The sequence below is a fragment of the Zingiber officinale genome, chromosome 6A, assembly GCF_018446385.1.
Source record: "Zingiber officinale cultivar Zhangliang chromosome 6A, Zo_v1.1, whole genome shotgun sequence".
In the NCBI taxonomy this organism is placed as follows: Eukaryota; Viridiplantae; Streptophyta; class Magnoliopsida; order Zingiberales; family Zingiberaceae; genus Zingiber; species Zingiber officinale.
This window is the reverse complement of record NC_055997.1, coordinates 126,621,455-126,693,062: the sequence shown is the minus strand read 5'-3', so window position 1 is coordinate 126,693,062 and position 71,608 is coordinate 126,621,455. Positions and strand designations below refer to the sequence as shown.

The 71,608-nt window shown below is 35.9% G+C and overlaps 5 protein-coding genes and 1 long non-coding RNA gene across 10 annotated transcripts; 3 read left to right on the top strand and 3 right to left on the bottom strand.

The window, feature by feature from the left end:
• Positions 1-18,615: 18,615 nt before the first annotated feature.
• On the top strand, positions 18,616-38,948 carry LOC121997976 (alpha-glucan water dikinase, chloroplastic-like). Of its 5 annotated transcripts, XM_042552681.1 has the most exons (35): positions 18,616-18,829; positions 18,956-18,988; positions 19,595-19,877; positions 20,946-20,987; positions 21,063-21,172; positions 21,267-21,345; positions 21,442-21,533; positions 21,632-21,809; positions 24,529-24,765; positions 24,893-25,231; positions 25,504-25,611; positions 25,706-25,804; positions 27,489-27,623; positions 27,732-27,820; positions 29,285-29,419; positions 29,944-30,106; positions 30,188-30,277; positions 30,344-30,529; positions 30,815-30,877; positions 30,954-31,016; positions 31,088-31,147; positions 31,325-31,477; positions 31,568-31,651; positions 33,237-33,413; positions 33,488-33,594; positions 33,768-33,981; positions 34,055-34,158; positions 34,270-34,408; positions 34,583-34,708; positions 36,121-36,231; positions 37,120-37,218; positions 37,787-37,960; positions 38,032-38,124; positions 38,196-38,311; positions 38,405-38,948. In XM_042552681.1, exons 3-35 carry the CDS (start codon positions 19,599-19,601, stop codon positions 38,607-38,609), a joined length of 4,449 nt encoding a protein of 1,482 aa, XP_042408615.1. In that variant the 5' UTR covers positions 18,616-18,829; positions 18,956-18,988; positions 19,595-19,598; the 3' UTR covers positions 38,610-38,948. The 5 variants fall into 5 exon arrangements, with proteins under 5 accessions (XP_042408615.1, XP_042408613.1, XP_042408614.1 ...); XM_042552679.1 differs by lacking the exon at positions 18,956-18,988; XM_042552680.1 differs by lacking the exon at positions 18,956-18,988 and having other exon boundaries at positions 19,581-19,877.
• A 683-nt stretch (positions 38,949-39,631) lies between these two features.
• Positions 39,632-40,429, top strand: LOC121995300. Its single transcript, XM_042549076.1, has one exon. It carries the CDS (start codon positions 39,632-39,634, stop codon positions 40,427-40,429), a length of 798 nt encoding a protein of 265 aa, XP_042405010.1.
• A 1,355-nt stretch (positions 40,430-41,784) lies between these two features.
• LOC121997979 lies at positions 41,785-42,772 on the bottom strand. The gene is made up of 2 exons (XR_006116405.1): positions 42,452-42,772; positions 41,785-42,366 (listed from the first exon to the last, which is right to left on the bottom strand). It is a non-coding gene; the product is annotated as an uncharacterized LOC121997979 (long non-coding RNA).
• A 143-nt stretch (positions 42,773-42,915) lies between these two features.
• On the top strand, positions 42,916-48,420 carry LOC121997975. Its single transcript, XM_042552678.1, has 4 exons — positions 42,916-43,636; positions 43,746-43,974; positions 44,616-44,695; positions 47,990-48,420. Exons 1-4 carry the CDS (start codon positions 42,998-43,000, stop codon positions 48,188-48,190), a joined length of 1,149 nt encoding a protein of 382 aa, XP_042408612.1. The 5' UTR covers positions 42,916-42,997; the 3' UTR covers positions 48,191-48,420.
• Positions 48,421-48,849: 429 nt separating this feature from the next.
• LOC121994396 lies at positions 48,850-49,474 on the bottom strand. Its single transcript, XM_042548446.1, has 2 exons — positions 49,124-49,474; positions 48,850-49,023 (listed from the first exon to the last, which is right to left on the bottom strand). The coding sequence occupies exons 1-2, from the start codon at positions 49,404-49,406 to the stop codon at positions 48,887-48,889; spliced, it is 420 nt and encodes a 139-aa protein (XP_042404380.1). The 5' UTR covers positions 49,407-49,474; the 3' UTR covers positions 48,850-48,886.
• A 517-nt stretch (positions 49,475-49,991) lies between these two features.
• On the bottom strand, positions 49,992-65,812 carry LOC121997974 (leucine--tRNA ligase, chloroplastic/mitochondrial-like). The gene is made up of 20 exons (XM_042552677.1): positions 65,403-65,812; positions 63,961-64,105; positions 63,833-63,889; positions 62,292-62,411; positions 62,064-62,168; positions 61,706-61,929; positions 61,545-61,611; positions 60,354-60,508; positions 58,901-59,162; positions 58,621-58,815; positions 57,306-57,385; positions 56,356-56,418; positions 56,155-56,236; positions 55,268-55,345; positions 55,095-55,196; positions 54,825-54,997; positions 54,558-54,735; positions 52,830-52,907; positions 51,545-51,676; positions 49,992-50,372 (listed from the first exon to the last, which is right to left on the bottom strand). The coding sequence occupies exons 1-20, from the start codon at positions 65,714-65,716 to the stop codon at positions 50,139-50,141; spliced, it is 2,844 nt and encodes a 947-aa protein (XP_042408611.1). The 5' UTR covers positions 65,717-65,812; the 3' UTR covers positions 49,992-50,138.
• Between the last annotated feature and the right edge of the window lie 5,796 nt (positions 65,813-71,608).

Genomic DNA, 71,608 nt, shown 5'->3' with positions numbered 1-71,608 from the left:
GATCTCTTACCAGAATCGCACATCCAGACTTCCTCTTGTCAGAATCCCATATATGGACTTCTTTGCCGAGTGTTGGTCTTCTTGATCCGTCAGGTTAGTCAACCCTGCACACTCGATAAATGTATTAGATCATGATAACATCTAACTTAACTCTCTTGCCATTCATCAAAATCTGAGTTAGACAGTTAGTGCAAATGACACCAACAAACTATTCTCAGTAGGAGTTATCACTATTGACCATGTGAAGTCAAAGGATAATCTGACATATCCGCTAACCAAAGGCTTAAATCAAGAGTTAGTTGCAACCTCATCATGAGAAATGAGTTTGATGTTGTTATCAGCGATCAATGCAGAGGACACCCAACCTATGCTGACTCAAGATCCCAATAACTAAGTTCAAAGGGACAATCAATTTGCACTGACTAGACACATTGTGGGGGGATAACATAATAAAATAGTGACTAGTCCAATATAAGCCACTAGACTTTTAATGATCAAAAAGAGTAGATGTCTATTCTTAAGGGATCACCTATTGTTGGGACCGAAAAGTAGCTAGAGGGGGGTGAATAGCTCGTTGCGCACTAGGTGCTCGTCGTATCTTGTTTTTTTAAGGATGTGCAGCGAAAATACAAAGAAACAAAAGCATACAACGCTAACAAATGGATTTTACTTGATATCCTCCTCACAAGAGGTGACTAGTCCAAGGATCCACGCACACACACACCCTCCACTATGAATAACACTCCTTTATGGTAACTACTAAAGGCGGAGAAGCCCTACAATACTCTCAATACAAGAAGGAAAGGGAAACAAAATACAAGCAAAAACTTACACGTTATGCAGTGAAAACCCTAACCCTAACTTCTTGTTGTTGCCCGCCTCTTGATCTTGGATCACTAGCAAACCTTGTGTTGGGACCTTGACGTTCGCTAGAGGGGGGTGAATAGCGTCTCACCCAAATCCTCGCTTCTTTCTACAATGTTAGTGCGCAAGCGGAAATACAAACAAACAAGTAGAAAGACTAAAACTAAGAAAGGAAATGCAAACCGCTAACACGTTCGTTTATGTGGTTCGGAGACAACTTGCTCCTACTCCACGGCGTGTCCGTAAGGTGGACGATCCCTCAATCCGTCGGTGGATTAATCCCCGGAAACTCCGGCTAGCACAATCCTCCTTGTCAGTGGAGAAACCTCGCCACAACTCGATCAAGAGCACTTGGATTACTAGGGCACTAGTTGACTACTAATTAGAGGTTACCCACCACTAATTTCGTCAACTTCAACCAAGCTTCCAATGTTTGGTTATATAGGCCACGGGTTAGAAAACTCCGCCTACCAGTCGACTGCCAAAACATGCAGTCGACTGCCCTTCGTGGAAATTCGACCGTTGCAGCCCAACGGCTCGATACCAACCCTCTGTTCGCTACCAGTCGACTGCACCAGTCGACTGTACCAGTCGACTGATGAAACCACCAGTCGACTGCTACAGTAACGCTGCTGTACTGCTACAGTAAACCCTATTTTTGGGATTTTGCCCCGAGTATATTCACTCAGCACTCGTTCTCGCCCAACCAACCTAGACCTAGCCTTCTAGCCTCCTCCATCAGCCTTGCGTCTCTCGGATGCCTCCCCATCCTTCACGTCTTGCCTTCTGGAGCTTCCATTGGCCTTGTCATTGTTGTCGGGTCTTCCTTTGCCAAGAGGTCGCACCTCCGGGACTTCATCCATTGCTAAGTTACACTTGGACTTACGTTGCCAAGACTACATGCTTGGACTTACACCGCCAAGATTCATCCTTGGACTTTCCTCCTTTGCCAAGATCACACTTGGACTTACGTTGCCAAGACTACATGCTTGGACTTACACCGCTAAGACTCACCCTTGGACTTTCCTTGTTGTACCTGTATCCTGCACACTCACAATGCATATCAAATACAACAATAAACCTAACTTAAACCTTTGCCCAAACATCAAAACCTAGGGTACCCAAATTGCTCCAACAATCTCCCCCTTTTTGATGTTTGGCAACCCGTTTAAGTTAGAGAAACAATATAGCAATACATATGCAAATAAATATATGTAATCTACACATGCATAAATCATGGAACCTAATCCTAGGCTCCCCCTTTACCTAAGCTCCCCCTTGAGATAGGATTTCTTGCAAAGGTAAATAATTTTTCCACTTAAACCTAAACTTCTCCCCCTTTGCCATACATCAAAAAGAGCTCCAACAATATCCCAATTATTGGACTCTTTGACCTCTAATGATCATAAACATCATGTATTAATCCCCCATAAGATTACATACATGTTCACCACTCTTTTGGTCATTTTCTAATGCTTGAAAAACATTTTCAGACCATATCAGTCGACTGCTATAAGTATCAGTCGACTGCCATCGTCAAAATGAGCTTACAGAGACATTCTGTGCTCATGAACAGTGTTACCAGTCGACTGCCCTCGTCAAAATGAGCTTACAGAGGTCCTCTGTGCTGAAAATTATTGTTACCAGTCGACTGGTAACTGTACCAGTCGACTGGCACCCTATTTCTGTAAAAATCAGCCTTTTCAGGACAACTTCAGAAATGCACCAGAAATTCTCTAGACCTCCAAAAATTCCCAAATTTTATGAAGAGGTTTATTGTACTCTTTTCTACTTGGGAAAAATATATATAAAAATATATTTATCACAGATCCCAAGATTGACACAAAATTCAAAACTAACTAAATAGTTCAATTGAACTTTGACCTGAAGTCCTAGTTTTGGCTTCCTCTTGATGTATCTGCCTATACTAAATCATAATACATCCCTAGCATTAGTTTATATAGCATATATACATCAAAAACTAATTTTCATGTAATATAACCCCAATGTCATATTTTCATGCATGTAACTCAACCCAATTATGCCAACCAAGTATAATAGAGACTCAAATTCATCTCTAATCCCTTTGGCACATCTTGGTTCACTTAAGATCATTTACCATATGTCCCAAAGACTCTTTGAGCTCTCCCTTGAGCTCTTAATCTCAGTCACCTCCCTAGGTGACTCATTTACTATGACTAGGCCACTTCGGTGCACCTCAGGTGACACTTGGCCTACAAAACTCTCCTTATTAACCCTAGACACCTTGTCTTTGGTTAATTTCTTCTTGTCCTTAATATTGGACACCTTATCCTTGCTATAATTATATGCTACCCTAGCATATTCCTTCTTATTGGCCTTGGAAAACTCTTCCTTATTCTTGGTAACACCTCCCATACCAATGTCATGTGCTACCTTAACACTTGACCTCCTTTTGGTCTTGGAAAAGATTTTTATATTTTCAAAGAGTAACTCCCCCTAAAAATATGGTCAAACTTCTATCATTGCACCAATAATGACTTGGGGTTCCTAAATAATTAGGAAAACCAAAACTCAAAGTTTTGAGGTTCAAAATTCAATAATGAAACTAAACCGCAGAAACTCCCCAAAAATTTTACAAAATTCTAAAAATCATGAAAACTCATGTAGACATTATTTAGGGTATACTTTATCAAGGAGAAATAGTTTTCTATGAAAATACTTCTTATTTTCAAAGATTGACACAAATTTGAAAACTCTTGAAAACTTCAATGTTTTCTCTTAGTTTGTGTCTAACTTTCCAATGATGATTACTATCAAAAGATAGTCTTCACCAAGGTTTTTCAAAAGTATTTTGAAATCTTTTTCAAAACCAATATCCAACCACGTTCTTTGGGCTCAATGCACATGACTTGTATATTAGCTTTTCCAATGATTGGAAGACACATAACTATGTGTTTTGATAAACCTAAAACTCAACAAGATGCACTAAATCAACATCTTGAGTTTAGTTCACCATCTTAACATCTCACTTGTATCTAACATGTATTAAAACACATACAAGTCACCTTATAGTTCTTTGTGAGATGTATATTTGGTCTTGCCCTAAACTAAGGGATCATGCATATCTATCTAGGCATTATGAAACTTGTGATCATCCACCTAGGATGTCATTTGTTATAATCCCACTTGTTGGGATATTTACCATTCTTAATAAATGTCTTTTGTCTTTAATTACAAGGAAATTAAAATAATGCATGATGTTTTATGGCATACATCAAAATAAACAATTTTTAAAAGAAAAAATATGCTATAACTACATGATGTATGTATGACATGACATGATATTTTTGTGTTTTTCATAATAAAGATGAATGAAAAAAATAAATATGATGTCATGACATATGATGGGCAAACAAAATATGACAAATTAGTATACATAAGATACCTAGATTACCTATCTAAGTGTCCTTAAACCTAGCTAACTCAAAATTTAACCCTAGATTGCCCATGATTTCTCATGAAAATGTCAAAACCCAATTTTGACATTTCTTTTCCCTTTCTAAATTTGTGTCATTTTAACTTAAACAAATTTCTCAAAGTATGGCACATTTTACTCTTTCAAAGAGTAAATGAAATCAAATTAAGGATTAGATTCGCCTTTAATCTTCTAAGAAAATGCCAAAACCTCAACTTGGCATTTCTTATCCTTTTCTAAATGTGTCAATTTAAATTAAGTTCAAATCCTCAACGTTTGACACATTTTACTCTTTCAAAAAGTAAACATTTTACATTAGGACCTAGATTTCTCTCAAATCACTAAGAAGATACCAAAATCCCAACTTGGTATTTCTTATGATTCTCCAAATTGTGCCAATTTAATTCAAAGATAATTCTTTAAGATTTGGCACATGTTACTCTCTCCAAGAGTGATAATTTGGATTAAGGTTTACATTTCCCTTAATTCCATAATAAAATGTCGAATTCCAAATTTGACATTACTTTTGTTTCTCTCAAGTGTGTCAATTTAAATTAGATTCAACTCCTCAAACTTTGACACATTTTACTCTTTCAAAGAGTAACACTTATCATCCTTTTCATTTTCAAAGGTTAACAATAACCTTGAAAATACTCTCAAGTGTCAACTTTAATAAGGTTAGATTAACTACCCTTCCAATTTGAGTTGACACTCTCTAAACCCATCTAGGGTGTAGAGAATATGCTCCTAGGAACCCAAAACCTATTGGTGCTCCTTGGATGCTCTACGTACTCACTAGGGATGACTTCCCTAGATACCTTCCTAAGGACCTTTCTAGGCTTCTTAGAAGCCTTGGTCACTTCTACTAGGTCACTTGATCTACTAGGTCACTTCTAGGAATAACTTCCCTTGTAATCTTCTTTGTGACTTTGTTAGACTTCTTAGAAGTCTTCGTCACATTGGTCTTGCTAAAAGTACTTTTAAGGATTCCTTCCCTAGTATCTTTGACTTGACCTCTAAACCTAGGGTTGGTCCCATAACTATATGGAACCCTATGAAAGGAAGTCACATCCTTCTTGGCTTTAAGTTTGTATCCCAAACCTATATAGCCATTAGATGGCTCTTGTCTAGCTTTTCCTAGGTTATGCTCATTTTGACCCCTAAGAATATTTTCCATTCTTGCTAGGGTTCTTTCTAAATTATCAAGTCTTGACCTCAAGACTTGGTTTTCCATCATTGAATCCATAGACTTGGATTTTTCTTGACTCCTATGAGCATTTCTATATCTAAGCATATATCTATAATCCTTAGAGTTATTGTCTAAATTGTTATCTACCTTCCTAGCCTTAGGTGCGATCAATCTAGCATGAGGAGGAATATATTTACCCTTAGTGTCATCATGCTTCCTACTTTCATGATAATTAGCATTAAAATGATTTAAATTTGAACTAGCATTCAAATTAGGGTTTACCACCCTTACCCTTAAAGCTCTCTTCTTCTCCCACTTCTTCAAGTGCACCAATTTCTTGAGCTCTCCTCTCCTTGGGCACTTTGTGTGGTAGTGGCCCCACTCACCACATGTAAAGCACCTAATGTGCTTCTTCTCCTTCTTCTTCTTCTTCCTACAACTCACATTAGTTTCTAAATTAACTTTAGTGAGTTTAGGGTTTACCTCCTTTACTTTCTTGAGCGAAGGACACCTACTCTTGTAGTGCCCCATCTTACCACACTCAAAGCATTTGATGTGGTCCTTTGTGCTCTTCTTGGTAGTTGAGGTGGAGGGTTGAGCTTCCAAGATCTCCTCTTCCTTGGATTGCTCTTCTTCCTCTTCACTTGAAGATGTGGACGGTTCCACTTCTTCCTCCCTTGATGATGTGGATGATACCTCCTCATCTTCCTTCTCCTTCTCGGATGTTGAGCTCGTGTCAACATTCGATTGGTCCTTCTCTTCTTGGACCAATGAACCCTTCTCCTTGGGCTCTTTCACTCCTTGGATTTTTGTAGGGTCTTCATGATAGGCAGTGATCTTTTTCCAAAGATCACTTGCATTTGTGGTTTCACCTACACTCAACAAAATATTAGAAGGTAGTAAACTATGTAAAATTCTCGTTACCTCTTTGTCCGCCTCCGATTGCTCCCGTTGCTCTTCGGTCCAATGCCGAGGTCGGAGGCGTTTACCCTTCTTGTCCGTAGGAGCTTCAAATGGGTCACTTAAGACAACCCATTGGTTCCAATCCATTTGGAACCATGTCTCCAACTGCTTCCTCCAATAATTAAAGTCTTCTTTGTCGTACGGAGGTGGAATTCGGATATCTCATCCGAGCGGTCCTTCGGACTCCATCTTCTTCTTCCTCTAGCTTCTTGCTCTCTTGGCGGTTAGTCCGTAGAAGAGCGACCACGCTCTGATACCACTTGTTGGGACCTTGACATTCGCTAGAGGGGGGGGTGAATAGCGTCTCACCCAAATCCTCGCTTCTTTCTACAATGTTAGTGCGCAAGCGGAAATACAAACAAACAAGTAGAAAGACTAAAAATAAGAAAGGAAATGCAAACCGCTAACACGTTCGTTTACGTGGTTCGGAGATAACTTGCTCCTACTCCACGGCGTGTCCGTAAGGTGGACGATCCCTCAATCCGTCGGTGGATTAATCCCCGGAAACTCCGGCTAGCACAATCCTCCTTGTCGGTGGAGAAACCTCGCCACAACTCGATCAAGAGCACTTGGATTACTAGGGCACTAGTTGACTACTAATTAGAGGTTACCCACCACTAATTTCGTCAACTTCAACCAAGCTTCCAATGTTTGGTTATATAGGCCACGGGTTAGAAAACCCCGCCTACCAGTCGATTGTCAAAACATGCAGTCGACTGCCCTTCGTGAAAATTCGACCGTTGCAGCCCAACGGCTCGATACCAACCCTCTGTTCGCTACCAATCGACTGCACCAGTCGACCGATGAAACCCCCAGTCGACTGCTACAGTAACGCTACAGTACTGCTGCATTACGCTACAGTACTGCTACAGTAAACCCTAGTTTTGGGATTTTACCCCGAGTACATTCACTCGGTACTCGTTCTCGCCCGACCAACCTAGACCTAGCCTTCTAGCCTCCTCCATCAGCCTTGCGTCTCTCGGATGCCTCCCCATCATTCACGTCTTGCCTTCTGGAGCTTCCATTGGCCTTGTCATTGTTGTCGGGTCTTCCTTTGCCAAGAGGTCGCACCTCCGGGACTTCATCCATTGTCAAGTCACACTTGGACTTATGTTGCCAAGACTACATGCTTGGATTTACACCGCCAAGACTCATCCTTGGACTTCCCTTATTTGCCAAGATCACACTTGGACTTACGTTGCCAAGACTACATGCTTGGACTTACACTGCCAAGACTCACCCTTGGACTTTCCTTGTTGTACCTGTATCCTGCACACTCACAATGTATATCAAATACAACAATAAACCTAACTTAAACCTTTGCCCAAACATCAAAACCTAGGGTACCCAGATTGCTCCAACACCTTGCTCCAAGAACTCTTCAAGAATTGGCGGTAGAGTGGAGAAGAAGTGTGGAGAGCTACTGGAGAGGATCGGAGATGAATCGTAAAGTCGCTGCCGAAGGAATCGAACGCCTGCGGCTTTTATCGATACTAACGGTCGGATCCCGATCGATTGGATTTCTCCCAATCGATCGTGGACACTTTGGATCGATCGGCTGATCGATCCAGAGCACCTCTGTACTCTCGGTAAATTGCCTGGATCAATCGGCTGATCGATCTAGGGCTTATCGTGCGAAATCGCAGCTCCCAATCGATCCACTAATCGATTGAGTTATCTGGATCGATCGACCGATCGATCCAGCGCTGTTCTGTACGATCGCGTACTTGTCCCAATCGATCCACTGATCGATTGGGAGGAGGTTGTCGCGAAGACTCGCCCAATCGATCGGCTGATCGATTGGGCATGAGCCAATCGATCGGTTAATCGATCCAGCTCATGATTTCTCCCTAAAATCAAGTCTAAAGTCTCCTTAACCAACATCCGGTCAACCATGACTTGTTGGTTCATCGTGCCTAGCATCCGATCACCCTTCACCTGCTAGAACTCGCTCACAAAGTGTTCGGTCAATCCCTTTGACCCATTTGGACTTTTCTCCTCTTGCCAAGTATCCGGTCAATCCCTTTGACCTACTTGGACTTTTCTCCTCGTGCCAAGTATCCGGTCAATCCCTTGACCTACTTAGACTTTCACCAGATGTCTGGTCAACCTTGACCCATCTGGATTTTTCCCGTGCCTAGCTTCACTCACCAAGACTTCTCATCTGCCTGGCTTCACTCACCAGGACTTCCAATTTGCCTAGCTTCACTCACTAGGACTTTCACCTGGCTTCACTCACCAGGATTTTCTCTCTGCCTAGCTTCACTCACTAGGTCTTTCACCTGGCTTCACTCACCAGAATTTCCTTCTGCCTAGCTTCACTCATTAGGTCTTTCACCTGGCTTCACTCACCAGAATTTCCTTCTGCCTAGCTTCACTCACTAGGTCTTTCACCTGGCTTCACTCACTAGGATTTCCTCTCTGCCTAGCTTCCCAGTTAGGACTTTCACCTGGCTTCACTCACCAGGATTTCCTTAGCAAGTATCCAGTCCACCTTGACTCTTCTTCACAATCTCCCCAGATGAACAATCGCACCTGCAATCTCCATGTGTTATCTATATGTATTGTCAAACATCGAAACCATGACCAAAACTCAAGCTTGGTCAACCAGGTCAACCTTGACCTAAAGGATATTGCCCCAACAATCTCCTCTTTTTTGATGTTTGACAATACCTTTAAGTTAGGCTAGTCCCATAGCCGCAACTTCTTTCTCATGCCACTAGGTAATGAGGGCGTAAGTTACAACCTTCATTCTCCCTCTAAGAAGGCAGACTCCCTCTTAGATAATGGAGGCCTAACTTAAACCCTATATTTCTCCCCCTATTGGCACACATCAACAAATTTACTCGTTGAAAAACACTTCTTGTTGAAAACTCTCCCCCTGAAGAGTTGCTCATCGTTGTTCACAACTTCACTCGTTGTAATCAACACGATAATGAAGGTCTCATACCCTTCATTTATCCTTAATCCTATATTCTCCCCCAATGTAGACAAATGCCCAACCTTGAGCATTTATAACATAAACAATGAAGATATCCACTTTTCATTGTAATCCAATGCTCAACCTTGAGCATTTTTACTAAAGAAGGATAACCACCTTCCAAGGTGTATGAAAAATAGTTTTCATGTCTTTAAAGAGTACCTCCCCCTAAAGACATGGTCGTACCTTTTGTCATTGCACCAACAATGACTTGGAATCCCTAAACCTTTAGGAAACCCAAATTTATAAGTTTGAGGTCCATAAATTCTATAATGAAACCAAACCTTAACCTAAACTTCAATTTAGTCTCCTTTAACCAATCCATCCTTGTTTTCAACATGAAAACACCCTTTTTATGTATACAAATATATTTTGAGGGGTTAGGAGTTGTTACCTAGACTAAAATAGGTTCAAAATGCTGAAAATAAGCTTTCTCAGCCAAAATCAGCATCTTCGATCGATTGGAGTTGGGTTCCGATCGATTGAACCTGCTTGAATCGATCCACTGATCGATTCAGGAGGGCTGGATCGATCGGTGGATCGATCCAGGAAGCTTCTGTTCGTGGGAAGCTTGCCCTCAATCGATCGCCCGATTGATTGAGACCCTTCAATCGATCGGGTGATCGATTGAGGTCTGATAGTTGCTGAAATTTCATTTCAGTCAAATTCAGAAACCCCTAGAAAATTCTACAAAATTCTAAAAATCATAAAAATTTGTGTAGACATTATTTAGGGTATACTTTATCATGGAAAAATAGTTTTCTATGAAAATACATCATATTTTCAAAGATTGACACAAACTTGAAAACTTGCAAAAACTTTAGTGTTTTCTTCAAGTTTGTGTCTAACTATTCAATGGTAATTACTATCAACAGATAGCCTTCACTAAGGTTTTTCCAAAATCATTTTAAACACATTTTCAAAACCAATCTCCCACCATGTTCCTTGGGCTTAATGCACATGACTTGTACATTAGCTTTCCCAATAATGGGAAAACACATAGCATGTGTTTTGATGAACTTAAAACTCAAAAGAATGCACTAAATCAATATCTTGAGTTTTGTTCATCATCCTAACATCTCACTTGTATCTAATGTTCACTAAAACACATACAAGTCACATTTTGGGTCTTTGTGAGATGTAAAATTTAATTTTGCCCTAGTCTAGGGATCATGCATATCTATCTAGGCATTTTGTGGATATTGAACATCCACCTAGGATGTCACTTGTTGATAAATGTCATTTATCCTTAATTTTAAGGAAATAAACATAATGCATGATAATGTTATGGCATACATCAAAAAGAAATAATTTTTTAAACGAAAATTCCTATAACTACATGATGTATGTATGTCATGACATGATATTTTTGTGTTTTTCATCATAAGGTATGACTGCAAAAATAATCATGATGTCATGGCCTATAATGAGCAAACAATCATGGCAAGGTTTAGCATACGTAAAATACTTAGGTTACCTATCTAAGTGTTCTTAAGCTTTAGCTAAATTAAAGAGAAATTAAACCTAGATTGCCCTCTAAACGCTCTAAAAAAATGCCAAATCCTAAACTGACATTTCTAGTTCTCTTGATTGACTTATGCCAATTGAAATTAAACTTATTCCTCAAATGTTGGCATATTTCGTTCTTCCACGAGAGTAACACTAAGAAAATACCAAAATCCCAACTTGGTATTTCCTTATGTTTTCCCAATATGTGACATTTTAAAATAAAATCAATACTTCTCAAATTTGGCACATTTTACTCTTTCAAAGAGTAAATCATAAATCCATTTCATTTTCAAAGGTTAACAATAACCTTGAAAATGCTCCTTGAGTGTCAATTTCTTCAAAGTTGGGTTAACTACCCTTCTTCTTAGAGTTGACACTCTGTAACCCATCTATGGGGTAGAGAAAATGCTCCTAGGAACCCAAAACTTATTGGTGCTCCTTGGATGCTCTAGGTATTCACTAGGGATAACTTCCCTAGATACCTTCCTAGTGACCTTGTTTAGCTTCTTAGAAGCCTTGGTCACATTTTCTAGGTCAACCCTAGGGATTTCTTCCCTTGTGACATTTTTAGTGACTTTGTTAGACTTCTTAGAAGTCTTAGTCACTTTAGTTGCAAAAATACTCCTAGGGATAACCTCCCTAGTATTTTTGGCTTGCCCACTAGACCTAGGGTTGGTTCCATAGCTATATGAAACCCTATGGTAAGAAGTTACATCCTTCTTGGTCTTCGGCTTGTATCCCAGACTTTTGTGGCCATTGGATGACTTTGATACTCCTAGCCCTAGGTTTTGCCCATTTTGCCCTATTAGGATATTTTCCATCATTTTTAGGGTCTTTTCCATTTTATCAAGTCTTGATCTCAAGACTTGATTTTCTTCCCATAAATTCCTAGATTTTAGTTTTCTATTTAATCCTTGAGCGTTTGTATTTCTAGGCGTATAGTTATTGATCTTAGTGTTCTTGCCTAGATTTTTATCTATATTCCTAGCCCTAGGTTGAGAGGTTTTAGCATGAAAAGCTACATGATTTTCCTTAACTTTATCATGCATTCTATTTTCATGGTAAATAGCATTAAAATGATATAAGTTAGAACTAGCATTCTTTTTATCATAATTTAAAGGAGTAGGCTCAATAAATGTTACCTTTCTTTTTACCTTGGATGCTCCCCCTTGAATTGAGCTTTCTCCTTGAGCCTTGACCACCTTCTTCCCTTTAGGGCATTGACTTCGGTAATGCCCCTTTTGATTACAAGAGAAGCACACAATGTGCTCCTTGCTCTTCTTTGTGGGGATGGTCTCCTTGGCATTCTCCTTGCCCTTGGGTGCCACTTGACTCTTCTTTTTGGCCAATTTGGAACACTTGCTCTTGTAGTGCCCATTCTCCCTACACTCAAAACATATAATATGATTTTTACTTTTAATTGAAATGTTTATACCTTCACATGTAGGGATAGCACTTGGTCCTCCATGTGATGTGGATGTAGAGACTTCCTCTTGATCCGATAGTGATGCTCCTCCATTTGATTTAGCTTGACTTGTGGAGGTGGAAGCTTCTTCATCCTCTTCTTCTTTTGACCCGGATGTGGAGGCTTCTTCTTCTCCTTGATCCGGCGTCACCGAAATTTGCTCCCCCTCAATCCTAGAGGTGGAGGCTTCTTCTTCTTCTTCTTTATCCTCTTGCACATTAAACAAGGAATATGCTCCTTCCTTGTTCTTTTGGTTGTACTCCTTTGAGGATGATGCTTCTTGGACTTCTTCTTCTTCAGAAGTTGAGCATCTCTCAACTTCGGAGTCCTCTTCCTCTTCCTCTTGATTTTGCTCCAATTAGTCACCCTCTTTGGATTCTTCTTGGATTGGTGCAGTGGAGGGGATCTCATGAATTGATGCCAATTTGCTCTATAGCTCCTTGGCATTCTTGAACTCTCCAATTTTGCATAGAATTGTGCTAGGTAATAAATTAACCAATAATTTGGTTACCTTATCATTTGCTTCACACCTTTGAACTTGCTCCTGGCTCCATTTGCTCCTCTTGAGAACTTTTTCCTTTGAATTCGTTAGAGCTTCGAAGCCTTCCATAAGAGCAAACCATTGCTTTATCTTCACTATTAAGAAGTTTTCGATCCTTGATTTTCAAAGATCAAAGCTTGTAGATGTGTATGGTGGAGCCACCCTTGTGTCAAATCCAAGTCCATCTTGGAATTGCATCTTGAAGTTGAGCTTCGTGAATTCTTTGACTTTGATGAATTTGCTCCAACTTCTTCACCCTCTAGCTTTGCTTGTTTTGTTTGCCCCTCCTGGCGATGATTCCGGTGAAGAGCGACCTCACTCTGATACCACTTGTTGGGACCGAAAAGTAGCTAGAGGGGGGGGGGGGGGGAATAGCTCGTCGCGCGCTAGGTGCTCGTCGTATCTTGTTTTTTTAAGGATGTGCAGTGAAAATACAAAGAAACAAAAGCATACAACGCTAACAAATGGATTTTACTTGGTATCCGCCTCACAAGAGGTGACTAGTCCAAGGATCCACGCACACACACACCCTCCACTATGAATAACACTCCTTTATGGTAACTACCAAAGGCGGAGAAGCCCTATAACACTCTCAATACAAGAAGGAAAGGGAAACAAAATACAAGCAAAAACTTACACGTTATGCAGTGAAAACCCTAACCCTAGCTTCTTGTTGTTGCCCGCCTCTTGATCTTGGATCACTAGCAAACCTTGCTCCAAGAACTCTTCAAGAACTGACGGTAGAGTGGAGAAAAAGTGTGGAGAGCTGCCGGAGAGGATCGGAGATGAATCGTAAAGTCGTTGCCGAAGGAATCGAACGCCTGCGGCTTTTATCGACGCTAACGGTCGGATCCCGATCGATTGGATTGCTCCCAATCGATCGGGGAGGCTTTGGATCGATCGGCTGATCGATCCAGAGCGCCTCTGTGCTCTCGGTAAATTGCCTGGATCAATCGGCTGATCGATCCAGGGCTTATCGTGCGAAATCGCAGCTCCCAATCGATCCACTGTTCGATTGGGTTATCTGGATTGATCGACCGATCGATCCAGCGCTGTTCTGTGCGATCGCGTACTTGTCCCAATCGATCCACTAATCGATTGGGAGGAGGTTATCGCAAAGACTCGCCCAATCGATCGGTCGATCGATTGGGCATGAGCCAATCGATCGGCTGATCGATCCAGCTCATGATTTCTCCCTAAAATCAAGTCTAAAGTCTCCTTAACCAGCATCCGGTCAACCATAACTTGTTGGTTCATCGTGCCTAGCATACGGTTACCCTTCACCTGCTAGAACTCGCTCACCAAGTGTCCGATCAATCCCTTTGACCCACTTGGACTTTTCTCCTCTTGCCAAGTATCCAGTCAATCCCTTTGGCCTACTTGGACTTTTCTCCTCGTGCCAAGTATCCGATCAATCCCTTGATCTACTTGGACTTTCACCACTGGTCAACCTTGACCCATCTGGATTTTTCCCGTGCCTGGCTTCACTCACCAGGACTTCTCATCTGCCTGGCTTCACTCACCAGGACTTCCAATTTGCCTAGCTTCACTCATTGGGACTTTCACCTAGCTTCACTCACCAGGATTTTTTCTCTGCCTAGCTTCACTCACTAGGTCTTTCACCTGGCTTCACTCACCAGAATTTCCTTCTGCCTAGCTTTACTCACTAGGTCTTTCACCTGGCTTCACTCACCAGGATTTCCTTCCGCCTAGCTTCACTCACTAGGTCTTTCACCTGGCTTCACTCACTAGGATTTCCTCTCTGCCTAGCTTCCCAGTTAGGACTTTCACTTGGCTTCACTCCCCAGTATTTCCTTAGCAAGTATCCAGTCCACCTTGACTCTTCTTCACAATCTCCCCACATGAACAATCGCACCTGCAATCTCCATGTGTTATCTATATGTATTGTCAAACATCGAAATCATGACCAAGACTCAAGCTTGGTCAACCAGGTCAACCTTGACCTAAAGGATATTGCCCCAACACCTATGTGAAAAAGAAGTGGGGTCACTTTGAAAAGAATTGGAGGCACAATTCTTAGAGTTTCTCAGAGAACCAGGCATGTTCATGACCAAGAACGAATGCATTTATGAGAGCTAAGTTATATCAGGAAGAGTTATGGATGAGATATGTCAATACTTACACAAATGACAGAATAGTTCAAGGACATCATGTTTACTGTCAGCCAGTATGTAAACAGATCTTTACAAGGAAAGATTCAAAGGGTAAAACCCACCTATCCTATACTTGACTCAACTATTGAATGTTATCATATACCCTGTATTCCATTCATGTGGGGGATTGTTGGAAATGTGAATGGAATAAAGAGGTAGAGATGAAGAGACTCTATTGTGTATGAGTTTTTAATCCATATTAGAAGTCTCTTGGATTTATTGTTGGTTTAAATTATAGCACATGCATTAATGCTGTAAACATATGCACGGACTCGTAGTTAACAGATTGATTTTGTATCATTGGGAAACTAATTTGTTAATGTCATAAAAGAATGTGTATTCAAGATTAATGAATGTAATAAATATGTCTACATGAAAGCCACTTATATGCATAAGTGGAAGAGCTTCTGTATGCTGATCCAATGGAGAGAACCTTAAAGCATAGCCGAAGGTGGGACTAAGGGGGTGCTTGTTTGGGGGGTTTGGAATGGGAATGGAATGAAACATGGTGCTTGGTTTGGGGAAATGATGGTGGGTCCCACGGATTGATTCCTCTAAACATATGAATGGGCCATTACCCATAGGAATGGGTGGTATGGGAATCATTCCCATTTTATTATTATTGACAATCATTCCTATTCTTATTCCATTTCCCTTACCCAAACCAAGCACCCCCTAATATGTTTCAAGGAAACTGCATTGAGTGTAGACCTTGACATCTTACTCGGTAAATTCCCTTCTCGACTCGGTGATCGATTCCCGATTCTACTACGCACGACATCGACTCCGCTACTCGGACCACCAGAAGCTTAGCAGAACCAACCCCACTGGCAACCTAAGATTATCCGCTCAAGTTATCTCAACAGATAAGTTAGAATTAATTTTGTGTAATTTTAATTCAATAATTTTGCCCAATATCTTCGACTATAAATTGTCCAATAATTTTGAAATATATTTAGTGACATTAAACTCATTAATAGTGATTTCATAACGTCTCGACATTAATGGTGACATTAAACCCATTAATAGTGATTTCGTAACGTCTTGATATTAATAAAGACATTAAACTCATTAATGTCAATATTAAATCCAACATTAAATGACTATAATTTAGTCATTCGTTACAGGAAATGTGAGAGCTCCTATATAAGGAGGCTAGATCTTGAGCAATGTTGCCATTAATATCGAAAGGTTATGGAATCATCATTAATTTCATATTAATACTTCTATTACACTCTTGAGTGGGTAGCAAAAAGAGATTCAGGCGACCAAACGTTGGTTCATTCTTTTTGGTAAATTTTGCCTCGACTGGTCCGACATTCGACGCACGCAGGTCATGCTCACACACAAGTCAACTTGGTTCAGTATAAATCCGGATCCTAGATTTGCACTCACCCTTACGCACCCACGCGTGATAGAGTCTCTCCCTATGCGTATATTTACAACATCAATGCATGTGTCATAATTTTAACTAACAATAAAGCCAAGAGACTTCTAATGTAAGACTAAAAATCTATGCACAATAGAGCATCTTCGTCTCCACCTCTTTATTTTATTCGCATTTCTAATATTTTTTTTTATAAGTAAAAATATATAAGCACAAAACAAGAGAATGATAGATGGACTTAAGAGTGCTTTATATCTGACTTAGTATTATATTAGAATACACTTCCCAAAATTAGTATAATTGAATTTGCATTCCTTTGAAAATGTTCTCAATGTTTAACTATTCTTCACTAAAGAGACTACTATTTTTAGTCTCCATGTAAAGTGTATTAAAGAAGACAATATAAGATGTCTAGTCTTAGTCAACAACTTATTCTCACGATAGTATCTTTTGAAAACTCTCAGCGTCTATTGGTAGATAGACATCTCCTATTTTACATGTAGTCACTTCTTGATTCTCCTCCATAGATTTGCGATCGAGGGCCTCCAAAGAATAGATGTTGTCTTTAGCACCGCTTACAGAAGGTGCAATGTCAATCATTTAGATAATCTTGCATGTCTCTAGTGAAAAGATGACTCTGTGCTAACATTCAAAAGGTAATTGCATGACTAGGCTGTACATATGATTTCTATATTGTTCATGCACATGACTTTTTAAGATTAGAACGTCTAAAAAATCATATACTTTGGCCACTCTTTCTTGCTCAAATCAATCTGCTAGCCTTTGTGTAGTATCCTCTAACAACCTAATAGTTAATAGTATAAGACCTCGTATATGTAGTAGTCACTTTATCAGAGAGAAATTCGAATGGACTACCTCCCAAGTTCATATATCAGCTCGTCTCAACTAAGTGTGATATACTAATTTGATTTAAAGAGCGCCCGTCTTAGTCTGTATCCTCCATACCCTTTTGGAAATCATGATGGAAAATAGTCTCCTACGGATCTTGTCATCCACACTACTTAGATAAATATTCGACTTTAGGTCATTAACTTGTAGTCCTACTATTGCCCTTACTCTTATAATCATATAAGCAATGTGCCCATTGACTGAATAGCTACTATAAATTAACTAATACTAAATTTTAAAAATAACAAAAAATCATATTTTTTTTTTTTATTATAAAACTATGTGAAATATTGTTAGAGGCAAGCAAGGGATTACTTGCACGTTAAGAGTCTTCTCTACTTTTCCTACATGTCCTTTAGCTCCTTCTCCAAATCTTTTGCCTTTGTTTAATATATCTTCACCTAATTATCTACTCTTGCGATTTGAATTAGAGGCGTGATACGAAAGAATTCAATGACACTACTCACCTCTGTTCGCTAGTGAACAACAACTGCGTGTGTTTTGTTTAAATTCAACATTAATCAGGTTGGGCAGACTTTAAAGCTTCAGTAATGGCGGACGATGTGGTTGATGATATTTGATTCTCTCTAATCCGTCAAATGTTTGTCAAAATCAAATGGAAAATTTGGACCAAGTTATTTTATCTGTTCTATAAAAAAATATGATAAGATCGATTATCTACTCTTGCGAATTGAATTAGAGCCGTGATAAGATAGATTTCAATGACACTACGCACTTGTTCGCTAAAAGCCAGTGAACAACAATTGTGTGTTTTGCGTGTGTTTCAAATGTTAACAAAAATCAAGTGGAAGATTTGGACCAAGTTTTTTCTCTTTTATGTGGAGTAATTGTTTTTATCGTGACTGATTTTAGTCCGTCGTGTCGTCCTCAGGCTTCTCAAATATCTAAGATATTCACATGGACTCGGTGCCCATCCCCGTCCCATGCCTCTTTCCCTCCAGCAGCGCCACGTGATTCTTTCCCCCTTGCTTGCGATTTTTTAGGCCTGAGTCACTCGTTAGCTGGACGCGTGTGCCGGACTAAAGAGGGTAAACTGCACGGTTACGAGACACTGCGCGCGCGCGCGCGAGCCACGCCGAGTCTGCCGTAGCCTACTCCGCCTCCCACTCACGTGCTGCTCGATCGCGGCCTTGATATTTTTCCCTCCCTCCTTTAACTCCGCTCCACACCTCCATAACCCTTCTCTCTCTCTCTTGTCTCTCTTTCCTCGCATTCTCATCGTCGTCTTTGCTCTTTTTCTTTCTTCCTATTTTTGTTTTTTTTGTCTGCCGGCGGAAGTCGAGGGAGGAGCTTGTCCAGTTTCGCTTCTTCCGTCTCTTCGCTCCTCCCGTGAAATACCGTTAGAAATCTTCCAACAAGTCGAAGCAGAGGTAGGCCTTTCATCTTTGAACAATATGCGCTTCTTTTACTGCAAATGATCGGGCTGTCTCTCTGCCTCATTCGTCAATCTGAAAGTGAAGAAAATTCGGACGTGAAGTAATTTTTGTTTCCTGTAGTTTTTGCTCTACGCGGCGTCAAGATCTCCCCAGGTTCATCATCTAGCCATTTGTATCGTCGTGATCGAATTGTGCCGCCGTCGGTTTCTTTGTCAATTTTTTTTGTTCGGATTCGTAATTTCAAGTGCGTTTGTTGTTTCTGTTGTTTGGGGTCCATCCATTTGGTAGATCCGATTGCCGAATCTGACTTCTTTTTTTCTTACATCCTGACGATTCGTTTAACGGGAGTAGGGCCGTAGCTTGCCTCATCTATTCTTTGCTTGTTTTATCTGAACTAAATGTTTGGTCTTTAATTGCTTCTTTTAGCTTGAATGTAGGGACATGAGTTTAGATCTATATTTGGGAATGCAATGCATGCAAACTTAAAATATAAAAGCTCTCTTTATGCTGAAAATCCATAAAAGAATTTTTTGTAATTAATTGGCCCTGATTGTGGTTTTTTTATAACATAAATGGTGGTAAATTTAAAAAAGAACTTTAGTTTCAGTTCTGGATTTGAAGATATCTTTTTTGTCTCATTTTATTTTATTCTGAAAGGGTTGTTATCTTATTATTAGTATTTTTTTTTTCTATGAATGTCCTTGTGCTAGTCCATTCTGAACTTCCATTACAATTAAAGAGTCAGTGTTCTATTAACAGAAAAATGAACAATTGTGTTGGACATACCTTACCTCAGCAAGCTCTGTTTCGGCCTTCTGTTGTAGAACGCCATAATACAGCTTGCCAACGTTCTTCTGGAAACATTTTGTGCATTGTTCCATCAGCATCAAAGGCAGAAGATGTGCCATCTCATAAATCTTTCCTTTCAAGTAGATTCCTTGGGAAGACTCCCTATGTAGGAAAAGGAAACCCATTAAAGCAAAATTTAAGAACAGTTGCCATGAGCCCTCAAGCTTTATTGGCAGCAGATCCTGCTTCAGAGGTTAGTCATTCTCACTGTATTTGACAATATATAAATATTTTATCTGTTTCCTTCTTACATACATTTGCCAATAGAATTGATTCCATTACCAACCTAGTACTCATCTCATCAAATATGTTTATCTACGAAAGGAGTTGGCATCGTTGCCAAATTCCCGTATTTAGTTTTGGATGTTGATTGCCATAGTGTCACTTGATTTTTCCTACTAGGGACATGTAAATAGCTTTGAAAAATTGTGGATTCGGGGAACTATTAGAGTTAATACCTATATCTAACACTTCTCCTCAAGCTAGAGCATAAATATTATATGTGCCTAACTCCTTACATAATATTAAGAAAAAATGCTTAATGAAATTATATTACTTTAAAGTTCCATTAATGTGGCCACTAATTGAGTGGCCGTGAAAACACTTTCGACGACTTGGTTTTTGTCTTTTTTTCTGCCTGAATAAGTGATGAAAGGTCGACAACAAGATACGCTTTGGATAATTTGACATCAATCAATTTATCCGCTTAAGAAATAGGTGATGGTACCTCCAACGATTTGTGCGGTGTGGTTAGAGATATTTGCAAGGCATGTGTTAGTCATAGAAGGGTTCTACTCCACGCGAATCGCGATGCTTACAAATGAGTAGGTAAGAGAAAAGAAAAAAAAGAGAAGATGAGAGAGTGATAGGGGAAGGCAGCTGCCCTTCCTTTTAAGGGAATATCTCTCTTAGAAAATCCTAATCTACAAAGGTGGCTTTATACTATGTAGAAACAAAATATAGATTGTAATGCAGTGAATAAAGAATAATTTCTTTATGCATAGACACAATATAAAAGTCTAAATGACTAATTCTATTTAAATAAATAATTCTGTTTGAAACATAGGCATAAAAGTAGGTATGCTATAGACTAAATTGTATCTTTTATAGTTATCTAACAGTTTATATGGCTAATCTTCTTGTGTTTAACAATTCCACATATGATGTCAACTTAATGTGGAGATTGGAAATCATGTATACATTTTCACATCTGGTAATGGATGTAAGTGTTTATCTCCTGACATGATCTCGTTTTGAGCAGCTTGCTAGAAAATTCAAGCTGAACGCCAATTCTGAATTGGAGGTATTTATTTTTTACTAGGATTTTTTTTTGCATAATATTAGTGTATAAGCGTGCTTGATTCCGATGTGCATACAGGTTTCTATTTGTAGGCCCACATCTGAGTCTCCTATACAAATTGATTTTCAAGTAGCCTATGATATTGGTTCATTGGTGCTTCATTGGGGTGTAATTCGCCAAACAAGAAGGTAAGGAGGGACCCTATGCTGGTTTGTCTTTGTTCCATGAAAATTGATTTGGATCTTATCGCTTCCCACAAACCATTAACTATAGAATTGGCAGAGAATGGTCTCTTCCTTCTCATTATCCTGAAGGAACAAAATTATACAAAAATCGAGCTCTCAGGACTCCTTTTACTAAAGTATGATCCCAAAGCTGTATATCCTCATCAATTTGATACTCATAAAATTCCAATTCACTTCCACTACAAACAATAATGATGATTTTTTTTCTTTAGGTTGGCTCGATTTCTTCACTGAGATTAAAGATTGATGACCCTGAAATAGAAATAGTTGAGTTTCTTATACTTGATGAGGCAGAAAAGAAATGGTGAGTTTATACATTTATTGTTTATACTGAGCCTTGAAGAGGATTATATTATTGTTTATACTAAATTTGGCATGCTTATGAAACATAGTTTTGTATAGGTACAAACATAATGGCAGGAATTTTCAAGTTCATTTGTTGAAACAAGGCAATCAAAATCCACATGTTTCTGTCTCTGGAAATCCAAATATCATTGTACCCGAAGACCTGGTGCAGATTCAAGCCTATCTTAGGTGGGAAAGAAAGGGTAGGCAGGCATATACACCTGATAAAGAAAAGGCAAGTGTAGCTTATGTGGCCATTACTATTGACCTTCTTTTTAGGGAAAATGACCGAGGGCCAATTTCATTGGATAATACAGTAGCATGTAGGTAAAAGCTTTATATGAGCACAAAATGATGAAATAAAATAGTGAATATTTGGTTGAGAAAGACAAAAAAAGTTGAAATACTAGTAATTACAAAGAGTGTTACTCATGTATTGACAAATAACTACTCTACGCTTTACACTATTATCGTATTGGGTAACTATTTCTGTGATTTAGATGAAGTTTTTATGTGAATATTTTGTTGTATAGCCCGAATGAAATATTTGCTTTTGACCCATTTGTTGCCATTGCAATGGTTAACAAGAACAAATTGTTATGACTTTCATTCCAAATAGCCCTTTCAACCTTTATGTAATATTCAAAATTGAAATATTACATTTTTGATCCCTCAGAATATTTGTTATTCAAAAATAAGTTCCTACTATCTATATTTAAGTCCCTAACACACTCTCTTATGTTGGTTTAAACATATCATGAAAACTAAACTTATTATTACTTATTACAAGTATACTCAATAATCCTAAGACCTCTCAAGGAGTTGTTAAATCCCTCATTTGAGGTAACAAATAATGTAACAATTTCATAAAATTGGGGATTTTTTTTTGACAAAGTAACACTCAATCTCTAATGTGATTTATTCTCTCATAGAACATTGAATTAAAAGTTATATGACAATGTGCTTGTCAAACACAACTTTATAAGCTCCTTAGGGGCATGCCCAACTTAGTTATCAACTACTTAAACTAGATAAACTCGCATATAGCTTTGGATATTAATTTGACAAGATCAATTGATATCAACTAAATAATTCACAACATATCAATTTTCCCAAGCATATGATGTAGATATTTTCATTGGGATAAATAAATGCCTTCCCTGGAGTATGCCACCTCAATGCTAAAAAATATGTCATCTTGCACAAATTCTTTGTTTGAAAGCGATGATGAAATATTGAACCTTGTGATCTCTGCAAAGTCATCGCCGTCACTCATGATGATATGATCCACATAGATACTAAAGAGAACACACTCCACATATGGGGTGATAAAATGCAATATTGAGTGATTTGAGACATTTTGATTATTCTGAATCGGAAGACAGCATAAATATAATTAAAAATTTCAAATCATGCTCTAGTGATTTGTTTTAGACTATATAAAGACATTTTTTGTGTTCATACTAGACCACTCTTTCCATAAGCAAAAGCTTAGAGGTTGTCACCATTGAGGAAAACATTTTTATATTTAATTGGTGAATAGGCTAGTAAAATAAATTTGCCAAAGGAAGGAACAATTAAAGCAATATTTGTTAAAGTTGGAAAGGTATCTAGGTAATCATAAAGATCTAAGCATATCACTTAGCCACCAATAGAGCCTCTAATTGATCCATAATGCCTATAGGTGATTTGTTCATTGTGAAAACTCATTTATAACTTACCATAGACTTGCTTGAAGGAAAAAAGTACTAGCTCCATTGTAACATGAAAATGTAATGCCTTTATCTTCTCAACCCTTACTTGTCTCTGAGTAGAGCCAGAAAAATAGAATTATGGATTAAGATCTCATCTGTGTCTATCAACACAATGTAACTATTCTTTCCACTAGCTGACCAACTCGCAAAACAGCACAAGACAACATAACATCAATTGGAGGGCTTCTTTGAGGTCAATGAACCTTTTGCAACTTGTTCCAACCTTCCAGGCTTGATCGAGGCTACATTGAGTCCTTAGGTTGGCGAATCTATGTTTGGGTGAGGTATGCTGATGCAAACTGTTTTTCTGAGTTTGGAAAATCTAGCCAAACCGAGATGGTTTTGCTTGAATTTCAGTTTCCTTTTCATTTAGTTCAGTTTAAATCAGAAATTTGAATTGGAAAATATAAGCACAAACCAAGTACATACTAATTACGAAGTTAGTAAATAGTATAGTTTTAATTAGTAGATACTAATCATTATAGTGACTACTAATCATCCTAAACAATAAAAAGAATATACACTAATAATATACAGAAATTATTAGAATTAATTAGGTTTCATATGAATTAAAGTATGTATTTATATAATTACTAATTAGTTTAGTTTGGTTTTATCAGATTCACTAGGATATAAACTGACATTGAGACGAAGCTAACTAAAACCAAATCAGGAAACTGAAGAATTAAAATTTTCAAGTTGGTCTACAAAGACCCACAATGAATATTGTGTTTTTATCGGAGGCAAGACAACCTGATATGTTGGAAGAGCAAGAAGCAAATTGTTATAGTGCGATCGAGTATTGAGTCAGAGTCCGCAGCTATATCTTATACTTGTAACAAATTAGGGTTCTACCCTTGTTTAAATGAGCTTGAGGGAGAGTGGAGGAGTGTTAATGACCATAGAATGGGTTCAATTGTAAATATATCAATTTGAGAGGTGTTAATGTAAAAAAACAATAGGAATTTATATTAGAAGGAACTGCCTTCAGAATAACCCTAATAGTTTACCCTATTACATCAGTTTGTACATGTCATATTGCTTTACACAACATTTTTGTTTGTGGTGGCACCTTTGCATGGAGCATTTCTTCAGTTATCTTCATTGATTCCTATCTTGTAAATGTTTTCTAGAACTGTTTATCTACATGAATTTTTATCATTAGTTTTTAATATTTTCTGATAGTAAAGTGTCTTTCAGGAGGAGTATGAAGCAGCTAGAATGGAGCTGCTACAAGAAATAAGTAGAGGTATGTCTATAGAGGAGCTTCGATCCAAGTTGACAAAGAAAACAGAAGTCAAACCTGCAAGTAGAGAAGAGAAAACCCACAGAGTAGAAAGTCACGAAGGTGGGATCTCAGATGATCTTGTGCAAGTACAAGCATTCATCCGATGGGAGAAAGCTGGGAAACCAAACTACCCTCCAGAGAAGCAACTTGTAATGTTTCTTTCTATGATCTTAAGAATCTATTTCTTCTCCTTCACTTATAATCAATGAAAGGAAATAAAAAAAACTCAATTAGCATCTTTCTTGTGATGTTGACTGTTGAGTGGTTATTGAACAGATGGAGTTTGAGGAAGCACGGAAAGAACTGCAGCTTGAGTTAGATAAAGGTACTTCTCTGGCTGAACTACGGGAAAAGATCATGAAGGGGAGTATATCAACTAAAGTTTTGAAGCAACTGAAGGCTAAAAAGTATTTCAGCATCGAAAGAATTCAGCGGAAGGAAAGAGACATCATGGAAATTTTGAATAAAAATGTTGCAGAAACTTTAGATGAAAAAACTTCTCAAATAGCCCCTCCTCTGACAGTGCTAGAACTCTTGGCTAAGTCTATACATGAGCAGGATGGTGAATCAGTTCTGAATCAGAAAATCTATAAGCTGGATAATAAGGATCTTCTGGTTCGAATTTTTACCTTTTTCTTTTCTGAGATTCCAAAGGGGAGCCTTGGTGGTAAAGTTGTTGCCGTGTGACCTAGAGGTCATGGGTTCAAGTCTCGGAAACAGCCTCTTGCAAAGCAGGATAAGGCTGCGTACAATAGGCCCTCCTCGGGACTCACATTGGCGGGAGCTTCGTGCACCGGGCTTCCCTTTTTTTCTTTTTTGAGATTCCATTATGTATCAAATTATACTATGCTTAGTTGATGTAATCTAAATAATGATGTTGGATGAAGGTACTAGTAACCAAACCTTTTGGAAGGACAAAAGTTTATTTCACTACAGATCAAAGTGAACCTCTTATTCTTCACTGGGGATTATCAAGGAAATCAGGAGAGTGGATGGTAAATTTTTAACCTGGAAATTTTTGTTCCTTAGCATCAAATTTAAAGTCCAGTTAATATTAGTTTTACACTCACAAGATGTTGTTATCTCCAGGTACCCCCTACAAGTTCTATTCCTCCAGGTTCACTATTGCTAGAAAAGTCATGTGAAACCCCTTTTACTAAGGGTTTAATGATAGATCAGGATTATCAGGTATGATAGCTTTTAACTTGGAATATGTGAGATTGAGAGAAATATTGAATTTGGTTAATTCAGTAAATAGAGACCCATATGTATAATATTCTACCTAATGGCTAACCATATGATTTTGACAAAACTATTGCATATGTTAAGAATTGTTAATGTTATTGAGCTGTCCGTTTAAGACCCACAATAGGTATCTTATTTACAAGTCATTATATTGAATCCTATTTATAGCATGTTATAGTTCACTCTGACAATAATACACTGTCCCATCTCTCTCAAATTGGTATTATACTGGAATCCTTTCCTAGGATCAGGGTTCGTCAAATCCCTTAGGGGGAGGCCATTGAGTTTGACATGATCACACAGTCTCCTCTCTCTCCATCACTAATGAGTTTGATATGACCACACAACTCCCTGTTGTTGCAGTTTGATTCATGGCTCGGCCGCAAACTCCTGGTCACTACAGCTTGATTCATAGTCTGGCTGCAAGGTCTCAATCATTGTGGCTTGATTTATGCCCTTGCTGCGAGCTTATGTCCATTGTGGCCCAATTCACATCTTGGTTGTGAGCTCACGGCAGCTGCAGCTTGGCTGCAAACCATGAGCTCATGGCCAGGCCATGATTCCCGGCAGGAGTTGCAATCAGTGACTCGTGGCTGTGACTTTCCCGTTGATGATGATGGTTGTTTGTTTACCAGAGTTTGTTGAGTTCATCAGCTAGTTGTTGTGAGGAGGCAAGCATATGAAAAAATAGGAAAAAAATGATCCTCGGATGGATTCTGAATTCTTATGTTTAAGTTAAGTAAGCGAGGGTGCTATATCATTTTTAAGTTAAGTAAATGAGGGATACTGACTCAATTTTTGTGCAATCAGTCATTTCCTTATCCGTGCTGAGTAAACAGGCCATAAAAGGGCTGTGACTTCACTTTTTTGGGTACTGAAAGGAAGAGGATAGGAACCCTTTGCAGCTGCAATCCTGCTTCCGTGAATTCTGGCAGAAAAATGCAATAGGGAGATGATGTAATATTGGCCCTTAGTCTCTATCTATTTCACTTTACAACCTTCACATGTTTCCATCCTTGCAAACTTTGGGATGGTGTTGTATTTTCATTCATCAATTTGAGGGAGGGCTAAGAAGAAGATTATTCATTTAAAGATCATCAGCAATTTTGTCTTTTGAAGAAATATATTTTGAAGACGGCATCAATTTCTATCAAGTTGTATACTATTTGAGGATCAATCTAGTGTTGCATCATCAAGTTTCACAAACACTATATATTATCTTAATTTTTCTTATTCGCCATCATCAAGCATCTTTAGTAATTCTGTTTTCTTCTTATGAGATCTTTTTTTGTCTATGGCTTTACGCAACTAGTTGGACATAATTAGTTTCTATCCTTTAGCTTGATGAGGAGTGTTAAAGTTATTTAAGTTAGCAGTCATGTTTTGTAGATTTAGTATCACATTAGGTGTTTTAGTTGTAAGATATTAAGTTGAGTTATAAATATAGTAATATAGTAGTCTTTTACAGCAGTAATACACTATCTTATCCCTTTCAACTAAATATATAGCATTTGAATGCTAATTGATCAAAATGATACACTCTAATCTATTCATGATTTCCATCCTGGGTTGTTAATCTCTAGATTCTTTGATCACAATCTTTCATCTAAAATGTAATTATCAACAGGCCATTCAAATAGAGATTGATGGGGGTGATTATGCTGGAATTCCCTTTGTTCTTCGTTCCGATGATAAATGGATAAAGAATAGTGGTTTGGACTTTTACATTGAGTTGGGCAATGGAAGTATCAAGAGCAGGAAGGTTTTTGTCTACCTTTGTCATTTCTCTAATCGCATTATTCGAAAAAGCTTTTATGTTTATAGTTTGGTAACTTTCATAATGAAATTATTACTTCCCTGCAAATTGAAGGCTCCTGGTGATGGAAGCGGTGTTGCAAAATCATTGCTTGACAAGATTGCTGAGCTGGAGACTGAGGCTCAAAGATCTCTTATGCACAGGTTCATTCTTTGAATATTTGTGAATTAAGTTCTGTCATTTGTCAGTATCTTGTGTAAATAATTTAAGTATCTAAGGGCATTTGGCATCTCCTCTTAAAGCTGATGATCTATCTTGCTATATCACACGCCACAAAATTCTCCTTCAAGAAATAATGCTTTTGGAAACATAAAATTGTTACTGCAAATGATCAAACCATGTGTAGATTTAACTCTACCATATTTTCTTCTCATTTCCCATTGTTTTAAGTGCCAATAAGTATTGGTTGACTAATGCTGAAATGTATCATTCCAATTGCTGGTGGATACTAATATTCCCTCTGGGTAGATGTTATTGTGCTGCCTATGCAAACACAATTTTAGTGTCACCAACTGAGATAGGACCGATCTCGCCCAATACTATCTCAAACCGATCGACACAGGAAGATTTTATGCATATATTGCATCCTTTGATTCAGCTCGTCAGCATGGGGAGTAAATAAAACACTAAAAAGATAATGGAAAGAGAAGAAGTGCTAACAAATGGCAGCAGTAGAAATATTAAAAAGAATATTTTCTTCCAATGATTAATTCTTTATTACATCTATCAGTCACTGAAAGAGATGAAATATTAAAAAGAAAGTAGAAGAGAAGAGGAGATGCATCAACTAAAGCATTAGTAGTAGAAAATAGGTTGCCAAAAACTCAAAAAATGCATCTATAGATACAACTATACTTGTTCCAGTTTCAATTATTCCTTTGTAAGTTCAGCTCTCAGTAGCTAATAAATATATAATTATAGACACATAGAGAAATTGATTATATGCTAGATATCTTAGGAGCATATGAGTCTTGAAAATTATTGGAGTAATCTCGATAGAAAGCTACGAAAATGAATTCTCTACTTCGAACTTGTAAATCAATGGGTTAATTGAGATTCATGATGTGACTCCTAGAGGACCCAAATATGTTTGTTAGATTCAGTAAAAAGATACTTCATTGTTCTTAGTTTAGTTTGGGATTCTGTTTTGCTCAAAGCTTTCCTAATTGAAAGATTTGTTTAAAGAACTCTAAATAAATTAGGTATGTGTTGATATTGAATTCCAAAGCAAATGTGGCCAATTTGATCTGGTGGAGGCTATGTTGTGAGCAGCACTACAGTAGGTCATCCACGTGTAATTTAGTTTTTAGTTTTAGTTTGAGGTAGGATAAGTGGTATGCACAAGGATAACAAACCACTCCTGAAACTCCAACCATACTTAATAGCTTCTTCTTCTCGAGTGACCTCTTCACTCAGTAATGGTTCTAAACACTGGTCTATTTCCTCAACATGCCTTCTCAGTTAAATTGTGCTTCCTAAAATCTCCTTTTTTTTGAAGTTCCTTTGACTGTATAAAATATGTAAAGAATAGGTTCACTGTTTTTCTAGTTGCTTTCTCATGAATCATCCGATTGTTGACTGAACTTGCTATTTCTTGTCTGTTACAGGTTTAATATTGCAGCAGATCTCGCTGAGCAAGCTAGAGGCTCTGGCCAGCTCGGGCTTGCTGGCATTCTTGTTTGGCTGAGATTCATGGCAATGAGACATCTCATTTGGAATAAAAACTACAATGTCAAGCCACGGTATCATTAGATCCTCTCTATTGTAATGAGATTGTTTCTTTAGTTTTTTTTTTTAATCATGAAAATCCCATTTGGATTACCAAAGGAAGGAAAATCTAAGCAAGTAGTGCCATTAAGATTTCACAAAAGAAAAAAGAAAGTATTTAGGAACTGAAATAGAAGCTTATCTATTAATGTGGTGCTCCCAATTTGTTGTGCAAAGATTTAGAGTGTGATCTATGAATTGGTTATAATCCATGCATATTTAGGATTCAACTACTGACATGTGTCAATACTTTATAATTTTGTAGACTAGAAATAAATTATTCTTGTCTTCTCTGTCTTCAACTCACTCTTCAGTGAACTACTCTAGGATATAGCAATACCATTTCATGAATATCTAAGCTACAATTAATAGAGATCTATTAATCTTTCCTTTTCAGTAAGTTTTTTCACAATCCCAACTTTTATTTATGAAAAAGTTATTTAATAAACGTGAATGTAATACTTTGACATTCGTAAAACTACATTTTTCTTACTTGCAGTGAGATTAGTAAAGCTCAGGACAGGCTCACAGATCTTCTTCAGGACATTTATAAAGACTCCCCCCAGTATAGAGAGATCTTGAGGATGATCATGGCTACTGTTGGTAGGGGCGGTGAAGGTGATGTTGGTCAGCGTATCCGAGACGAAATATTAGTTATACAGGTACGTTAGTTTAGTTGAACTTGGTTTGGTATCTTCCATATTCTTTGAGAACATGTAATGACTGTTATTATTTTGTTTTAGAGAAACAATGACTGCAAGGGAGGAATGATGGAGGAATGGCATCAGAAGCTACATAACAACACTAGCCCAGATGATGTTGTGATATGCCAGGTATTTGGTATATATAACTCTGAATTGTTTTATAATTAACAAGCTGAAACCTTCTATTTTTTCCAGGCGCTTATTGATTATATCAAAAGTGATTTTGACATCAGTGTGTACTTGGACACTTTAAATAAAAATGGAATAACCAAGGAACGTTTGTTGAGCTATGATCGAGCTATTCATTCTGAACCAAGTTTCAGGAGGGATCAGAAAGAGGGTCTTTTGCGTGATCTAGGAAACTACATGAGGACGTTGAAGGTGCATACTTTTATGCTTAAATGCACTTTATAAGACAAGTTGTTCTCAATCAAATTTAAAATTTCTGTGGAATAAAAGGAAATCATATATTATTGTTTCTTTCTTTATTGTTTGGAAAATTAAACTAACACTGATGTGGGTGAAACTACCCACTAATACCAGAACCTGAGCTAGACTCAGGGTATCTGTTATATTTCTGAACATAGCAAACACATTAAGTCTTTTTCTCTTGACTTTACTTTCCAATTGAATTTCTTGTTCTCATTTCCCTTTGCTTTTCTATAGGCAGTTCACTCTGGTGCAGATCTTGAGTCTGCCATTGCTACGTGTATGGGTTACAAGTCTGAGGTAATTGTCTCATTAGATACTTCTGGTTGGATTTTTCTTATTTATCATCCTTTATATAACTTTTGTTGTCATTCAGGGTCAAGGCTTTATGGTTGGTGTTCAAATAAACCCAATAAGGGGATTGCCATCTGGAATTTCTGTAACTACCTTCTCTGTCTTTTTTTATCAATCACTGAGTTTGAAATGCAAGTAATGTATCTGATTGAACAGGGTCTAATGGAATTCATTCTAAAACATGTTGAAGATAAAAGCGTGGAGCCTTTGATAGAGGTAACATTGTCCAGATTCTTTTCATTCCATGTTAGGATATTTAGTATTTTATTATTTTAATCCTTTGGTCAAACCTTGCAACTTTCATTTTTTCTGAATGTGTTCACAATCTTGACACAAAAAGTCAAAAAGCAGTATGGCTAGTGTATACTGATTCCAAAGTTTGGTTATTTTTAGGGGTTGCTGGAGGCACGAGTGGAACTTAGACCATTGCTTCTTAGCTCTCATGAACGGCTGAAGGATCTTATTTTTTTGGATATCGCCCTTGATTCTACTGTCAGGACAGTTGTTGAGAGAGGATATGAGGAATTGAGTAATGCGGAACCAGAGGTCTTCAATACTTCTCAGTTTTTTCTTGCATTGTAGTTGTTTATCTGTAATATTTTCTTTTAGATGACATAGTCATTCCTTCAATTCCAGAAACTTATTTACCTCATTACACTGCTTCTTGAGAATCTTGCACTGTCTACAGATGATAATGAGGACCTCATATATTGTTTGAAGGTAATTATCTAATTTAAAGCCCTGTTGTTTCAGTTTACATCTTCACTGACTGACATTTATATATTGTATGGTGCACATTAGATTGTATGCAATGGTTTATTATTCCTCTTGATGAACAAATTGCCAATCATAAATAATGCTTTAATTCTTGAAAAGATCTGATTAGTTAAAACATCAAGGTATTGACCGTTTAACTTTTTCCTTATGATTAACTCCTAAGTTTTGGACTGTTATCCACCACGTAATAGATATTGTCTCCTTTAAGTCCATAAGGTCTTAGTTCTTTGTTTATATTATTCATGGAAATTACATCAAATGGAGATGTATGTTTTTCCATCACAATTAACATTTTACAAACTTATAATATTTCATCATGGTTTAAAATCTCATGTCGTACCCGGTGGTACGGGCGAAACATATCATTCTATTTGCAACTGCGTGGAGACCTTGCAGAACTTGCAATTGCGTGGAGCCCTCGCTTGAGGCCCCGTAGAGGTCTCGTGTGAGACTGCAGCAACCTTGCGTGGCTAAGTTTTTTTTTTCAATTTTAAAAAATTCTTTGTTTTTAATTGTTAATTTTTTTTAGGCTGTTGATTTTTTTTTTAATGGTTAATTCTTTCCCCTCTTAATTCTTTCTCCTTCTTTCCTATATTTTAATTTTCTTATTCCTTTCATCCTTAAACACATGAAATTTTTTTTCTTATTCTTTTCCTTCTTAAATATATAGGATTTTTTTTTCCAACTGATTAAAATAAAATAAATTAAATTTAAACTTACTTGATCCTAATCATTATATCTAGATTTTAGTTAATCCTAAATTAATTTTTAGTTAATCCTAATTTTTAAAATATTAGTTTAACCTAATAGTAACTATTTATAGTAATCAAATATTATAATAATATTTTTTAATTAATATATTTTATATTTAAAAAAGTATCGAAACCATATCAGCATGACACAATATGATACCAAAATTGTATCATTTCAGTCATAAATCTAAACTCCGATAAGGCTCGAAATTTTAAATCATGTTATACATTATGGTTAATTTTAGATATTTATGAAAAGTTGGTGACAGTAAAATAAACATTTGTGTTATGGCTGCAACAAAGTGCAACTCAAAGGATAAATGGAGAGATTTGGAGCTATAATTGTGTCTTTCAGAATTCTGTATAACCAAATTATTAGCCTTTTATTTTGAGAATGTTGAGGAAATATAGAATAAAATGATTACTAGAATGAGTTCCAATGATTGTTTATGAAAGAAAATATGTAAAAATAATTCCATCATGGTTGATAGATTTTAGTAGTTAAGACAAGTCACTATAATGTAATATCAACTAATTTAAATAATCTGAATGGTATTGACATTACATACAATGGTGAGATAATATCCACCATGATTTGGTAGTTGATTCCTAATAGTTGGGACACAATGATTTGTTGTTATTGTAGATATATATGCTTATGCACTAGTCATTACAGTTGCTTGTTATTTCCAAGAGTGAGCTTATGAATTCAACCAAGAATCTATTTTTCCTTGGATCCAGCGTTAAGTTACTGTAATCATGTATTGCTTTTGAAGGGATGGAAACATTCGATGGAGATGTCTAAGCAAAAAGATGATCAGTGGGCACTATTTGCCAAGTCATTTCTTGACAGAACCCGTCTAGCTCTATCAAGCAAGGCAGAATATTACCATCAAATTTTGCAACCTTCAGCTGAATATCTTGGATCATTGCTTGATGTTGATCCATGGGCGGTATGCAAATTACTTGGAGATTCTTTGAAACATTCACTATGATAAATTACCTTAATAAGGGCCTACCTCTACAGGTAAGCATATTCACGGAAGAAATCATACGTGCTGGATCAGCAGCTTCTTTATCTGCACTTCTTCAGCGACTTGACCCTCTTCTTCGGAAAGTTGCACATTTAGGAAGGTTGTTCAAAAGTTTCATAGTTATTTTTATGTAGTAATATGAGGGTTGTCTGGTCATCTAAAGTTCAACTATAATATCATAAGTGAGCTAATCATTTCTAAGCATGTACTTTGATGCCTTTTAGGTTCTTTCTCTTTTATTTCAATTCCATAATTTTTAGCTGGTTGGAACAGCTGGCAGGTCATAAGCCCTGTTGAAGTTGCTGGATATGTTGAAGTTGTAGAAGAATTGCTTGCTGTCCAGAATAAATCATATACACAATCAACAATTTTGGTTGCAAAACATGTAAGGGGAGAAGAGGAAATACCAGATGGCACAGTCGCTGTTCTAACACCTGATATGCCAGATGTTCTATCTCATGTCTCTGTGCGAGCTAGAAATAGCAAGGTCCTGATTTCATATCAATGCTATGGTTTTCATTCAGAATGAATTTTCATGACTATAGATTACCACTATGCAGGTATGCTTTGCTACCTGCTTTGATGACAATATCCTGGATGAGTTTCGGAGGAATTCGGGAAAGCTCTTTCGTCTAAAGCCCACGTCTGATGATATTGTATATAGGTAATCTTTAAAGACAATAAAACAATTAAATTTTGTGAACCACTTGTGAAGTACTAGAAATACATGACTTCCTTAATACTATAATCACTGTTGTCTGTTTGCCTCATTTAGTGAAATAGGAAAAACTGAACCTGAAGATGTGGGTCCAGTTCAAGCTGGAGATGAGCAAGCACCACCATCGGTGACATTGGTTGGGAAGCACTTCAGTGGCAAGTATGCCATATCAGCTGAAGAATTTACCAATGAAATGGTTTGTGCTAAAATACATATTTATCATTTTTTGTTCTTGTTTTATCAAAGTCACTCTGGTTCCTATAAGGTGAAACTAGAAATCACCTTACATGTTTGACTTCATTTGCTACTTCTAAAAAAACCCTTGTATTTTATTCATTCAACAAGTTGTAATTGTATTTTTTACCCTTAGGTTGGTGCTAAATCGCGGAATATTTCATATCTAAAAGGAAAGGTTCCTTCATGGGTGGGCATTCCCACATCAGTCGCTCTACCATTTGGAGTTTTTGAGGAAGTTCTGTCAAATGACATAAACAAGGTGCTTGTTACGTTTAAGCATATCAGCTCTATCATTTAGTCGTGAATTTCATTTTAATTGTTTTTTATTGCACGGTCAATATCTCCTGTAGCCCATTGTATGTATATATATATTCTCTAAGTTGGGCAATCATATACAGAAATGTATTATGAAATATTATTATTGAGGTGAAAACTCCCTATACATTGAGATGGACATATTTATGTATATATATTCGGATATGTTCATATGGAAAGAAAATGCACAACTATTTGGGATTTGAAAGCCTATACTTCACTGTGATCCGAATGAAAAGCTCGTATTCTTGCCAAAATGGTCAGAAATTATTGGTTTTTTTTGGCTCCCTCCAGATGAAGAAATACAACCTAGTCTAGAACTCCTACGTGTTTGGGGTGGTGTTGACATGTCTTGGTGATTTGATTATTTATTATCTAGAAATTTCATTAAATGTTAGGTTCTTTTTATACTTCTATAAAATCATTATTAATTGTAGTTTTAGTAGATTTAGCAAACCTAGTAAATTATGTTATATATTAAGAAACTAGATTTTTTAGTTGTCTGTAGGTATTCCTATCTATTATTTCATTTATTCATGTTCCAACAAAGTTATCGATGCCAATGCATGTTTCTTTTCTCTTGCAAAATTGCCAATTAATTCACAACTTTTTGTGTGCTACTTCATGTGAACCGGAGCCAAAATTTTAGTTCAGTACATTCCTGCCATAGTACGACCAAACTCATAACCTAACTAAGGCTTATTGTATACATTCTATAGAAGTCCAAGGGATTCCTCCATCTCACCAAAATTCCCTTCTTGTGAACCTAGCCACAAAGCTGTCACCACCCTTAGAGGACCTGGGATCTTTCTGCCCCCTCTCTTTCCATCGTCCACTAGAGCACCCAAATATCTTGTGGTGCCTTGTGCGCAGGAAAGAGTTTGATGGTCTTAGAAAAGATAAAGGGTGAAGATAAGAGCATCTGAAGTAGCAGCTTGAGCTTGGTGGTGCACCTGAACTCACTACATGAACTCATTGTTCTCATTGCTTCCCCCCTTGGTTAGATTCTATCCATAATTCTTTGATTTGTTATTTTGAAGTGAAAATGGAAGGTTTCAGATTCTTGGTCAGCATAGATAAAAGAACTAATCAATGAGCTTGTTAGGCTCAACTATTTCTCCAAAATGTTTTAGCTAAGTTAACACTAGCTCACTCACCTAAGCTTATAAAATCTTTTCATGAGTTCACAACTCTTGTTATGAGACTACACTAGGATGTAATAATCCTCCCTACTTAGACTTGATGTCCTTGTCAACTCTCCAGTCGAACAGTTTTTTTCTTTGAATTGCCACTTCAACTACTTGGATATATATATTTTTTTTGTATAACACATCAAATTTGCATTTGTCAATGCAGGAAATTGTCAGCCAGCTACAGTTACTGAAAGAGAAGTTGGCTATTGGAGAATTTGATGCACTTCTCAACATAAGAAAGATGATATTGCAGCTGGCATCTCCAATTGAGCTGGTAAAGCTAATCACTATGCACGGTTTTTTTAATATATTTGTTTAAAATATGCTTTCTTGTCAAAAGGTTAAGTTTGGTTATTAAATAAAGCTTATTCAATGTCACAGAAGATAGGATACTAATGGCATAAATCATAAATGGATAAAAAACCTGCGATGGTTCTTCAATTAATTTATGATTGTGTTCTTACTTTGCCAATGGTGAATAGGTTGAAACAAGCATAAAAATTATAGCATCCCTTTGGATTACATATTTCCCTAATGGACAAAGGTGTAATGAAATCTAATTATTCTCCTGTAAAAATAAATCAAGAACCTTTAAGGATTCGAAGTGTTGTGTTAATACGTTTGATATATATGGACGTGTACTATGTAGTCATATAATTATGTAGTTATATATATGTATTCTGTAGTCATAAAGATTACAAGATGAAGTTTGATTTAATAATTTTCTGGATAATTTTGTATATATATTATGTAGTCATAATTAAAATGATTTGTAAAATTAGTATATCTATTATTTTTGAACTACTAAAAAACTAGTTACATGAAAATATGAAAAGTTGCTTTTAGTTTACAATACAGAAAATGCATCCCAAGGGTGGTATGCTGCGATATTAAACCTCTGACAGGTGTTAAAGCAATGATATTGGGTTTAGTTTTTAAATATTTACAGAATGATTTGTCACCAGACACCATTGCTGCTTATTTAGTAACACTTGATTTCACACTGAATCCACTGTCTTTTTAGGTTTTGGCATTTCTGTTTATTCAACCTATTGTTGATAAATACTGCTTCCTTGAACAATGACAATATTCAACCTATTGTTGATAAATACTGCTTCCTTGAACAATGACAATGGAACAATCATCCATGATTCTGCTTCAGGTACAAGAGCTAAAGGGAAAAATGCAGGCATCAGGAATGCCATGGCCTGGTGATGAGGGTGAACATCGGTGGGAACTTGCTTGGATGGCAATCAAAAGAGTAAGAAAACTTTCCTGATCTGAACTTGAATATTTTGTGAATATTTAGTTTAAATATCTTTTTTTTTGTTATATATAGTGGGTCTAACATGAAGAATACAAATACTTAAATCTCTTGAAACACAGACTTCTGCCATGGCATGGGCACTGATTCTGTAGCTTCCATCCAGTAGGCTCTTCACAAAAACTTACAATGATTTCCTTTTCCTTTTATTGGTCGATTTGGTGTTAAAATATTTTTATGTGCATCCAGTCCAAAGAACTGCCATTTCTTGAAGGCTAAATCACTTTAAGCTTTGCTTTTTCTGTTGTACATTGATGGTATACCTATCCATTCAGTGCTCTGAATCTCTTGGCTTTTGCTATTACCCATGAACACTAAACGGAATGTGCAATTTATCAGTTATAGGATAATTGAAATTTCCATCTAAGTGAATTGCAAAGCTAAGCTACTGGAAATAGTGAACGGTTTATTGTGCTAATATGATCATTCTAGTGCAACAATTTCATAATTCTCATTGAGTGGCATTGAAAAAAAGAACACACTCTAAACACTTGGGTTCATCAAGGTTTGGGCTTCAAAGTGGAATGAGAGAGCATATTTCAGCACAAGGAAAGTCAAGTTGGATCATGACTATTTGTGCATGGCTGTCTTGGTTCAAGAAATCATTAGTGCTGATTATGCATTTGTCATCCATACTACAAACCCATCATCTGGAGATTCATCTGAAATATATGCCGAGGTATGCATAAAAATTGTTTTTTCTCCTAAATTCCATGAGCTAAGGCATTCTCCCTTGATTTGCTTTCAAAGGTGGTGAAAGGACTTGGAGAAACTCTTGTTGGAGCCTACCCAGGCCGGGCATTGAGCTTTGTCTGTAATAAGAACGATCTGAACTCGCCAAAGGTCAATCACTCACCTGCATCATCGTGTCATACCATGCGACATTCAAGTATCTCATAGACTGTCTATTTTAGGTACTTGGTTTCCCAAGCAAGCCTATTGGCCTATTCATCAAACAATCAATTATCTTCAGATCTGATTCTAATGGTGAAGATTTAGAAGGTTATGCAGGTGCTGGTCTGTATGACAGGTTAGTTCATTTTCTCAACCACTCAGCTTTGTGTCCATGTCAACAAACTTATTTGGTTTCGTTTACCATGTCAATGTTTATCCAACTCTGCAGTGTGCCCATGGATGAGGAAGAGAAAGTGGTACTCGACTATGTAGCCGACCCATTAATCATGGATAAGAATTTCCGTAATTCACTACTCTCCAGCATTGCTCGAGCAGGTTATGCGATCGAGGAGCTCTATGGCTCTCCACAGGACATCGAAGGTGTTGTTAAGGATGGGAAAATCTTTGTCGTCCAAACGAGACCACAGATGTGATTCTTTAGGTTCAAAGCTGCTTCACTCGTTCTATTTATCCAAATGACTACAAGTACAAAGAATAATTTCTACATTTCACCAATTATACGGACAAATAGAATACAATAAGTTAAATGGCAATCACGATCAATTTACAACACGAGGTCCTCGTTGCATGAGGCTCAAGATTCTGTATATGCAAGAGCGCAACAGCCATGTCTGATGGGTCCTCTAGTTCCCATATCTCCATTTATGTGACACATGGGCTGTATCTCTTGAATAGACACTGGCACTGTGAACCATCAAATATTATTCAAATTTATGGTTGCTTATAAAATCCCAAATGCTAGTATTTTTATCTATGGCATGTTAATTAAATTCAGTCAAATGCCATTTCTCGGGCACGATTTGTATATAAGAAATCTTTCCACGGAAAATCTTCATCCATGCTCGATGCCTATATTATTGTCCGTCGTCATCAAAAGACAAATAATATTCCACGACAGACCAGTTAAGGAACTCCAATAGATTGCACAGCAAGCCAAAGTTAAAGCTTTTCTTACATTTTAAGCAAAGTCATGTATCAACTCAAATTTTGTTTTAGATTCCCTGCATATCAATCAAGTAGTCAGATGCAAAACCTGTTCCAAAAGTTATATAAATTTGCTGCTTTTATATAGCTAATGGGAAGGACAAAAATCCCCTTTCATATCGTTCTTTCAATTTTTCAATACAACAATGGACAGCCAACCAAGGCAGCAAAAGCCATCCCGGTTCTGGTTCCCAATATGGAACCAGACACCAACTCCAACTCAACCAAGCTCTTCATCTTCCCTCGTCATAGAATCTCGATCAAGGTCAACAAGGACTTCAACATCTTCACCATCGCCATTACCATCTTCCTCACCAGTGACATCCAGGTACGCACTACAATCATATCAAGAAGCTTCAGTTCCAACAATTTCTTCTACCCCAACTCCATCTCAAGGCGCTCCACAACTTCAACCATCTCAAAGAAACACTGAAGAAGTGCACAAGAAACCATGGAATATACATCGTCAGTAGCAAATGATCATCCTTCTGATCAAGTACAAGAAGAGTCTGATACATTTACAGAGCTGCACGGTAAGGCAAACAACTCTGAAATCCCACCAGCCAAAGAAGCAGAAAATGATCTAGGACTAGATTCAAAACTGGCCTATGACGAGCATACAACTATAAAAGTTGAAATTGCAGATGACATCAGTTCTAAAAATGAAGCCCCAGAAAAAGTTGGTGAAGCAATTAAAAAGGACCAGAAGAAATTGGATCCGGAATTGAATGAATTCACAGAGAGACCAACTTTTTCATCCAATGAGGTGGCAAAGAAGGAAACAAAGGTAAATATATCAATGGAAGAACATGCTTCAGGGCTGGATCATATTGAAACAAAGATGGGAGAAGACTCGGGTAAGGATGGATATGAGGAGCAAGGAAGCAATCAGATCAAGAAGCTGAATGTTGAAGCTGAAAGCCAACATGCACAAAACATCGTCAACTTGGCAGGTGAAAATAATGGTGCATCCATGCTGATTGGGCATGAGACGTCAAAGAATGCAGGCTGCCTTGAGACAATACATGAAATTGATAAGCAGAGTAAAAGTATTCATGATGAGGATGAAACTCAAAGGGAGAGATCACAAGAGAACAATGAGGTTCTTTCAAGCACAAGCATCAACAGCAATGTGCAGAATATTAACAACTCCATAATCCATGACAGCTCCTGCAGGCAAGAAGATCCTGGAGTTTGCTTGATTTTCTCTGGCAAACCTACTGCTTTTAAACTGACGGAAAAAAACTGATTAGTCTGCTTTATAAGAAACAAACAAGAATATTATTATGATTATCAGATAGAAATGAATCCACTATGATTGTAATTAAGTGTACTTACTTGATTCATCCGTTATTCATTATGCTAATTTAAGTTCAATTGGTTTTTTTTTTTTTTTTTAATTCAGGAGGCTTTTTAAGTCATTCTATTAATATTATGGCCTTTTTAACAACAACTAGTTAACAACTAACAATAACCATACCAACTTATTGCAATAGAATCATTCTTTCTTGCAACCACCTAACATATGAATATGAGTATTAAGGATAACAATACCATGGGGCAGGCGTAGGGGGCCGTTGGGCGGCGGAACCCGCCTTTTGCAGCATGAGTATTAAGGATAAATTAAACATTTATTCACTGATTCATCCATCCATCTATTTATATTCATGCATTGGTCATTGTACATTACTCTAACTTGATTTAATATATAGACTATCTAAATCCAAGAGGTCCAATGAACAATAAGATAATATTGTAATAATTAAGGGAAAACTTTGGATATATTGAAAAAAAAAGTTCCAAACTTTTTAGCTGATTCACCCTTATTTTAATTAATTAAGTTCTTGAAGCGTCCATAGAAGATCACGATAGGCATCAATAGAAGCTTAAATTTATGATCAGGAGCAAATATTTCGTGGTATCATAGTAAAACCAAGTTTCCAATTGAACAACTATGATGGTCTTGCAGCCAAGTTTGAATAGAAGAGAGGAAAAAATACGCGATAATAAGAACTACATCGATGAAGAAAAGTTTGTAACCAATAATTCTATAGCAATTTGGCATGATATAAGATATTGCAAGAACGAGCAGAAAACAGTCTTTTTTTTTCCTGGATGGTCATAATGCAGAATCCAAACTGCAGAGGAATATTATGCAGCAATATCTATTTTAGTATTGATATCTCTGGAACCCCCACTCACTGTTATCTGCCAATGAGGAAGAAAAAAGAAGGATGTTCCTAAGCATATATATAATAAATTTTGAGAAGTTGGGGGTCCATGGTTAATCAAGTGAATCAAGTATTGTCAGGAGTTATAGATCAAAATCTACAAAAACTTGCCAATGTTTCTTTATATATCAAATGAGCCTGCATGTTGAGACTCTTAACATTGCTCAAAAGAATGTTAAAATTTTACAAGGGTCATTGAAGTTCCAACAAATACAAAACACGGCTATTACTAGCTGGATTAGTGGCCTCATCAACAATCAACATTTTTTTCCCTAAAAATAATTTCATTGAATAAAGAAAATACTTCTGATCGAATAAAGAAAATCCTTCATTCAGCTCTATGCAATATATAAGGTGCCTTCTGACTCTTGTCCACAAGAAATTTATTTTTTTTGAGAATCCAACTTATCCTATATAAAAATAAAGGAAAGTAATTCTTAGTTGAATGTGCAATCGAAGAGCTTGGTGAACTGGTCTCCTTTCTCGGGATATGTAAAAATGATTAAACCTAAAAATTATAATGATTCCCTATCAGGGTGAACTTCTTACTTCTTGAGTTGTATATTTCTGCAATAAAAACAGAAAAACACTAAGCCAACTTTTGCACTAAGAAGCAGACTGTGTCAAACCAAGCTTGATTTTTTTTTCAATAACTAAATAACAAATATACGTCCGTCGGAAACAAAAACGTAATAGCAAATAGAAACGCTAGAATTAGGATAAAGGCATACCCCAAGACACTGCACTCTTCACTACTCGCATTAACCTGATTAACCTGGCACTCAATGCCTGCACCGTAGAGCCAGCAACGTGAAGTAATGAACAACTGATCAACCCACAAAATTTTTAAAAAAAATTGCAAAACAAATGCTGCGGAAAAAAAAACATAAAATCAAATAGAACCCGTAAAGATCCATGATGTAGTTCCTACAAAGAGCACATTGCACCACGATATCTGGAAAAGGGAAACCATAAAATCGATCCAGGAGACTCGAGTATGCTAGATCAAGAAATTAATCCGAAGTGAGCGGAGCACATACCCGAGGCCCTGAGGGAGACAGCATTCCACTTTTTAATCTCGAACCTCTTCGGCTTCTTGGAGGAGGTGGAAGGGGCCAAGGAGGACGGCCGAGCAGACCCGCTGCTCGATCCCTCGCCGGCCGAAACCGTGTCCAAGTCAATGTCAAGAGAGAGAAGCCATGGAGAGACGGACGGCAGCGCAGAGAGGTGAAAGAGGGAGGAGGCCGAAGAACGACACCGCGCGTCGGCTTGATTTCAGCACCACTCGCCGGAGTTCAGCGAGAGAAGGAGAGGGGTTGTTGAGGTATAAATAGGCGAAGATTATTATTTTTATTGTCGAGAATATTCAACGCGGATTAATGTGAAAAAATCATTAGGATTAAAGGGTTTAAATCAAACCATTAGGATTAATAATATCCTAATTTCCTTGTATAATTATATTTTTTTACATGGTAAATTTTTAATATATTAATTAGCCCAAGACCGTCTCTTCGGCTCCCGAGCCAGCTGTTACACGGGAGAAAGCCTTTCTCCCGTACGTTGGGCGAACAAGAAAGACCTAGACGATGCCGCCCCGTTCCCTAAATTCTGAATCCCCCGCTGTTTTTGATTCTCACAGGAAGCTCCGTCCTCGATCCAGCCCTCCCACATCATTCGCCGGGTCCGACGGCGGCTGTGCCATCGACTGGGAGGAGACTGATTCTGAGTACGCCTTCTTCTTGCGGCACCTTCGCGTCGATGGCAACTCCTACGTCGCGGAGATTCCTGTCAGTGGTTGTGGGCCGCGGCCGCCGTTGCGCATCAAGTACGAGAAAGTCCGGGAATCAAGCTTTCCGGCGCTCCAGAAGCAGCACCAACGACGACGAAGGTATCCTGCGGACGAGGCCAAGAAAGGCTGTGAGAGGAGACGTTCTCCTGTTGAATCCTTCAGCAGGTGTGAAGTTCAAGATTCTTCCATCGACAATGATTATCAGATTTTTCTGAACAGCATTAAGGCATATGGTGGTAATATGGTTCTTGAGTGGAGAAACAATGTCACTATGTATGAACAAGAGCCAAAGGTAAATGAAGATGTCGAAGGACAACAAAAAGAAAAAGAACCAACTGAAGAAGATGAAGTTAAAGCTATTGAAACTGAAGAGTCGGAAGAACAAGATGCTATTTGTCTTATTCAGATGGAAGGAACATCATTTGACAATTCTTTAGTAAGTAGCCTGCACTGTTGTCATGTTTTTTTGGTCTGTTTGGTACATCAAAGATTGTACTTTCACTATTACAAAGGTTTTTTGAATTTTTATATGCTACTTTTCACAGGAATCAGAAGATCAAAGCTATTTTAGGGAAATATTACAGCATAAACCATCATTGTTCAGGACTGAACTTTTGAGTCTTCTTAGCAAACCGTTCGATCAAAAGGAATATGAAAATCTGCAATTGCTAATTAATGTTCGCAAGCCTGTTGTTAAATACAAGCATTTGCGGGACGAGTCTGTATCTTATTCAAGTAAGAAATTGGGTTCTTCATATCTTGATCATTACCCTGGTGAGTGCTGAAATTTGTTTATATGTTGATTTTTTTTATTTTTATGTTTATGTGTGCTTCTTGTCATGAACAAAAAGAAGATACTGAGACTCAATAACTTAAATCTTAAATATCTTGAGAGGATGAACACCCTAGATCTCAACAGGGAATTAAAAACCTAATATTTGCTACGCACATAGCTTCCTTCAACCATAATCATTCCTTACTACAAGGACATGTAAAGAATAATAGACATCTAATTATTGGAGTTTTGCTATAATCTTGTAGATAACTTATATTTAGATGTTGCCATTTTCACAATCCAGGTTTGGTACGCTTTCATAATCTCTATTACCATATATTGACAATTGATATTGATTGACTTAAACTAACTTGATCTTATTAAACAAGATATATAACAATTCTTATGTTTTGTTTCAAATTAGCTTGACACACTTTGATTAGAATATCTAGAGTCTTAAAATCAGATGATGTATTCATTTATACTCGTCTTGATCATTTGCTACTTTTCACAATTTTAATGTACAAGTTTGAATTATAGTTTACAATTAGTCTACTCCCTCCTTCAAATAGTTTAGGATTGCATTTCTCGATAACAATATCTGCAGACTTGGATTTTTTATACTTAATTCTTTATCTAGATCTTGCAAGGCGCATTGAATCTACAATGGATGACCGAAAAAAAGATTTGCTTCTCCGTGGGTTCTTCTTTTGGTTGAAGGTTATGCTTTCTTTTCATTAATTGAGTATATAATCTTATAATTTGTCATGCATGATTTATTCTGATATTTTTACTATGATACCTCATGCTCGTTACACCCCATTGGCTATATGTTTCTTAAACTCAAGATGCTATGACAATCATCAACTATTGCTATTTTTTAATTAGTTATGTTATATTTTTCACTTGTAATGTGTTATACGTTTGTTGTTGACATTATAGATAATTTAGCCTCAGCAGCATATTACAAGTTGCATTCTTGATTGACAACCATGAAAAGAGTAATTAAATCTTGCATGTCATTTGTGACAAATTGTAACTTTTAAATTGTTAATTAAATGGTAAGTTTCACTTGTAATGCCATTTGCATGTCTTAGCACCAATAGACAAAAGAATCAAGGTATCAACCCAAAAAATTTAAGACCTTTAGTTACTGATCAGGTTTTTAGTTGATTCACAATGACCTTAGGCAAGGTCTTCATAATAAATATCCACTTGTAGTCAACTATTAATTCATCGGGAGAAAGAGGAATAAACTCTGGTGTATCATTAGAATTCAATCTTATCAACTGCGGAAGGAAGAGGAATAAACTCCAGTGTCATTGGAATGCAAGGTAGTTATCCTATCAGCAATACCGTGTAATCCGGATAAGATAGAGCTTATGGAATAATCTTAGGAATGAAATGATAAATCAATGAAAAAATAAAAACTGAATATTTGGGCGACAGACACATATGCTAAATAACAAGGAAGAGGATGTGAAACACGTTTGAGATTACCTTTCTGGAGAGCAATAGGAAGATCCATATCAAAAGAGATAGATTTGGTACCACAACAATACTGGAAGAGTTGAAAGTCTTTAGGAGTATCTATAATATGCATTACGGGTTTTTACTGTGCTGGTTCTAAAGTTAGTGGTGACGCTGGCAATTGTTCTGTAGACTTGTAGACTTGGGAGCAAATAGTGGAGCAGGAATAGACATGAGATAAAACTGTTTGGTACGGAATAGTGGATGTTAGAGATGATTTAAAATTTTGGTGAGTTTACTAACCGATAAGAGATTTAAAAGGAATTCAGGCTTGTAAAACACAGAAACAAGATAAAGGAGAACCAACAAATCAATCCGATGCTTCCTAAGGATGAGAGGGAATCAATTGACAAACATCACATTGGTGGGAGATAAAGGTGAAGCCAGGTTAGAGAAAAAAGATATATAATCTAGATGTTTTCTCAAAGGTGCCTGAATTTAAGAAGTCCTATTTGATGCATGTTACTGTTTTGTATCTGTACATTTGAGATGCTTGCAATATTTTGTAACTTGTTGCTCTCAGATTTTTATTTAAATGACATTTTAATTGCAATAGACTTATATTTGAAAGTAAAAAAGATAAGTGGATTAGGACTATATTAAAAGTTATTTGATTTCATCTTGACATGCTTGGGAGCAAACATTTCATGCTAAGTGTCAATATGATCTACGATGGTGAAAAGGAAATATGTTATTTGGGTAATAGATGTACTGAGTGATAAAAATAACTATATAGATAGTAATGCTCTGTATGAAATTATATAGTCTCGATATCAAGCTAGGCTAACCCTGTCCGTACCATGTCAATTAAATTTTTTGATAGGCCTCTTAACTTTGATTCCCCACATTTGTCTTTTTTACTTTCATAAGTTAGAATATACTCATTTTATGGTCAATTAAAATTTCGTAGGACAACTTGAAAAAGTATAGACATGCGAACTTATAGCATACTTGTATAGCTAAGGGGGTCTCCCTATTGACATTAGGGAATGATTTGTTTATCATAAAAGACTAGTTTCTTATATAATTAATTATGGTATCATATTGTGTATCCACTCCTATAAAATTAAATATAAAAAATAGTATCAGATTACATCGCCATCATCATCAAACACTACTGGTCTTGATTATTTTAGGTTATATTTTATTCATCCATTGTACTTGCATTGTGCAACCTTCTATCTTCTTAAAGTAAGTATTAGTAGCTAATGAAACATCTTAAAATTAGCAAAATCTAAAATTGTACAACCTTCTTCAATTTCTATGTACATCTTTGTATTCTTCACATGTTTTTCCTTTTCCATACATGTGCTTTAAGAACTCAATTGTAAGTTTTTTTAGTCATGTATACCATGAATGTTCTTCTAAAATTCTCTTTTTATTTTATTGGATCATCTAATATGGGCCTAAGCACCTACAACATTAGATTCTTATTATCTGATTTATAACATTGGTACTAATACATATCTTTAGTCTTTTTTTTTACTTCAACGTCCTACCCTAATAATGGTTATTTTATATAATACCTTTTTTTTATTTTTTTTTATAAACTTTTTTCAGTATATAAAGTTTTGAAATCTGTGTTACTTATTGTTCTATATTTGTCCCCCCATCTCATTTTATGTTTTTAAAGTTTTTTTTTTTTTTTTGCTAATTATCACATCTACCAAATCTATTCAGGTGACAACCTTGTCTTGCGATAAATACTATTGAGATCTATGCATTAAGGTTTTGACATTTTAAGCATTGGGTTTTGAAGACCTAATTTTTATCTGGACTTGGGGCCAATAATAGCATTTTGAGGAAAGACTAACATTGTATATTGTATCTAGAAAGTGAATTATTTGATTCTTCAATAATGGATATAAATAACCACAAGAATGCGATGTCATTAGGTAAGATGCGCTGATGCAAAGCAACTGTATCTATTGCAACAAGTAATTTCGTAGGCAAAGTAATAATTCCTAAATGAGGCCATGAATAGTCTAAAAACTGCAACAAAGCTTTATATCATTGGCAATATGTATGGATGGATGTTTTTCTTTGTTAAAAAAAATGAGGATTCATTGTGCTTTTAACTAATTCATCACGTAGAGATGTAACTCAAATATGTAAGTGAGCCTTCTGGCTGAAATGAGTGTGGTTTGTTTATTCAATTGGATTATCATCAACTTTAATAAGAAATAACATCTCTGAATACATGGAGAGTCAGGTCAATTAATAGTTATAAATTATTTTACCTTTTTGCTCTTTACATTATAACTTGTTGAATTTTGTTTTCAGTGGAATTGTTAAGGGAAAAATTTGAAAGATTGATACTGGAGGATTGATGAACTTCTATGTATAATATGCAATACTTTAATTAATTTTGATCTTTCTCATTTATTTTCATCTTACTATTGTTTCACCTTTTGAATTTTACTTGCAAGCATGTGCGACAACTGGTGTTAGTGTTAAAATTAGTGTTTGAATATTTTTTTGCAGAACCTTAGTTATCAGGAAGCCTTCAGACCATGGATCCCACCTCTGTTGGACCATATAGTCATAGATCCATTCGAGGATGAAATGGTGCTCCCACTTCAAATTGATCTTTCGGGAAGAAAAGAAGTTCAAACTGGTGAAGAAAGGATGATCAACAATGCTAACACCACCAAGGAGGAAGAAGGAAAAATGATAGAAATTTAAGCTAAAATATATGGAAAATGGTGATACATATACATATCTATATTGTACATAAAACTAGATGCCGGCTTTCCTTGGTCTCATAACTTTTTGCCAAGTTTTTTGTATGCGTGCTGGCTAAACACTCACTTGTAAAGCAGGATCCTTAGCTGAATGAATATTAAAAGAACAACTCCTGTAAATTATATTTACTATTGTAGTTTAGAGGTATTTCTTATATAGTTCTTCAATTTCACATTTGACTTTCCATTCACTAATTTGAGTTTGTAAACAACTAAGGATAAAGCAAAACAAAATTTTCTTTGCTTTAATATCTTCACTTTGAAACTATTTTTTTTTTTTTGCTTGTTTTCTCAATTTAATTTTATTTCAGTCAAATTTAAAATGCTAGAAGTTTTATTTGGCAAGATGCACATTGTTTGGGTTACATATATGGGCATTGAGTTTTTTTCTTTCATCCTCTAATAGTGGTTGAGAATCATATTCGTGTGGCATAGTGTTGGGATTCATTTGAATATCTTGAGGGGTGAATTTGATAAAAATTTCATAGAAATTAATAAAATGACTTTTAGATTACAACACATTGACTTTCGACATTATTTTTAAAAAAAAATAAATATTCTAAAATTTTCTTTTTTATATATGAAATGCATACAATTCAATAAAACATTAAACTTTTTGTTGTTGTTGCCGATCCCACTAATCATGAGTACCAACGACTTTAACGAAATCAAACACAAGACCAACAGAAACACACCACCAACAAGTGGCTCCATCCGCGGATCCACCTCCAACAACCATCCCTGAATCCCGTCGTCGGCAGGATCCCATGGTTGCTGATACAGTACATTAAAAAAAAAATAAATAATTAAATTAATCAAATTTGTCTGATGTAGAGATAATTAAGAAAATTGCATAAATAAATATATAACTTACAGAAAAGTGGACTAATCCAACCAATCTCACTTGCACAATGAAAAGAGCCACTGGCGGGAAAGCGCTCTTCTGGATCTGTGTATGGCACTCCAGCAGAGGTTAGACATCTAGGCCGTGAGGGAGATGCCGGGTGCGCCTTCACAGCACCAGCTCTGTCATTCCGAATTGCAGGGAGGCTCTCTTCAACAGCAACATCGTCGGCGAGGCAACCAGAGCAGGCCTCCCAACCCTCGCCACCCTTATCCTTGTACCAAACATTAGCCACCTGAACCCTGACCATCATACACCAATGACAACCGAGCTCAACCGGCGGCCTTGTTTGGCTCCGACGATTAATTCAACACTGAAATCGCTCCCTGTTAAGCCGGCCGATCCCAAGTATTGGTAGTTGGGATAATTAGTACTGGTAGTTGGATCCCAAGTACTGATATTAAAATATATTTTAATATTTTAACATATTAAAATATATTGATATTTAACTTATTGGAATAGCTGTGGGTAAACATCAATACTGGTAGTTGTTTAATGAAGAGGTAAGAGATAATCATTGTTCCAAACGTACAAAATAAAAAATAAAAAACAAATCAATTCATTTTCCAACACATCTAAAACATTAGAACTACTTAGAATTTGTATTTCAAAGAATTAAGCTTAATTCAAAAATGGTTTATAACCAACTGAAAAAGATCAATATCATGGCGACATAGAGCAAAATATTGAAGGAAATATCCCTACAAAATTTCTTTTAGTATAGGTTTATTGTCTAATTATTGTTCAAATAAATAGGTATTCTTGTAATTTACGTCATTCCTTGAGATTTACTTGACAATTATCTTCTATTAACTCCACCAGCGGGATGAACAACACAAGGCAAAAAATAATTTAAAATTTTTTCATTAATTAAGAAGAGCCACAATATTGCTCACAATTGCACAATGAAGTAATGATATCCCTAGGAGTAGACAAAAAAAAAAGTATATTCTACTGTAGAACCATCTAATGCTTGTTGGGAGTATCATTGACTGACTTTCTGTTGGTCCAGGATCACATTTAAGATCCGTCCGGGAACATAAATTTTCCTTTTTATCGTCTTCCCTAATAGATATTTGGAAAGCTTCTTATCTTGTGTTGCTAATCTGAATGCATCATCTTCAGGGCACGATTCGTCGACAATGATTGTGCCTCTAGTTTTCCCATTGATCTGAACAGGCAGTACTATGCTCGAATCTTTCAAGAACTCATTTTGAGCCTGTACCAAATCAAAGATAAAATTAGAGATTTTTTATTTTTGGTCTTTCACGTCATATTGGATGAAGAAAAACATAACCTTTTTCCTTTCAAAGCCTATTTTAATTTCTTCACTAAAATCAACATAGAAAGGAGATGATATAAGAGTTTTCGATTTAGATTATGTGGCTTTAGGCTTGACTGACAAAATATTCCTATCCAAACGCTATATTAGCAAAGGGCTTTGACAATCAGGGAATAACATATTAGAAAACAAAATAATTTATCATGTGTTTCACAGGACTATGCTAATTCAGTAAAACTGTCACTTATATTTGTTGCCTTATCGCCCAAACCTAATGGCTTATTACTATTCTCCATGTCATCCTAACTTTATGAATGCCTGTACCTGTTCAACGTCCTTGTTGTTGCTGTGCAACATATGCTTATGCATATCAATTGCTGGATCAGTTAAAATGGTCCGAGTATTTCACAGTTGAAATAATGAAGGCTGCTCAAAACAGAATGGTGAGTAAAATTTAAGTAGGTCAGTTGTGACAAGCAAAACAGAAGTCATTTAAGAGCTTATCGTCTACTGTTACTCAACATAAACAAGGGTCAGCAAGTGGTGCAACAGAAAGGCTATTCCCCTGAACTTACTTTTAATTAATCCTCTACTCCTTGTGTTGTACAAGAGTTGGTTAAATATGAGTCTATCTACAAGGCAAATATGTGCGGTCACTAGTAAGGTCTACTTTTCTCATGCACCAATAGCTTCCAGTTCTTTTGCTTGATCATCAACCATGTGATATGCGGAACCAATAGTAATTCAAATCCACCAAAAGAGTTAAATAATATTAACTGAAAACAAGTGATCCTAAGCCTTATTATTGGCTGACAATGACATTGATTCTTTATAAATACACACGAGGTGTATCACATGATGAAATGCTAACACATTGCATATAATCATTGATTAGAATTGGTGGATTCAAATAATTCTTTTGCACTGAACAATACTGTCTTTTGTTTCAGCACTTTAGTTCAGTCTACTCAAGATGTCAACATCAAATGCATGATATCTCAACTTAAATGTCATTCAATATTACATTAAACTTCTACATGCAGTATGCAAATAACCATGACTGCTTAATTCTAAAATCTAAGTGCAGAACAAGAGCAGTAAATTGATACCTCAGGAAATTGCTCATACGCAAGAGACTCCTGGTGTCCTAATCGAAACCAAAGTTCCTCAGCCATGTGAGGTGCAAAAGGTGAAAGCAATAAAACAAATGGCTCCAAGATTGATTTTGGTTGGTCATCCCACTAGGAAATATATCCAATAAAACACAATTAGGTACATTACTATTGATTGAAAGCATAATTCAATATGTATATTAAGGAGAATTATGAAAACATCAAGCAGCTTTCAAGTAAATACAGGATATCAATAAGTAGATTTCAGCAAGTATTATTTAACAAATCCATGGAAACTCAAGTATTAAACAACAAGATCTAGCTGGAGAAGTGAACAAATAAAGAATTTCTTAGAGAGTTTTGGGAAGAAAATTATAATATAGGTGATGTAGCAAAAGGACGCTCTGATATCAAATTCACAAAATATCAAACTCTCAAATAACATAGAAAATTAGGGTGAAATTGATGAATTAAGGAGATAACTATCTCACATAGAGAAAAGAGAATATCACATAGAGATTAAGCAAAGGCGAATTTCAATTAACTGAAAAATGATTATTACAGAGATAGAAGAATTCCACCAACTGAGAAACATAATAATCTCAATACACTCTTACCAAATCAAGGAAACTTATAAAACTAAAAGATACAGATTTAAACCTAACCAAATTAAAATTAAAAGTCCTATACAATTGAAATGTATCAATCTTTCAACTCCTAAAATAAAACAATTACCAAAATCAAATTATAATTCAAAATTAAAATTCATCATGATTTCTTGTTTGCATCATAAGGTAGAGGTCCACTTTCAACCTATGCACTTATCACGTGGATCTAATTGCAAAAAATTTCAACAGTACGCCTGAAGAATTCAGTCATCTGGTTAAATGCGGCTTAGTTTCGACACAAAAATACTGGGTAAAACATAATAATAAATTTATAGTGAACCTTTAAAACTTATACCTCAAAATAACTTTAGCAGTAAAATTATCTACTATAAGATTATTTACTGGATCAATTCATCTCCCAACATTTACTACAATTAACAAGCCCATCCTCACCTATTAATTTAAACAAATCTAAGCTAACCAATTAAAAATATTAACAATTTGTTTGATTTGTCATTTGGCCGACCCCACCTAGTGAGATAAGGCTTAGTTGTTGTTGTTTGATTTGTCATTTGCTTAACATCAGTGCTGACATACATCAACAGAATATCTAAGTGCTTCAACAAACTTGCAATGCTAGTTACTGAATCAATACATCAAAAATTTTAATAAACCTTGTAAGCAGCATTTATGAATTCCATCATTGCAGAGATTCCTGTATTGAGCCTTGTTTCTTCTATTTCTTCGGTTACCTGAAACATTGAGTATGATGAATAAAAGATTAACTCAATATATTTAACCAAAAGCGCACCTAAAGTTTGACAATATAAGATAACAATAAAAGATCATGTATAATTGTATTAATGAGAGCAGTCATTAAGGTGTCTTTTTCAAAATCACCTTAATGTGTGAAAAACTTAATAGTGTTCCATAGGTCAAAATGACAATATGAGATAACAATTAGAATCACGTTGCGGCAAGGAATCCATTTATGTGCTTGCTTCTTGATTGTTACCTTAAGGTGTTTTTGGAAGGGCATAGCCTTTACATTGTCCAAATGGCAATACGAGACAACCATTAGATTCAAAATGCACAAAAATCTATTTCTACTCTTACTGTTTGATACTGACCACTGGAAAGTCATCAAGATGTTTCCCATTGGATTCACAATGCTTCTAAAAATTTATTTATACCTTCTTGACTTTGACTAATGGAAAGTCATCAAAAGTTTGAGAGGCATTTGGAAACGCAAAAAGGTTAGGGAATGTCAACAATGAAATATGCTCTTGTAATTTACAAAATATGATGTGCCTGTTGGGAAATTTGAAAGTTCTAAGTGTGCTCTTTGGTAGTCACCATGCATTTAACCACTATACATGCTAATATAAATGTAGAATCGTGCATGCTTTAAAATTCAGATTGGAATACAAGCATCAAAAGGTAAGTGGCTACATAGCCCAAACTCCAAAGAGTGGCTGCCAAAAAATACAGAAACATACACATACGGACAGAAACATGGCATGCACCTTGAATAATTACATGACCACTGTCCTTTATCCTGTCTGGAAGTCGAATGGAATTAGAGCTTAGAAATAACATGAGAAAACACTACCAAGACCAAGGATTATTCATATTAGCAGAAGTTTTCTTCTATATTGTACTTCACATGAGTCCTTGTTCTCTTGTTTTTTCCTTTTATTTTATCATAACTATCATGTCAAGTATCTTTTCAGCCTCAGTAGTCTTTTTAAATAATATATAACAGATCCCAGCATCATTTGTCAGGTAAAGATTTAGGATCTTAAACCAAAACCAAAGTGTCAATTTTCCCAACACCAATTGAATGTATGAAGATATTTCTCACAAGGTAATTTTTGAGCCAGATTAACATTTGGACAATTTGTCTCCTGTTTCACAAGCCAAAGATTGGTAAATTCATTTTGTTTGCATAGCTAATATGGACTTGAGATAGTGCATGCTTATATGTATTTATAATAGCATGCTTGTAGCCACACCAATTTCCACTGCTATCCTTAAATTTACATAATAAATCGGAACACCAATTTTCCAATCAATAATCTATGGAGTAGAAGAATTCCTATATATCATATGAGCCTCTGAGATTCTGTATCTGACTCTTGTCTCTCATCTAAGCAATGAACTAAAATAGGCTAGTTTGGTGAGGTCTTCTATGTGACTTGAAGAAATTGCTAACAGCCACTCAGAGCATTGATTACAAACCAAATAATAGAAATTGGTAAGGAGCAAGGAAATGCATAACCTCTTCAGTCATATTGGCCTATGCAATGTTAAATAACCATGAAAAGGTACAACAAAGTATAAATTTGACAATATAACTGCAGGAACCATTAGAAAACATGCTGATCTATAAAGAAATTTACCTTTGCAATACATCTATGAAGAGCTCTCAGTTGATCCAAGCTAGGTTCATCATCAGTGGCAACTGACCCATCGCTATACGATCCATCGGATAAATTGGGGCCTACGATCAACCTCCAAATCCTAGCTAGAAACCTATGCACTCCTTCAATTCCTCCAGTACTCCATGTCTTTGAATCTCTTTAAGGGTCAAAATATCAGCATATCAACATTTTTAAATATTTGGCTGCACTGAGTATTTGATCAAATAATAATATAGAAGAAGTTACCTTAATGGACCCATGAACATTTCATATAAGCGAAGAGAATCAGCACCATACTCAGAAACAACATCATCTGGATTGATAACATTTCCTCTACTTTTACTCATTTTGTAGGCTCGAGCAATTAAACGAATACTAGGATCATCCTTTATAACATAAAAATCACCAACTTTAGACACCTACGACATAGATATATGTTAGATTTAAAACATCATTTAACTAAGATGAATTAAAACTCACAGAATCTGCTTTAGATAAGAAGTTGATGCAATATACCTTCTCCGCAGGTACTTTTTCTTGATAATAATTGTCTCTGATGACAGTTGAATCAGCAGAAACTAAATTCCCTTGTGGATCTCTCAAAGCTGTATACTCTACCTATAGTGGGACTTATGAGATATTGTACCATTAAATTTTTGTAATGCTATTTCTAGCAAACTTTTACTCACTTCACCAAGTATTAGCCCTTGATTTATAAGGCACTTGAATGGTTCCTTGGAAGAAACAACACCTATATCATACAGGAGCTGCACATAATTGTTCAAAAGACTGTTAGCATACAATTTTTTAGGCTAAATGAAATTTACCCATGACATGGAAGAGTAACCCCACAAAACAAGAAAAATTGCTCAAGAAACTGAAGGAACTTAATCTAAGAAGATAACCAGAAAAAGGAAAGACAAAATGCTGAACAAAAGAAATGCATTAGTAAAATCAATCTTAGATAAATGTAGCAAAGGACAAGTTAGGAATAACAGATGTTGGAGATATAGGTTCAAGTATACTGACCTTATGCTAGAAAATAGATTATTCCCAATTGCAACTGGCAACCACTAGTTTGGTGCCAGAATCTATGAAGAAAAGCCTCATTGTTGGCCTCAAAACCCATTTTTATTTCCAAATAAAAAAAGATTCATCAAAAGAATAAGACCAAGAATTTTGGTAAAGCACTGACATTTATAGGAGTTTGGAAAAAATTGTTTTGGGTAAAACCCAAAATTTGGCTACTGTGTGCCACTGTGCATCTATTATGCCAGAACAAGGGATGGCTTGTGGGTTACACATTTGCAAATCAACTTATTTTTTGAGTTATCATGCATGTTAAAAGTTAAACTTATAGATTTCAGACATGGTAAAAGCAGGATCAAACCCATGTCATTCTGCACATGCAACACCTGAGCTACTATGAGGCGAGTTATGATTTAGAATGACAGTGGACAATCATACATGCCATCAATTATCACTTCATTTCCTTGAGATAATATGTAGATTCAAACCACAGCAATTTTTTTATCATGCAAACAAGGAATTCTCATCAACACATCATGAAAACAACCTTGTGCCAAAACCTAGCATAAAGCAAATGCAGGACAGAATGCTCAGCTCCACCAACATAGATGTCAACAGGACCCCAGTACCTAAGATTAAAACAATACAGGAGATTATTAGCAATGTCAAGCTTAAAAACAATACAGGAGATTATTAGCAATGTCAAGCATAACAGACATTGCTAATATGTGACAGAAGGAATGACAACCTTTCTTTGTCTTTGTCAACCAATGCTTTGGAATTTTTTGGGTCCATAAATCTTAAATAATACCTGAAGAAAGCTCTTTATCAGACAGCTCTAAAGGTTTACACCAAACAGATATTGTGATGACATAAACAATGCAGAAAGAGAAACTATTGAAGTATGACAATATGATGACAAGCAATAATCAGATTGGCAAAAGGCGGCTGCGCTCCCCCCAACGCCCCCGCCAACCCATCCTAGGGTCAACACGGAGGAGGTAAATCACGGGTGGCAACTAGCCCTTGGAATAGTGACTGGTGCATGAGGGAGACATTTACTTGGCTATGCCGAGATTTAAATCCCGGACCTCAAGTTGGCAACACCTCATGCGCTAGCCACTAGACCGTCCCGAGGGGACAACAAGCAACAATCAGAGTATTAATAATGGAAGAGATAGGAAGATGTGAATGATTTCTACATGAGGAAATGCCAAACCCTGTAAGATTTTCATAGATTGCATATAATGGAAATTGTATGTGACAACATAAATATTAATTATATACTAACTGGACCAAATGACAGACACGACTATGATTCTCCCAATTACTGCTTTCTTCTGCTAGCATTAGAAATTCAATAAGCATGCATCTCCAACTCTAAATGACAAACATATAGATGGACAAGATCATACAATTATTGTTGTATATTACTGTAGGATAAATAATGTATCTTTTATTGCTGAAACTACATGCTGGCAGTAGGAGAAAATTGGGACTTTCCCATGAGATGCCACTTATTGAGTGTATTTACTTTATATTTTCATAATATTGCAATAGTGTTTCTTAGACTTTAAGATAAATACAGAAGATCAATATAAAAAAGAGAAATAGGAATGGCTTTAAAGGACAAATGGAAACACAATCGAGAGAAAAAAATGAAAGAGTTATGTGTAAGACAAACAAAGACTTCTTTACCAGCATGAGCCAGCCCATTGAGGCATTGTATTTGTTTCCCGTCTTGCAGGCCTTCCAGAAATTGGATCTGCAGTATTCACCTAATTACCAAGAGATCATCGCTAAGAAACTATATAATAATATGCAGGAGAGTTTTTATTTGACAGTATCACTGAATTGACCAATATAAGATAACTAAGTTGAACAGGTAATTGTAATAACAGGAATGGAAACATTATACAAAACTCATACTTCCAGCCTTTAACATTCAGGACTCTTCATCTACAGAATACCAATGTTGGATGCAGACAAACCGAGTGAACACCTCATATATCTCTATTGGTCATATGTAGAAGTTTTTAGAAATACGATGTCAGAGATGTGGATCCCCACCTATGTTAGATACCCATACCCTAACATAGTAACAGGGGATTTTCCAATATTACTCTAACCAATTAAATAAATGCTAGCATACAATACAATTCAGTTGAAAAGTAATTGCTGAGACAGAAATATCATAATTTTGTAGAGTATGGTAAGGAAGCATAAATTTTGCAATATTTTATGACATGAGTTTGCTAGAGAAGAATGGAGATACATTAGCTTATGGTGGTCCTTATATGAATTCACGAGATGAGAAAAGATGAGCATTGAAGCTTGTTAAAATTGATTAGCTAACCACTTAACCCAAAAGGGAGAGTTGTTAAAAGGAAAATAATTTTTCATTTATATACTGGACTACTAGACTTTACAATATGGACTAATGGGCATGAAGCATCTCAGGTTCAGCATGTCCTCTCATGTCCATCATGGCTTGAAGCTACAAGTCTTTATCTATAAAGCCAGGTAGGATTGGAATCTGAAGCTCCTGCTTACTAGCCATTTACTCCAGAAGCTCGAGTTGTTAGAAAGAGACCAAAATTTTATATTATATGTTGGACCACAGCACTTGTCCATGGGACTATGAGCATCAAGCATCTCTGCTGCAACAAAGCTTGAAACTAGACAAATTATTACTCTTAAAATATGAATATTAAGAATGAAAAGAAAATGATAAACTTGCTTTAAGTCAACACATGATGGTTGACAGCTGACAAGTGTAACAAGATTTAAAGATTTAAACAATCTGCAACTGGATATTCCATCAGACTGATATGGTAGTGCCATGTTGATAATTAAAATAGTAATCCACATTTAAAGACTCTTGTGGATAATCAACTAATAAAGGAATAAAACCATCAAACAACAATGACAAGACAAAAGCAATCAGGAATGTACGATACAAATTCCAACTTAGCAAGGTAGATATTTATTTTGCCATCTTTCCATAACATACCCACGAAGTTGCTTTTGCTAATGGGGGTTCCCCTGTTCCTGTGGGATTGAAGTCATCCAACTCTGGGAGTACTACAGGCAGCTCTTTTTCTGGTAAAGGAACTACTTCACCACTATCATCCAGATAAATCACAGGAAATGGTTCGCCCCAATAGCGTTGTCGAGCAAAAAGCCAATCCCTCAGCTTGTAATTTACCTGATTAACCAATATTCTCAATGGAAGATAAAAAGATATATATATAGCCCAGATCTAAATTCTGGTAAAAATGAAAAAGTGAGACCTTTTTTTTGCCATAACCAGTAATCTCAAGCCAATTTATTACTTTTGCAGCAGCATCTTTGCATGATAAACCATTGATATCCAAGCCAGAGGATGAATTTGAGGAGTTGACCATGATTCCATCATCTACATATGGTTCTCTATTATGATGATTTTTATCAGTACCAATCACAACCCTAACAATGGGAATATCATACTTTAATGCAAACTCATGATCACGAGAATCATGTGCAGGCACAGCCATTATTGCCCCAGTACCATAGCTGCATATCAAGTACAAGAACCAACGTTACAACTTGAATAATCGCAGCAGTTACATAAAGCATAATGCCAATGACTGGTCATATAGGAGATAGATGTAACACTACCAATCATAATAGTTTCCACACAAATAATGGTGTAATTAACTCAATAAATAAAAGATTTGTTCCAGAAACAGTTCTAGCAGACAACAAAAAATTGAAGGTTCTGATTGGTGGTAACTTTGACAAGTATATGTATGCAGAAAATGAATAGAAGAAAACAAACTATATGATCAGGCACACATGGAGCAAGCAGAATGAGTCAAAATGACTATTCAAAATAATTATAGTGCTTGAGTTTATCAAGATTAGGCATAATATTGATTTTATGCTTGGTTGGAAGGACAAAACTGAATTAGGGTTTGGTCGCGATGCAAATGTGTATGAATGGGCTTTCAGTTAGGTAACTCTAGCAATTAAAGATTAGGAAACTGTGGTTTGCCTAAAGTTGCTTGGGATTTGGTAGTAGTGTAGGCTTTGAGAAAGAACTTCAAATTGACTTATTTAAGGATCCTTTCAAAGTTGTTTTTTAATTGTGTTGCTCAAATAGCTTAGCTAACTTAAGAAGAATAGTTGAATTGTTGCTTGGCATATTGTAAGGTTAGTTAAGGTTTCAGTTAAAGCATCCAAATTTTATGTTTTGAATTTAGCACACTCGGTATATACAGCATAAATGATTAGTTTTAGCCAATTACAGACTTTGTGTTCTATATGATAGACAATCACACAATGTACCCAAGATAGGTATCTAGGTGTTTCAGTAACCGATACAAGTATGAATCTAGGTATCTGACATCCAATTTCTAAAATATTTAAGCATGGCAAGTGGAAGTGGTGTCACACATAAGATAGGAGAGGCAGATGAAAAGTTAAAGTAGTGGAGATTTCTGTAACTCTTATTAGGGCTGAGGAAAACTTTTTAAATTGCACTTAGTTTCAATCACATGCATCCCTTATCATAGCCAAGATCCTATGCTCAGAATGTCAAAGTCCTGGATGGTATTGCTAACCACGTTTCATTAGTACATGAAGACATAAAGATGTCCTTAGGCCCATTAGCATAAAAATGTAGTCTAAATATGGAAATAAGTGTTAGGAATTAAATTTCCAAGGAAAAAGTATTTAATATACAAAGAGTATATCCAGATAAACCTTCCTAAAACATAATCTGCCACCCATATTGGAATGGCTTCTCCATTAGCTGGATTCATAGCATACGAACCACTAAAAACTCCAGTTTTTTCTTTTTGAAGATCAGTTCTCTCAAGATCACTTTTTCTCAAAGCAACCTCCCTGTATTGCTCCACCTGCAGTTGTAATTAGACAACATTACTTTATTGACACTGATCAATGCAAACAAGGAATTTAATTTATAAAATTTTTAGATTGTGTAAATGTTTAATTTGGTAAATCCTCTTCTTTAGAAGGTCACATTATATGAGGCAGTTTTAATTTGCAACTGTGTTGTTAGGAGAGTAGGATAATTTTAGTAAAAGTTTAACTTAATTTGGCTTCTTTCCTAGTTTGAAATTTAGTTGTTTCCTTTCTGATTGAGTAATTTTACATATAAGGTTCTTTCTTTCTTACAATACATTTAGTTTATTTTCAATTTTGTTTGGATAAGAATATTTAAAAAGGTACTCAATCCGCTCGTATTAATAGGCATTATAATAGAAGTTTTTCATTCTCTATGAGATAACTTAGTTCATTTATTTCTAGGGAAATTGCCCTAAGAAGGCCTTATTACCTCACTGAGGACCTTTTTTCCAAAAAAGCCCTGCTGAGGCCACAGCACCCCCAATCAAAAAGGAAAACAAATCTAAATAAATAGTTGAGTACCCCAAAAAACTCAATTTTGTTTTGATCAAAACATGGAGTGCCAAAATAGAGAAATGATGTGCAAATTTCCAATAGGGGCAACAAATGGTCACATCAAAGAATACTAAATTTACCTCTAACATCACATATCAAATATGGAAAAGTGATACAGAACCAAGAACCCAGCGCCAAAAACAAGAGAAAATGTTTTTTAAAAAACTGCATATTATGGCTATTTAGGACCCATGATTTGATTTACAAAGACTATCTAGCAGAAGTTTTTGGGGTTGTTTAGACTGATGGGATTTTGGATTTTGGTCAAGAAGGGCCTCAGTGAAAAAAAGAATGGTCTGGTCAGAGCTTTAACTAAACTAGGAGCCTTTTAGGGAAATTATCCTTACTTGTATGTGTGAGATTATTTGCGTCAAAGGGTATCAATCCTCAATGTGAGTTTCGATTTTGCTTCCAATCTACATCACTAATGGCATTAACAAAAATGAAAAACAAGAAAACAAATTGAAATACTATGTCATGCTGGGCTTCAGATGCTAGTGATGACAAGAACAGGTACTCAGGTGCCACAACCAGAAATCTGTAAACATGGAAAAACAATTTCAAGGTAAGAAAAATGAGATTGAGGATGATTAAAACATAAACTGTAAAGTAGAAACAAAAACTTTTCGTACGTCACACCAAATATGGTGTCTGGTCTGGTTGTATATACAGATATCTCTAGACCCAGGTCACATCCTTCAGAATCAACTACATGAAACTCAAGCTCAGCACCTTCAGATCGGCCTATCCAATTTCTTTGCATTTCCTTGATGCTTTCAGGCCAATCAAGGTCATCTAAATCTTCCAAAAGGCGATCAGCATAGGCAGTAATCTTGAGAATCCATTGGCGCATTGGCTGATCAGAGTCAAAAGATAACAGAAATAGAAACAAGACATCAGTTTTATAATTTAAAGACTGAGAAACCAAGATTCCAATGAATGCTTAAATATCAGACAACTTCCGGTGGAAAGAAATAAGGTCACTAATACCCTTCTTACAACAGGATGCCCCCCTCGTTCACTAACACCATTGATCACTTCTTCATTCGCCAAGACAGTGCCAAGTGCAGGACACCAATTAACAGGTATTTCAGCCTATATTTAAAATAAAACCTATATAAAATTACTATAGTTTGATAGGATTTATGTGGGAAATAAAATCAATGAAAACGAAATCTTCAATTTCTAATGTGTTAACTCAGAGAGAAAATAATTCACCTGATATGCAAGTCCTTTCTTAAACAGTTGAAGAAAAATCCACTGTGTCCATTTATAGTATTCAGGTTCAGTGGTTGACAGTTCACGATCCCAATCATACGAGAAACCTAATGACTTGAGCTATCCATCAACAAGAGAAACTGCTTAACAAATAATAAGTGGCTCGAACAAACAAACAAAAGAACAACTTGAAGTGCATTGTCAGAATCAAGCAAGAGTGTGTTCACGAACCAATCAACAAGAAATCAGAAGTCCCAATTCCCAAGTACTCTTATCAGTTTACACAAAGTATATGAAGACAAATTGCTTGTGCTGTTAACAGAAGTGACCACGTATTTACGCTTTTATAAGCATGGAAGCAGTTCTTTATTGCCAATTATTCCATGTTCCTCAATAAAATGAAAAAGGCTAGGAATATTCACTCGATCCAATATAGCATATAAATGATAGCTCATGCACAAGACACGACTACTTGATTCATAACTAACATGGCTGCATGGATTCTCAAGGCTTTTGATGAATTCATGCAAGAAGAGAAGAAAAAGCATGCCAACAAACAAAGAGGCAGGTTTCCAAAGAGGGTGCACCTTGATTTTTGGATTCTCCAATTACATATCCCATAATTTATTTTGTGCAAATCACTCACCTTCCTTCTTCTCATACCCCAAATACTCATGGTTCAGCTAAACTAAAATTTCTCTTTCCCAGATACCAAACTTGCTCGCTTTGGAGGAAAAATATATATTAGTGAATCTTTAGACTGAGAGGTTCCCAAATTCATTTTTTTTAATTAAAATGAGACATTAAGGAGTTTTTGCTAAAAATTAAAGTAAAGGCTTCATGTGAATCTCAAGTTGAGTATTCAAGTGTCTTTGACTTAAAATGGGAATCAAGGCATTATGAACAAAAGCTCATTGGTGGATCAAAATGTATAATTTTAGCTAGAAAGTATACTAGAAAATTTTTGGAGTCTCATGTAAAGTGTTTAGATATTTTTGAGTAAAGAAACAAGGTCATTTCTGAGGTGGAAACGACTCATCACATATTAATGGACCACAATGTCATTTGGCAAAAAGAAAAAAAAAACAAATAGATGTCGGGAGTCTCATATGGAGTTTTACTTATTCAAACTCATATTTGAATAAGTAAAAGAATTATGTGATTATGGTACCTATAATTTGTATGAAGAACAAGTAGAGTCACCTTCAATAGATATGCTACCTCAATTAAATGGAAAATTTCAACCAAGAGATCAAGATATAGGCAAGGGTTGGACAAAACATATCTGTGTTTGATATATGAACCTTCACAACAGAAAAGTCCTTTGTTAAACAAATTGTCACATTTTGTAACAGGAATATGATAAATTATGGTATTTAAAATTTATTGAATAAAGATGTATTGTATTTCCTGGTGAGATTTCATGACAAAATACTTGAGAGGTTCTGTTCTAGTAAAGTGTAAATAGAAATAAGAAAGTGCATTCGAAATTTGTAAGTCATAGTAGACATACAACGACTGCACTAGAAACCTACTAGTACCTGGGAACGAAATCTTTTGATATTTTGCTTGGTTGTAATCCTTGGATGGGTTCCAGTCTACAAAAAGTAAAACAGACTAACTAGACTAAGTACATGAGGTAATTTTGTCACAAAAATTGCCAGCAAACCTCGATGGCATATTGCTCAGCAGGAAGACCAAATGCATCCCATCCCATTGGATGTAAAACGTTGAAGCCTTTCATACGCTTATATCTCGAGAGTATGTCAGTGGCAGTATATCCAAGGGGATGGCCAACATGTAATCCAGCTCCACTAAATATAAATGGCATTACTTCGATTAGTAAAAGATACATGCACAAAGATATCTATTGTTAATATGCTCTCTAGAGACAACCATTATATGATAGCATTTTTATTATAACTGAGGAAATTTGTGAAGTTTGACAAGGTTGCAAACCCAGTGCAAAAGTGTTCAATAAGGTTAGGTTGAGAAAAGGCTAATTTTTGCACCTATTGAAAGGTTAAAGAGTTAAATATTGGCTGATGTCTTATGCTTTTTATGTATGTTTATTGGTTATTTGCATGAGCTCAACCAAGTACATGCAATAAGTATTTTGGTGAATCTTACTTAGGATCATGACATAGAGGAAGATTTTTATTCAATTTTCTCCATAATTGCATCCCACTTCCAGCCATCTCTGATTGGAATTTTCTAAGGAAAACCAAACAATTGAAGTCCATTATTCATGGCTGTCAGTCTGGGTAGTTAGTAAAGAAATGCTAATAGCCAAACCCACTGAAGTTTCTTTAGCAAGCCAAATCCGAAAGGCAACATTAATTTTTCATTTTAATGAAACCATATAATCTTGATATTGCCTGTGTTTGTTGAGTACTAACTTAAAAAAAAAATGCCTCCACAACCAATATGGCAAATAGATCTACTATATTAATTAATATTCAAAAATAATAATTGAAGAAAAAAACATAATTTGATACAAATTAAAACTTTTAGGGTTTAGGAAATTCTGAAGCAGATCCTAATCTTTCAATGGGTAACAATGCACATCATGGAATATTAACTAACAAATTGGGTATTCTAGTATGCAACTATTTCTTAATGATTACTAAAATCCATTTACATCTATCAAGTTATTGTTAAATGATGATGAAGAAAGCTGTTTATCGCACTAAGCTGAATACATACCACTTAAAAAGTAAGTGGAACCAAATTAAAATCATAAAGTCAATCAATGAACACTGCCCAAATTCTGTTCGTTCTCGTGAGCTCATAAAATGATAAAACCAGGATATAGAGTGTCGAATGAAAATTTTGAATTGTTATCAACAATTGATCGCACTATAATTTAGATTTAGCACTATTCATGAAGTCATAAAATGATAAGAGCGTGCTAAAGAGGCAAGCTCCCTGCAGTTATTTTTCACCACCATGACATTGTAAGGGAATTAGTTTAACTAAGAACAGAAGAATGCCTGCAATTTTTTTTTTAAACGGTTTTAAGGCAACGAGGGAAAGAAAATGATTTAACTGAGACGTTTGGGACCAAACGGTCACTTTGGAGCATTTATTTGAGTGAATCGAAAGTAATACCTAGGGTAGGGGAACATGTCGAGGATGTAACATTTGGGCGTTGAAGTGTCAACCACCTCGGGTGTTCGAAACGTGTTATTCTCCTCCCAGAAACGCTGCCACCGAGGTTCTATCTCATCGAAAGGGTACGCCTTCTTATGCGGCATCTGAAGTTGCTTCTGCTCGCCAAGGAAGCCGCCGTTCTCGGCGGCCGTGCACCAGACACGAGCAGGCCATCGGTTTCGTAAGACAACGAAGGGGAGGCGAGGAGTGTAGGCGGTCGAGGGGAGAACTCGGAATCTTAAAGCTGCTCGCGGCTGCGTTTGCGCTTGCATTCTCGATCGGAGAGATAGAGAACGAGGAGCTCGAGGAAAACTCGAGTGTTGGAATGGATATCGCGATAAGAGGAATGTAGAGGCAGCGGCTCCCTCGATTTTGTTTTTCTTAATTACGATAAATAATTAGTTCCATTTCTCAGAAAATATTTAATAGAATTATGTATTAAAAAATAAATGATATATAACATATAAAAGGTTGATACCTACATATTTTAGGCCGCACATTTTATACCATCTTTAAAAAAATCATTTTATTTTTTTTATTTAATACTATAACTCAAAGTTTAAATAAAAATAAATAAATAAATAAATAAAAACATAGGATAGAAATAAAACCCACAGATCATATACCCAAATTGTTATTGCGGCGATGACATATCACCGTATATATATATATATATATATATATATATATATATATATATATATATATATATATATATATATATATATATATATATATATATATATATATATATATATATATATATATATATATAAAGCATCAGCTAAAGAATTGTTAATTCCTTTTATATGTTCCCAGTGAATACGTAAACCTTTATTAATAATAGTATCTGTGAATTTTAGCCATCTCTTAGTACTTAATCCTTTTCTTAATCCTTTAGTTTGTTGACTATACTTGACTATAGCTTCGCAGTCGGTTCGGATGGTGATTTCTTGCTTATTACAAATGAATAATCGGAAGGTTTCTAGACAATAAATAACTGCTAATATTTTAAAATCTAACGAGGTAAGATGTCCCTTTTCTTGAAATTTTCCAGAGGCATATCTGCATAAGGTTTCTGTAGTTTTAGGGTCATACTTGGATGTTTTTCTAAATAAAATTCCTCCCCATCCTGTTTCACATCCATCTGTTTCAATGACTAAGTAGTCAGTATCAAGTGGGAGTGTTAACATGGGAATTGTTTTTACTAATTCTTTAATCTGTTTTACAAGTGCTATATCTTGTTGATTAAAATGTTTTTGTCCTGTTAAGGAGGTTTTGTTGTATAAGGGGCCGCTGATTTTTCCTATATTTTTTAAATAAGGTCTAGCATAATTTAGGAGTCCTAAAAAGGCTCTTAGAGTTTTAGTGTCTTCCATCTTATCTGGAAAAGCAAGGATTTTAGCAGAGATATGAGGTTGAAGGGCTATTTGTCCCTGTCCTATTTCTGCTCCTAAGAAATCAATATGAGTAGTAGCTATTCTCATTTTCTTTCGAGAAATAATCAGACCATGTTTTTCAAATAAGTTAAATATAATATGAAGATGAGCATAATGCTCTTGTTTAGTCTTAGAGAAAACTAAAATATCATCTATATACACACAAGTGAAGAGAGAAAAATCTCGAAAAATGTCATCCATTTTCCTTTGGAATATTTGAGGAGCGACTTTGAGGCCAAAAGGCATAACAAGCCACTCAAAATGTCCTTCGGGACAAGAAAAGGTTGTCCATTCAATGGACTCAGGATGCATTTTAACTTGCCAAAATCCTGATTTCATGTCAAATTTTGAGTACCATTTTGAGTTTTGGATTTTATTTAAGAGTTGGTCTTTGTCTGGGATTTTATAACCGTCTTCTTAACAATTATCATTTAGTCTCTTGTAATTAAATACCATTCTAGATTGGCCACGTTTTTGTTCTGATCCTTTATTAACTATAAAAGCTGGACTTCGGTGCCTAGATGTAGACCTTTGAATGGCTCCTAAAGTTAAGAGTTGATTAATATGCATTTTGCATTCTTCAGTTTCCCAATTTGTATATTTTAAGTCTTGGGTCTTAATTGTAAGGTCTGGATTAATGATTGATAGCTTGCAGTATACTTTATCTCTGTCCCAATATTTGGTAGGATTTTCTCCAATTATTTCTAATTTTTCTAATCTAGAAATGAGAGAGTCTAAATCAGGTTTATGTGTGTTTATTAATTGAAGTAACTGTTGTGGGAGTATAAGATCATGTGGGATACAAGTGTCATCAATTATAGGGCTTGACCAGCTAAGTGAAGCTAGTTTTCCGAGTCTTGATAGTCAGAAAAAGCTAGGGCACAGGTCTGGTTATCCGGTTGTGTCTTCTTACTGGGTTGTTTACAGGCATTTTTAGGAGAACATTGACAAGATGTGTTGTCTGAAGGTAGGAGTTCTATGTGGGATTTTGTAGTTAAGGGATGGACAATAGAGGGATAGTCTGATACTATTGGGGATATTATGGGTGAGGAAAAGAAAAGAGCATAATCCTTAGTTAGAAGACAAGCTCTATCTGATGCTACCAGAAAATTTAAACCTAGGATTAAATGAATATTAGGATGTAATAGTGGTTTAATCCATAGCTTAGGAAGTGAGAGTGGTGTGCCATATTTACCACAGTTGTCATAAAACCTTAGATGGGTGTTAGTAACAAATTGCGTGCAAGCTAACCGTTGGCCATCAAATTGTGTACTTAGTAATAGTTGTGATACTGTTTTTATAAAAGTTTTTGGTAAGACAGAAAGAAGTGTATTTTCATCTATGGTGGAGTTAGTAGCTCCACTATCTAAAAAGGCATGTAGTGTGAATTCATGGCCATGGATATTTACCAAACATTTGACTCTGATGTCTAGAGTTTTTCCTGTATTACATATACTAGAGGCTTTTATAAAGACTAGGTCTCGATCTATTACATCTGCTGGTGTAATTTGTAAACATTTTCCTTTGTCAAGGGTAGTCTGGGAAGAAGAATGTGGAGGAAGGTTTTCTTTTATTTGTTTATCTAGGATCTCAATTTCTGTTTCTAATTTATTAATACGTGTTTCTAATACAGAAACTCTTGTTTCTAATAAAAAATTTCTAGTGCCTACTTTAGAGAGTTGGCTTATGGGTATCGTAATAGAGAACAGTTGTTGGAGACAAAGATTACAGGCTTGTTTTTTACATATTTTGCAGGTTCCTCTTTTATCTAAAGATGGATAATAACTACAAAAGAAACAAGGAATGTTATCAGTTCCTGTTTTGAGTATCCACTCATGTAGGCAGTTAATTTCTTCTGTAGTCTTATTGTTAAGTTGTTTAAACATTAGATTTGTATCTGGAAATGGAGAGTCTTCCCATAATTCATCTAGATTGTCTAATGTATCATAGGGTATGTGATTTTCAGGATATAGGTTATACTGTTGATGCAAGGGTTGCAAGAAAGAGTTTACAAGACTGTAATCAGAAGAAGGAACAACTTCTTCTATGTCATCTACAGAAACAATAGAGTAGATGGAGGATGTATCAGAAACATCTGATTGTACTTCTATTAAATCTAGATTTGTACAGGTAACTAGTTTTGCTTCTCGGGTATATAAATTCTTTTTATTTGGGCAGGCGGAGGATAAATGACCTGGTTCATTACAGGCAAAACATGTGATAGTATTGGCATATGTCTTCTTTGGTTTGAACTTCCGTACATGTTTTTCTTTATTTAAGTAAGGTTTCTTTTCTCTACTTTTTCTAAGATAATAAGTCTTTTTAGGTTTTATTGCCTTTGGCCTTGTTACCAATTTTCTGGGTGTTCTTGATGAATGATTTAGTCTTGGTCTAGGTTGGGTGAGGCCATATTGTTGAGGGGTATATATCTGGCTATAAAATCCATATTGTTGATTTTTTAATTGCTTTTGTATATGGATATAGGTACATTTTTCTTTAAGTATGGAAATAATGTGTTGAATTCTTACTCCAATGTTATCGTATTGTGGTGCTACATTCATGTCTGTCCAGGCTTTATGTATTTCCTTTCCTAAGTCTCCTAGAAGTTTGCTAAAAAGTCTTTCCCCTAGTTCCGGGTTACAATAGTTTCCCGAGACTGCTGTTAATGCTAGAAAGTCATTACAGAAAGGTTTAATCCAGTTCCAACTAAAGAGTTGTAATTGTTCTAAGTCTCTCATAGCTTCTCTTTGTCTTATATCTAATCCAGTATTAGCATCTCTGGCAGTAAACAACCTATGAATTGTATAGCAAAAATTGAGTATGTTATTTCCTTGTGATGCCATCCTGGCTACTTCTTCGGGATATGTAGTTTTATAGGCTTCCCATGCTGCTCTGGCAACATCACCTAGGTAATTTTCTCCTACTCTTATCATGGCTTCTCCTGTTTCTATGTCTAGTTCATGTCTGGCTTGATAATCTCTTTTAACAGAGACTATCCATTGTTCTAGATAAGTATCATAAAGTTGAGGATCATCACATTCTCCAATATTTAACAAGACTGAATTCTTGCCAAAGTAAGTAATTTCAGGTGGTCTTCTTTTTCCTATTGTTCTTAATAAAGGATTATTATTAGTATATGGGGTAATCTTTGTTCTTGGGGGATGTCCTTCCCCATAATCCATAGTTCTCATAGAGCTTTCAGGGTATCTTACTTGTAGCGGTTGTGGTCTGAAGTTACTAGTGCTACTAGATTCAGCTGGATTCATTAGATTTACTGTTGAGAAGTAATCTTGTTTTTTAGCAATTATGTTATGCTCTTCGTCAAAATATAACATCCAGTCAGGCTCTAATTTATGGTGTAAAAGGTCAAAAGTTTCTAATTCTTTTAAATCTTCTTTAGTGAAATAGATGGCTATTTCAAATGGAATGTAAACATATTCATTTAGATCGTCATAAAATAAATAATTACTTTCTGCATTATTGCTTATAGGAGTGTCCAGTATGCTATATTCAATGTTCATTAAATTCATATTAGTTTGAGTTTCTTCATTATCTTCTTCTTGTGATGTTGAAGGTTTATAATTATGAAATCTTACTATAGAGCTTCCATGTCTATCTTTATAAATAATGAATTCTGTTGGTTGTAAGGTTTGTGGTTTATTGTTTAATTCTAGATTAAGAGTCCAATCCAATCCTTCAAGTAGTGTTGATGAGAAGTCCTTAGGTTTGAGGAAATAAATACCTTTTGTCGTAAGGGTTTCAATAACATTAGTAATTTGAACTTTAAAACTATTGTTAATATTTGTCATAGTTTTTCCTAGAAAGATTATGTCTATTTGAATATTATGTCTTTGAAAGTCTCCATACCCTCTGGCTTGTACTGAAATTTTAATATGTTCTATAAAGTCCGGGATTGTCATATTGAAGTTTGGACAAAAATAGGTAATTCCTAAATTGCTATTCATATCTACTTCAATGAGTCCAATAATTGCCTTATCATTGTCAGAAAATCTTGAGTCATAAAGGACTAAAAATACTTTAGCTCCTATACTTTTTCTAGTAAGTCCTCTTAGTCCAAACACTATTAATCCTAGATGTATGTAGTGATGTTTTCTTTGTAAAAGTGTTCTTGCCGATTCTTCTGTCATGAGTGTAAATCTTTCTTCACCTCCATCTGGTAGATGAAGTGGTTGTGTTCTGTGGTGTATATAAAGTGATGTAGAGAAGGATAATAGTCCTTGATTATATATTCTTTTTGGGTTTAAGGTATTTAATTGTTCGTTAGAAAAAGTGTCTAAATTATGCTCTATGTCTATAAGTTCTTTTAATTGATAAGTAGCAATATTTGTTGAGGACCTCCTGGGTATTATGGATAAGTTTTTATTTGGTTGTCTTAAAGTTTGTGATAATCCAGAAAAACTTTCAGTTTGTTTCTTTGTTCGTAGATCCATTTGAAATGATATCTTGAGTCTTATAAGTAAGGAATTTATAAGTAGTAGGTTGTTGTCGGGTAACTGTTTTTCCTAAAGACAATTTACTAAGGTCTTTGTTAATACTTTCAAGAGTTTCTTTTAGATTACTTGTGTGAGTATCTTTATAGATATGATTTTCTAGAGTAAGTAATTGAGTTTCCAATACCGTAAGCCTATAATGTAAAGAAGTAAGTAGTGCTAGTATAGTGTTATTTTGTTGTACTAGTACTTGGTCGCCTTGATTTACTAATGA

What these genes read in the sequence shown, in the direction of transcription:
- LOC121994396 (XM_042548446.1), bottom strand. Translation starts at nt 49,406, where the DNA reads ATGATGGTCAGGGTTCAGGTGGCTAATGTTTGGTACAAGGATAAGGGT. An exon ending in TTGGATTAGTCCACTTTTCT is followed by an intron (nt 49,024 to 49,123) that starts GTAAGTTATATA and finishes GTACTGTATCAG; the next exon opens with CAACCATGGGATCCTGCCGA.
- LOC121997976 (XM_042552679.1), top strand. Translation starts at nt 19,599, where the DNA reads ATGAACAATTGTGTTGGACATACCTTACCTCAGCAAGCTCTGTTTCGG. An exon ending in ATACACCTGATAAAGAAAAG is followed by an intron (nt 21,810 to 24,528) that starts GCAAGTGTAGCT and finishes AGTGTCTTTCAG; the next exon opens with GAGGAGTATGAAGCAGCTAG. An exon ending in GTATGGGTTACAAGTCTGAG is followed by an intron (nt 30,878 to 30,953) that starts GTAATTGTCTCA and finishes GTTGTCATTCAG; the next exon opens with GGTCAAGGCTTTATGGTTGG.
- LOC121997975 (XM_042552678.1), top strand. Translation starts at nt 42,998, where the DNA reads ATGCCGCCCCGTTCCCTAAATTCTGAATCCCCCGCTGTTTTTGATTCT. An exon ending in ATATCTTGATCATTACCCTG is followed by an intron (nt 43,975 to 44,615) that starts GTGAGTGCTGAA and finishes TTCTTTATCTAG; the next exon opens with ATCTTGCAAGGCGCATTGAA. An exon ending in GGTTCTTCTTTTGGTTGAAG is followed by an intron (nt 44,696 to 47,989) that starts GTTATGCTTTCT and finishes ATTTTTTTGCAG; the next exon opens with AACCTTAGTTATCAGGAAGC.
- LOC121995300 (XM_042549076.1), top strand. Translation starts at nt 39,632, where the DNA reads ATGGAATATACATCGTCAGTAGCAAATGATCATCCTTCTGATCAAGTA.
- LOC121997974 (XM_042552677.1), bottom strand. Translation starts at nt 65,716, where the DNA reads ATGCAAGCGCAAACGCAGCCGCGAGCAGCTTTAAGATTCCGAGTTCTC. An exon ending in AGAAAGGACTTGCATATCAG is followed by an intron (nt 62,169 to 62,291) that starts GTGAATTATTTT and finishes TTTTAAATATAG; the next exon opens with GCTGAAATACCTGTTAATTG. An exon ending in ATGCTAGGTTTTGGCACAAG is followed by an intron (nt 55,346 to 56,154) that starts GTTGTTTTCATG and finishes AATTATGTGCAG; the next exon opens with CTCCTGTATGATATAGGTGT.